The following is a 72,089-nucleotide window of genomic DNA, read 5'->3' as shown; positions in this document are numbered from 1 at the left end:
GGAGAACCACGTGAGCTCGTCCCGACTGACGAAGGAGAGCCACTGTCAGGGACACTCGCGGCAGCCGCCTTGACCTCCTCGACCCGCGATCGTTTCCCAGACACTTTGGCGGCCCCCTTATTCTTGGCCCGCATCTTCGTAACTTTGTCGTGCAAGTCGGCCATTTTTCCTGCAAAATAAAGAGTTAGAACCAAAAAGGTGTTGTTTGAACAAATAATAGTTATCTCACCTAACAAAATCATAGCGTTCCCGTAACTTCCGCACTCGAGGACAGCTTTGGTGTTGATGTGCCGAGGCTCCAGCATAGGGCCTCCATCCTCCTCGAATAGGGGATCCCCGTTGGGATATGTACATATTGCCGGTCTAAACCCGTCCACAAAAGAAGCGAGCCGCTGATACCCCCCTGTATCGCGCTCATTGAGGTCCTCGTCCCGGAAGATGTAATAGTCAGTCCCACGCTCGAAATGGTCAGGTTGCCACTCTAACGGGAACCGGGCAGCTGGGTCTACTTTCCTCACCCCATCCTCAACATACTCGCGCTCCTCGAACAAATGATTCTCGGCATCAGGAGTGAGCGGCTTAATTATAAAATACCGACTCTTAAAATGCTTGACAGAGTCCTGGTAAATAGCAAACAGCTTCTTCGGCTGCTTAAACGACACCCAACTCCACTTGCCGTCCCGATCACGCAACCTCTGCAAATGAAAAATTCTGAAGAAAAGGGGCAGAGTCGCTTCGACCTCCAAGTACCCGCACGCGATCTCAAAGGCCCTTAAGAACGCTAAAGCGTTGGGATGAAGCTGAGACGGGCAGAGGCGCAACCAACTGAAGACACTCCGTTGCAAATGAGTGAAGGGGAGACGGAGACCAGCCTCCTTAAAGACGAACTCATACATTGCGAAACGGGGGCCGGGAAATTGCGAGCAGATCCTCTGGTGAGATTTGGGCACAAAGGCGCCCCAAGAAGGCTCCTCGTCTTGGTCAAGGTCCTCGATGACGTTAAAGGCTTCCTTGGGATGGGTGGTGAAGCGCGATGCAATCGTCCTCGGAGCAACGGCCACCCATTCTTCAAGTGCCCTAGGGGAGGCCTCTACGACGGGAGCGTCATCTTGCGCGCCAACAGCTTCCTCCCCATCTGAAATGTCGAAGACGACATCATCCTTGTTCTCGTCGGCCATTTACCTGAAAAGCAGAGGAAACCGTGAATTCGACTGGTCAAATCCACCCTTCCACCGCAAGTCAAGTGAAAGGGCGAGGGAAAGGGACGAGGAAAACTCCCCCAATCGTCAAATGGCCGACGAGCTAAAGTGTCCTCAGAGCATATACGCCGCACGCAGCGGAGGTCGGCAAACTCATGCCCTCACCGAGACGTGCAACCTCCACTGCTCGTGGCCTTCATACTACTCTCTAGTAATCCTAAAGCTGGACGTCTCATTCAAACGTTCTAGCCCCGTTCACTCAAAACTCACTCGGCAAACGCACGAGAAAAATGGTTTATCTTCTAGGTTTACTCGGCTAATTAATAAACCTTTCTCGTCACGCTCATCAATCATGCTCGCCTCACTCAAAACTAATACATAAAACTTAAATAAAAACACGAAGGAGACGAAGAACTTACTTGGAGAAAGCGAAGAAGATATGAACAAGACGAGGAGGAGAGCAGTGAGCGGATCTTGATGGCTTGGGAAATGTTAAGTGCTAAATGAGTGACCTCCTCACTCCTTATATAGGGAAAGAAGGCCAAAGGGTGTCATGATGGCCTAGGCAGCCTAGGAGACGCCATCATTGCCTACACCCCAAAGACGGCTCCCTCCACGAAAAGCTGCCACGCGTCCCAAAGATCTTGAGGACTCCAAAAGACGTCGTCTACTTTCATCCCTAGAAACGGCGCAATAATGATTACAGCCTGTACAGCTGACACCTGTCAATCACGCTAACGAGTGACAACCAATAAGGTTAAAAACCAAAGACAACTGGCAACCGACCTAAGCCCTCGAGGAGCCCATGATTTGGAACCGTTGCCCGTGCTCGGCTAAACCTCCTCGTTAAAGTCATCACCCTTATTAGGCTAATGACTTGGGGGGCTCCTGTTCTGGTCTGGGCCGAGCAGGCCCAACCCTTGATTACCAGCCGAGCAGGCCCACTTCCCTTGGGCCCAACTACTGGACAACAGATAGGGGCTGCCCGTCGCGAAGGCCCTGGCCGAGCAGGCCCAAACCTTTGGGCCCACTTACTAGATAACCGTCAAGGAGTTATCCACGCACGAAGACCACGCGTCACGTCTCAGCGAAGGATTCGGTCAACCATCTCCGAACCCTACGCTATGTGCATCCAGAACGTGAGTCTCCTACTGACTCAGCCCTAGCACAGGACGTTCTGGCAGTTCCCTAGCACGTGGGCCTCCAGTTGGATTTGGCCCAATTAGGGAACCTTGGCCCAGCGCTGGGGGCTATAAATACCCTCTTTCACCAGAGGGTCAGGTATTCTATTCTTAACTCTAAACCTCATTCTCTGATAGCTACTGACTTAAGCATCGGAGAACCTTGCAGGTACCCCCCCCATCTTGCTCTTCAAGCCAGATATTGCGCCTTGACGATTCTCCTGATCAGGTACGATCATATATTATAAGTCGTTTTAGACTTTTCACACAGATTAAGAAAAATAATAATTGTTGTATGAAAATGAGAAATTATGAAGGTTTTTACAAAATTATCCTTCATTAATGATATGTGGAAGATAAATTTATATAATTGAAAGGAGAGAGAATAATAAATATTTAAGGATATAATAGGAAAAATAGCATTAATTATTCATTGGAATTGTAAAGCGACTTATATTAAAATACAATTTTTTTTCCAAAACGACTTATAATAAAAAACGGAGGGAGTAGTTAAGTCTAGAAAAATACTTCATGATGCTACAACATTTGAGGCCTTTCCCGGATAACATTGAAAAACTCAAAATTGTGAGCTCAACTTCTGAAAATTTTTTGTCTTAATATTTCTGAACACTATACTTTTTTAAAGCTTACTTTTTAGAACACTAAACAATTTATTAGTAACAATAATTCATATTTATATTATATTAATTTTCTTTTCTTATCTATTTTAAATGATTATATGTGTTTGGGATTATTTTTATGTAAGGAAAGTAGATCAATTTAAGAAACAAATAAATGTTTAAGAAGTCTCTGATGTGTTTGATGGTAATTTTTTAAAATCTCTAAAATTGGATTAAGGTTTGTAAGGTTGAAATTTGTTGAAAAAAGACTAAGGGTTTAAGTTACATGATAAATAAAGAAAAAAATGTATTAAGTGAAATTCACATTTGAATTTAAAAATTAAGAAAAGAAAACTATTGAAATGTTTTCCGATCAACTTTAAATTTGTGTATCGGTAGTTATGATGTATTGTTTCTTTTGGGTATGAGAATCATTATGACTTTGTATTTAAAAAAAAAACATGTCTTATTGAGTTAAGGTTTATATGTTGTATATGAACTCTCTCAGAATCGATTTTTAAATAATGTGAGATTATTTTTTATCAATTTAGAACAATTGCCTTCATTGAGTCTAAGGGCACAGTTTAAACTTTGAGTTTTCATAAACGGCGTCAATGTTCTGGTCGACCTCAAGTTTGCGTCACTACGACTATGAGATATTGTTTATTTTGAGTTTGAGAACATTCATAACTTTGTCCTTTATAAGAGTACTGCATTGTGTTCAAGTGAATGAGTGTTGTATATAAAAAAAATTACCCTCAATTCTCAAGTAGTATGAGACTATTTTGATCATTCCAAAATAGTTATCTCTATTACAAAGTAATGATGCAAAGAACCAGAGTCATTGTAGAAGAAGAAGAATGGCGGGAGAATGAAATTTGAAATATTGAATGTATTAGCTTAACTTGTTAAACGTGTTACAATGAGTATATATAATCCATATATCTAATGGGCTAATTAGAATAGGCCCAATACAATATAATGACCCAAAGTAAACTATACACTTAACATGTAATCTAATATCCCCCCATAAGCTAGGAGTAGATGTCTGTTAATCCTAGCTTAGAAATGTTGGTTAAAAAAGGTGTGGAGTCCAATGGTTTTGTAAAGACATCTGCTAGCTGCTGGTTAGATGTAACAGGGAGAAGGTGGAAGAGTCGTTGTTGAAGCTTTTCCCGTACGAGATGACAGTCTAGGTCGATGTGTTTGGTTCTTTCGTGGAATGAAGAGTTGTTGGCAATGTGCCTGGCGGAAGCATTATCACAATATAAATTTGCAGGTGTTTGAAATGGTATATTCAGGTCTTGAAGGAGATTGGTAATCCATTGAATTTCACAAACTGTTGTTGCCATTGATCTGTATTCAGCCTCTGTTGAGCTACGGGAGACTGTTGGCTGTTTCTTTGACTTCCATGATATAAGAGATGTCCCAAGATATATGCAGTAACCCGTTATGGAGCGGTGTGTGTCAGGGCATGTGGCCCAATCAGAGTCAGAGAAATCCTTTAGTTGTAGAGGTTGTTTGTTGGGAAAGAATAAACCTTGAGCTGGAGTAGTTTTTAAGTAACGTAGAACTCTAAGAGCAGCTTCATAGTGAAGATCCATTGGAGAATTCATGTGTTGGCTAAGCTGCTGAACAGCATATGCGATGTCTGGGCGAGTATTGAGAAGATAGATTAGTTGACCAACTAGTCTTCTGTACTTGGTAGGTTCAGTCATGTTTGTGCCATTGGTTGCTGATAATCTAGTGTCTCTAGTCATTGGTGTTTTGGCTGGTTTGCAGGCAAGGATACCAGCTGTGGATAGGAGATCAAGAGTGTACTTTCGTTGATTGATGTGAATGCCTGTTGAATTTCTAGCAACCTCGAGTCCCAAAAAATACTTCAGTGGCCCAAGGTCCTTCAAATGAAAATGATGGTGCAGTAGTTCTTTAGTTTGATTGATGAGCTGAATGTTATTTCTTGCAATTAATAAATCATCCACATAAACCAGAATAAAGGTAAAAGATGACTGAGAGTTATGGATGAATAGAGAATGATCACAAGTGCATTGTTTGTAATTGTTGTTAAGAAGCACTGAGGACAATTTTTCAAACCACTGCCTGCTGGACTGTTTGAGTCCATATAGTGATTTAAGAAGCCTACAAACCTGATTTGGTTTAGAAGTAGTCATGTCTTTGGGCAGGGTCATGTATACTTCTTCTTCCAAATCACCATGTAGGAAAGCATTGTGAACATCCAATTGAAAAAGGAATGGGTTTAAAGAAGCAGCTAGGGCTAGAATAATTCTTACTGTGGTTAGTTTTGCAACAGGGGAAAAAGTATTCAAAAAGTCTATACCTTCAATTTGTTTGAAACCTTGTACAACAAGTCTGGCCTTGTGCCTTTCAAGAGTGCCATCAGAATTATATTGTGTTTTAAACACCCATTTACATATAGTTTTCTTACCTGGAGGCAGTGAAGTAAGGATCCATGTTTTGTTCAAAGTGAGAGCTTGAATCTCATCATTCATGGCTTTAACCCAATGAGGATGGGAGCTAGCTTCTTTGTATGATAATGGATCACAAGTAGTTGTGATGGCACATATGTATGCATGATATGCAGGTGCAAGATTGCTATATGTGATGTATTTAGAGATGTCATATATAGGAGAATTATTAGAAACATTGCAAATAAAATCCTTTAAATAAGTATGAGTAGATTTAAGCCTAGTAGATTGCCTAATGTCACTGATGTTAGTTTGATCCTGTTGAGGGATGGCCTGATCATTAGCCTGAGTGTGGTCAGGGTGTGTTATATCATGGTTATTGGTGTTTTGAGGTATACTGTCAGGAGTAGAATCAGAAGCATATGCATTAGGAATAGTTGTTGTATTGGGAACATGACAGTTGATAGTGGAATCATTAGAATGAGGCATATATGAAGAAGGTAATGTAGTTGATTCCATGTCAAATATAAATGGAATGGTGGTACTGTCAGGAGTGGGACTGGGATCTGTATGATGTATTGGATATGGGTGGAAGGGAAATTGAGTTTCATGGAAAATAGTGTTCCTGGATGTGAAAACAGATCTGGTGGTGAGATCAAATAGTAAGTAACCCTTTATGCCTAATGTGAATCCTAAAAATATGCATTTGGAAGCCCTTGGGTCTAGTTTATCTATGTTCCTAAGAAGAGTGGAAGCATAGGCTAAGCATCCAAAGGTCTTTAGGTTGTCAAATGAAGGAGGTATTTGAAATAACAAATCATGAGGTGTTTTGTTTTGTATAGTGAGGCTGCAAATTCTGTTTATAAGGTAAGTGGCATGACATGATGCAAATGACCAAAAAGGTTTAGTAAGCTTAGATTGAAAAAGGAGGGATCTGGTAACTTGCAGCAAATGCCTATGTTTTCTCTCCACCAGAGAATTCTGTTGAGGTGTCTCAACACAACTTCTCTGATGTTGAATGCCAAGGGAATCATAGTAAGGTGCCATAAGGAACTCAGGACCATTGTCAGTTCTGATGTGTTTAATAGTGCATGAAAACTGATTTTGGCAATATGTAATGAAGTTTTGAACATGTTTTCTTGTTTCTGATTTAGTATGCATTAGGAAAGTCCAGGTATACCTAGAAAAATCGTCTACAATAGTGAGAAAGTATTTGAAACCATCTAAAGATGCAACACTAATGGGGCCCCAAATATCCATGTGAATTAATTCAAAGCATTTAGTGGAAGTAGTATAACTTGTTGGGAAAGGTAGTTTACATTGCTTAGCAAGATGGCATGTGTGACATGGTGCATGTTTATGAAATGCAATAGCAGGAAAAGATTTAGACATTTGTAATAATACATCATTAGAGGGGTGCCCCAATCTATGGTGCCATAGAGAAACGGAATTATCATTAGCAGAAACAGCATAATTCACATTATTACAATGTTTTTGAGTTTGATTAATAGGCATGTGTGTGCTAGATAAAATGTACAAGTTGTTAAGAGGAATGACTTGGCCAATCTTCTGCTTGGTAGACACATCCTGTATGTAACAGGAGTTGTGTAAGACGGTTACACTATAAGCAGAATTTTGGCAAAGTTTTGATATAGATATGAGATTGAATTGAAACTGAGGTATATAATACACATTTTGCAGAGTAAGGCAATATTTAATATGGACAGTTCCAGAAAAATGAGCAGTCATGTGAGTGTTATTAGGTAAGTTTATGTGCACAGGGTTTATATAATGGATTTCAGAAAAACAAGTGATATGTGGGCATACATGGTGGGATGCACCTGAATCCAAAATCCATGTAGAAGGATTTGAGAGAACATTACCTGTATGATACATACCTGTTATAGCAACTTTGTCATCTTTAGGAGCCTCTTTCTTGGATTGTTGGAGAAGCTGTAGCAGGTGTTGATACTCCTCTTTGGATAAGGTTGGTAGTGTCTTTGTATTGGCCTGTGTTTTCTGTTCAGAGTTGTTCTTAGGGTTCTTGTTGCGGTAGCCTGGGGGAAACCCGTGTTTGAAGTAACATGTTTCAATGGTATGGTTGGTTTTGCTGCAATTGGTGCATACCATTGAAGTTTTGCCAGATCCACGACCTCTGCCTTTGGAATTGTTGTTGTTTGCATAAAGAACTATTGGATTGGTTGTGGAAGTAACCTGTTGTTGTGCAATTAGGGAGTAAACACGACTGATCGGAGGAAGTGGATCGAGGAGGAGGATTTGGGTGCGAATACTTTGATAATTGTCATTCAATCCCTTCAAGAAACAGGTAACGTATTCCATTTGCTTGAAGTGGCATACAACTTTGGATAAGCCACATGTGCAAGGTATGGGACAAGAACAAGAAGGGGTAGGTCGCAAATCCTCCAATTCGTCCCATAAGATCTTCAAATCCGTGAAGTATGTTGACAAAGAACGATCACATTGTTGGATTGAATGGATTTCGCGCAGAAGATCCGAAAACCTAAAATGGTTACCTTTGGTGAATCGCTCACGAAGGTCTTCCCATTGATCAAACCCGGAGTCGAAACAAATTGTGCTCTGTGCTATATGCGGTGAGAGAGCACGATTGATCCAAGACAACACCGTGCTATTTGCTCGATCCCAGAGTTCAAAATTCTTGTCCGATTCAGAAGGTTTGGGAAGAGATCCATTGATAAACGAAACCTTGTTCTTGGATGTTAGGGCTCGTTTCATCGATCGGCTCTAATTGTGATAGTTGTTATCGTCGAGCGGTGGTGCAACGATGGTGGCGCCTGGGTTCTCACCGGGGTGAAGGTAATAGGGATTTCTTGGATTCATTGATGGATCTTGATTCAGCGAGGTATGATCAGTGTTATGGATGGATTCGGAATTGCTATCAGATGCCATGATTGAGATGAATGTGAAGGAATGAATGAGATGCAGATGGGAAAAGATGCAGGTTTTGTTGTATTTAGTCTTCTGATACCATATTACAGAGTAATGATGCAAAGAACCAGAGCCATTGTAGAAGAAGAAGAATGGCGGGAGAATGAAATTTGAAATATTGAATGTATTAGCTTAACTTGTTAAACGTATCACAATGAGTATATATAATCTAAATATCTAATGGGCTAATTAGAATAGGCCCAATACAATATAATGACCCAAAGTAAACTATACACTTAACATGTAATCTAATAGTCTCTCACAAACGGCATAATTGTTCAGCAAATCAATTAAATATATGTGTAAATCAAACGAATTTTAAGCCTGATGTGGTGGAGTGAATTTTTAATACGTCAGAGCGGGAATAGACCTGGTTAACACATTAACACTCTTCAAATCGATGAATAAAATAGAAAATAAATTAATGAAATAATATCTCACATGACATATGTTGTGTTTTATATATTTAAAAGAAAAATAATAATTTTTTTTTCATAAGACCCGACACTTTACGCAAGTGATAATTCAATGAGATCTAACTGAATTATTATACCTTCAACAATTTGGGTGAAACACTATACACTATAACAGAATTCATCTACTTCAATTACAGAAACTGAATCAAAACAAATCAATTGTATTTTATTAGTTTGTATTTGAAAAGATGAATCAAATCTTATGTTACATTTTGAGGAGACATGTATGTTAATGAATGGGAAACATGTCCGAAAGTAGTGTTCTTAACCTTTGGGCCATTGGGAGTGTAACATAACCGATAGAGCACCGCTTTGAGGCTACTCTTGAAGAAACATGAGTGCATCAATTAAATCTTAAATTTAAAGAAAGATAGCAAGAACAATTTTTTATGATAAATATATTATCATGCCCATTATAAAAATAAAAAAAATTCTTTTTTTAAACAAAAGGATAAAAGATAAATAAAAATATTTAAAAATTAATATAAATTATAATACGAAAGAAATTTCAAAATTAGTTATTAATTTTCGTCTAATACGTTTTTTTTATGAAAACATTTATTCTTAGGAATATCATTCTTTTAAAATTTAAACCTAAAAAAAATTATTAGTGCAGGTAAATATAAATTTATATTCATGCACTTACCGTAGACATAGTTAACTATGTGTCAAAATATGATTAATTCCATTAAGTAAATAACTAATTTTATTTACATTGTAAAATATAATTTATTTATATAAATAATTGAATTAAAGAGAAAAGTTAGATACAATTATTTAATTGTGATTTTTATTATTTTTTAATAAAAATATAACACGATATAATTTTCTTTTACACATATATCATTTTCTCTTATTTTTAAATATTTAAGTATATTTGTTATATTTTTATTAAAAAATAATAAAAATAATATCTAAAAATTTGCATTTAAATTTTTTCTTGAATTAATCATATTTTAACTTCAACTAGTAACAAACCCGTGCATACGCACGGGTTCTGCCCTGATACGCACATTTGTTTAGATAATACATTTATTTTAAATAGAATACTTAAAAAGAAAAAATATTTAGATCAATAATAAATTTTTCGTATATAAAATTATTTAGATTAATAATAAATTTTTTCCCTTATATCATTCTTGGATCATAAATATCATCATTCTTATATAAAAATATGTAGACAAGAATATATTTTTTCCCGTATTCAAATATTATTTATGTTTAGATATCATTTACAAAAATATTTGAATCAATACTAAATTTTTGTATATCAAAATATTTAGATCAATATTAGATTTTTTCCCGTATACGAATAAAAAAAAATGGATCATAAATATCATTTTTCGTGTATAAAAATATTTAGATCAATAATAAAAAAAATTCATACACAAATATTATTTCTGGATTTTTTTTTTTAAAATAACCATGTATTAAAAAAAAATTACGCAAATAACCAGGTTTCGAAAAAAATTACGCAAATAACCAGGTTTCGAAAAAAATTACGCAAATAACCAGGTTTCGAAAAAAATTACGCAAATAACCAGGTTTCTGAAATCCTTAACACCAAGGCGTCATCTCACATGGCTTATTCCCTTTTTTGTAGTCCTAGGCACCATCTGACATGGCACACTCAGTCCCAATAAGCCATGTCAAATGGCGCCTCCCTTCAACTTTTAGGAGGAGGAGCCATCTCATATGGCGCCTCCTTGTATATTTTTATTCAATTTTCCATTTGAAAATGCACCAAGGCGCCATCTGAGATGGCTTATTGAAGAAAAGTTGTACATAGGAGCCATCCCAAATGGCGCCTCCCTTCATCTGATACAATGGTGGCGCCATCTCACATGGCGCCTTGGTGTCAATGTTTTCTGAAACTTGGTTATTTGCGTAATTTTTTCCGAAGTATGGTTATTTGCGTAATTTTTTTCTAATACATGGTTATTTAAAAAAAAAATCTTATTTCTGTTTAGGTATCATTTATAAAAATATTTGAATGAATAGTAAATTTTCGTATAAAAAATATTTAGATCAATAATAGATTTTTCCCGTATACCATTTTTGAATAAAAAACTTTTGGATCATAAATACCATTTTTCATATATACATTTTTTTAGATCAATAATAGAATTTTCCCGTATTTAAATATTATTTATGTTTAGGTATCATTTACAAAAATATTTGGATCAATAGTAAATTTTCGTATATAAAAATATTTAAATCAATAATAGATTTTTTCTCGTAAACCATTTTTGGATCATAAATACCATTTTTCATTTAGAAAAATATTTAGATCAATAAAAGATTTTTTCCCGTATACAAATATTATTAATGCTTAAGTATCGTTTACAAAAATATTTGGATCAATAGTAAATTTTCGTATGTAAAAATATTTAATTGTGATTTTTATTATTTTTTAATAAAAATATAACACGATATAATTTTCTTTTACACATATATCATTTTCTCTTATTTTTAAATATTTAAGTATATTTGTTATATTTTTATTAAAAAATAATAAAAATAATATCTAAAAATTTGCATTTAAATTTTTTCTTGAATTAATCATATTTTAACTTCAATTAAAGTAAACATTTGCTCAATTAAATTAACTATAACTATTTTTTTCTAAATCTTGATATCCGGCCTCTCGACCGACTAATTCAAAGGGACCAATTCCACGATTCACTTGTGGGGATCCCGTTTAAAGTCGGAGCGAAGCTCTGTATAGACTGACCCCACATGTAGGGGTGTACATGGGTTGGGTCAACCCACAAAACCCGATCAAATCCACTCAAAAAAATCCACAAAAGTGGGTTGGGTCGGGTAATTGGGTGGATATGGGTTTCAAAACTAAAAAATCCATTTAAAAAATTGGGTTTCGGGAAAAACTCAACCCAAACCCAAAAGACCCACTGACCCATTAATCAAATATTTATTATTACAATTTTAATAATTTTGATGAATATTAACTTAGAAATTATAATTTTAGTCACTAAACATTTACTATTTTAATGAACCATGACATTAACTAATTTTGAATGTTTATTTTTTTGGATATTTTAATGCTAATACAATTTTATCTCATGCAACTTGAATTTGTTGCTAGTAATTTATAAAAAAATTTATTAGTTGATATTATTATTTATTATTATATAATGTTAAAAGATAGTGAAAATAAATTATCTAATTTTTTAAAGAAGATACAAATTTTGAGTAATTTTTATGAAAAAAAATATGATAACTCATCATTTAGTTCTTTAATGTTAATAAACAAAAAAAATTATTTAGACAACCCACTATCCAATCCAACCCAACCCGAAAAATAGTGGGTTTGCCCAAACCGGCCTATTGATGTAACGGGTGGTTAATTTACATCACCCAAACCGGAGTGTCTAATATGGGTTGGGCACTGGGTTTGGCCAAACCCAGTCCAAACCGGCCCATGTACACCCCTACCCACATGAACTGTTTGCACCCAGCGAAATTTAAATCTGAGACCTTGAGAAGAACACACTCTTAAGACCCAGCGGAATTATTTATAACTATTTGTTAAGAGTCTCACATCGAATAATATATGGCCTGAACATGTCCTTATAAGTGGAGGCAATTCTCATGCTATAAGCCGATTTTGTAGGGTTGAGTTAGGCCTAACCACATTTCTTAACATGGTATCAGAGCCTCGTTTAAGATCCGGTGAGCCACCTTCTATGGTTTCCTCTATCGGACCACCCGCCATTTATTTCCACGTTCCAATTGTCTAGTCCTGGGCGTGAGGAGGTGTGTTAAGAGTCCGACATCGGACAATATATGGCCTGAACATGTCCTTATAAATGGGGATAATCCTCACCCTATAAGTCAATTTTTTAGAGTTAAGTTAGGCTCAACCACATTTCTTAAATAGCTTGAATTAATTTTTTAAAAAGTATTTAGTCAAATATGTCTAATACGACAAATTATGACATACAGAAAGCCAAATGTAATAAAGAAGATAAAGAAAAAAAAAAAATAGCTAGGATAGTTTCCCTTGCCTAACATAGATGTTGATCTCAAATCAAATTTAATAGCCTACTTTCATTGAATATGACTAACAATCTCCACATTTATAAACAAGAGTTAGATTTTGCTTCCAAATGTAACCTAAGACGGTTACACGTGTTTCGTGTAAACCTATGTATTGTTGGTCCATTAAATGTGTTTCTGTCTTGGTGTGTGGTGAAGACTGAGGGAGGCATACCACCATAATGCAAAATAGACAGACCAGCTATTAGTATTAGATTACCATCAACATTATCATTAACAATTATAGTTAGTGTAATGACATGATTTTCAGTTACTTTTGTCTCTTAATTCTTTCTTACAAACATGTTTCATTAGGTTGTAAACATCATGTAGATATGGACTACAAATTTAATTATGGATTCTCCTTAAGATAGATATTTGGTGTAACTAAGACATCAAGATCCCAGTTATATAGTTAAATTTAAATTTTTCTTTTGAAATGATGTAAAAACATAACTTCTTGAGTCAGGATATTTTTGCTATCATATGAGTATTATCTATTGGAGCATCGAGTAATAAGAGCCAAAGACTAAGCTTCAAGAGTGCAATGTTTAGCAATTCATCAACGAATAAGGCTTAATATAAGGATGATAAAAATAATTATTTTGGTTGCCATTTAGTCATTTTTAGATAGAGCATTTAATAAGTTTTTCAACGGTTTAAACCAGACGCAAATCGGAGTTACGATTCTCAGGTTATGGCCGAAACAATATTTCAAGTTGCATCAGACCGGGCTTAGCGAGCTTCTTGTATCGCTAAGCGATATTTGTTGGGCAGAATTGTATATTTATAGCAAAAACACATTTTTTAAGTATAGTTTGGAAATTTTTAGGTCCCAACACCATCACCTTCATTTCTTTGATTCTTGGAGGATTCTACAACACATTTGGAGCTTACATCTTAAGGATTCGGAATCGGATTAAGTTTCAATCGCATTTGACACTCTGGGAGTTGGTTTATTCCCCTTCTCTCATATCTATGTATTTTCCTCTTGTGTGGTTTTATATGTATATTTACTTTGATTCTATGTATATCTACTGATTATGGTGTGCATAAAATCTATTTCTCAAATCTCTATCGGTGATTATCCTTGATTTTTGCTTTATGCTTGAGGTTTGGATTGCTATAGACATATACTTCTCGAATCTCTATCTAGGATGATTATCTGTTAGATTATGGACTCTAGAGAAAGATTTAGGTCTCATGTTCGCAGTGGGTATCGATTCTTAATGGTTTTGTGTTGTTCGCGACATCGCCTCCGAGACAATACGATTGTTCTCTCAACTTTGCGTTAAACATAACCTTATTGTGAGCGATATGTGATGATATTGACGAGTGATTTGGGTTGAGTGCAACTGATCAATAGGTTTAAGTAGTTGATAGGTGCATGTAACACAAACCTGTCGGATTTTCTTGGATTCAACGAGGGATTTCTTTTTATGTTCATATCTTTTAATTCTTGCATTTACTTTAAACCATTCAAAACCAAGCTTAGAAATGAGGAAACCGTTGAATGGAATTCTAACCAAACCATTCTCTGTGAACACAATAAATCTCATAATACTTTCAATCTTTTGCTTCCGCTTTACCGCTTCAACACAGGTATATGTACAATTCTGGGAAGGCACATCGACAAGCTCTGAAGTGGATTTTGAGATTCATAAAAGGATCACTGAGTAAGGGCCTAGTTTATGGTGGAGTCAGAGAAGATAATAAAGGCGAAGTCGAAGGATTTGTTAACTCGGACTATGCAGGATGTATGGATACCAGAAAATCTCTTTTTGGATATGTTTTCACTAAGTTTGGTACAACAATCAGTTGAAAAGTAACGCTTCAGGAGTTTGTAGCCTTATTCACAACTAGAGCTGAGTATATTTCCCTCACTAAAGATGTTAAAAAAGCATTGTGGCTTGAAAGATTTGCTAAATAACTAAAGCTTCAAGGTCAATATATCATTGTTAAATGTGATAGGTAAAGTGCCATACATTTGTCCAAGAATTAATCCTATCATGAAAGAACCAAACACATTGATGTTAGGCTGCATTTCGTTAAGGAGAAAATCAAAAGTGGAGAAGTCAAATTGATGAAGGTTTCAATTGATCATAATATTACAGATATGTTCACCAAGTCATTTCTAAGCAGCAAGTTCTTGCACTGTATGAAGTTGATAAAGTTGCATGATGAAAGCTAGTTTGTTTCCTTCATGTTGTAGAATTTGCTCCAAGTCATCCACTTAATAGGAATATCGAGCCATGTATACAACTTGCTCTGAGATTATTTAGCTTCGTAGTTTATTGGTCGAAATTTACATTTCTCAGGGCACTCCGACATCTCTCTATGCTAACAACACTAGTGCCATTCAACTTGTTGCTAATCTAGTTTTTAATGAGTGCAATAAGCATATTAAGGTAGACTACCACTTCATTTGCGAGGCTCTCGATTATCATGTTATATATCTTTTTCATGTCAGCTCACAACTTCAACTTGCATATATCATTTTCATCATATTTTTTTTATCAAAAAAAAAGCATCATCTTTCTCTTTTATGAGCCCTAACTTTTCCTTACATCTATCATTTTCATCATATTTATTTTAGACCAAAAGTTTAGATCTTAAAATCAATTTTTAAGAGTAGGTTTGTAAAAATTTAGAAAATAGGGTAAAGCAAAATTACATATAGAGATAAATAGAATTTCAGAAAAAGGTTGTCATCAAGTATAGACAATGATGGAAAATTGGTACTCAAGGTCACTGATAATCCCCAGGTACTATACATTGCAATTGATGAACTATAATTTACTTCAGCATTGGAATCTAGTGCACATGGATAGTATATGAGTGTTATAAATTCTCAAGTACTGAGTTTGATTTCTACTTATAAAAAAAATAAAGTAGATTGCACTCTAGAAGGATTGTGTTTGGTTTCATTTGAAAGTGGGACAGTGGAATACACTTTGATTGGTCCATTAAATGTGTTTGTGTCTTGGTGTGTGGTGAAGACTGAGGCATACCACCATAATGCAAAATAGACAGACCAGCTGTTGTTAGTACTATTAGATTACCATTATCATTATCATCATCATTAACAGTTTGTTAGTATAATGACATTGTTTTCAGTTACTTTTGTCTCTTAATTCTGTCTTACAAACATGTTTCATTAATAATATGCATGAGATTAGGTTGTAAACATCAGTTAGATATGGACCTACAAATTTAATTATGGGTCCTCTAAGATATATAGATATCTTGTCTAGCTAAGACATCAAGATCTTGGTTATAATTAAATATTTCTTTTGAAATGATTTGAAAGCATAACTTTGTTGAGTCACACTACACAATAACACGAGAATGTTTTTGTTATAAATTTAGTATCATCTGTGCAGAATTGCAAACACTAATTCATTGATTCAAATGTGATCAGTGATCTCAATAGCACAAGTTTCTTCTTATTACTTCGCAGAGACATTCAGAATCTCAGGATCTTCGATATTCATGAGTCGTACCTAACAAGTATGTAATAATATGCAATGCATAGTATGTAGTGATGGATGACATAGATCTTATAAAACTATTTATTTACACTTGAGAGTTTGTGTTGTGGGTTCCTCCTTTTAGAACATGGCTTACCTCACCACACCAGCATGTTTGATCCCTTCTAGTATAGAAAGTCAATTTCTCCAACTGCAAGTGGGTCAAAGTAGAAATGACTAATACTATATCACCACAATTACCATTACTTTGAGTACATAATTTGGTTGGTGGACCAATTCTTCATATATAGGAATTAAAAACACAAGGACAGTCACTAACTAGCTAGTAATAGCATTCAATTTTTTTTAGCACTAGTATGGTCCACTGTCACCTAAAATGTCAGACACAGATAACCACATCTAAACACAGTCCTAGGTTGACAATAACTTCACTCTCAATAGTTTCTAAAACCAATATCATCTCATAATGTCAATTTTGTTAGACTGAATATTTTTATCAGAGACTGTGAACCTGAGTCCTCGTAATGTGTGTCAATATTGTTAGACTGAATACTTTTATCAGATTCTAAACCTGAGTCCTCTTATGTCGTGTGTGTCAATATTGTTAGACTGAATACTTTTATCAGATTTTGAACCTGAGACCTCGTACGTGTGTGAGTTTCTGAAGGTGTTTAACACTACTCGTCTTGAATACTTTTATCAGATTTTGAACCTGAGACCTCGTACGTGTGTGAGTTTCTGAAGGTGTTTAACACTACTCGTCTACGGGCAAAAAAAAAACACTTACAATCAATTTTCCTTTCTAGTTAATTAAGATAGTTTGGCTGCATTTAGTTTCAAATTATCCAACTAACGAAATTCCATATTCTCCAAAGTGTACAAACTACAAAGCAAAGTTGAATTGTGTGGAGGTTTCAACTTCTAATTAACTTGCAAATTAATCAATTATAACAAAAAAAAATTGATAAACAGAAAAAAATTAAGACACAATATTCAATATAAGATATATATTAAAAGCACTTAGAGTTTGAGGGACAAATCAAGCTTCTGCAACTCATCTTGTTTAGTCTTCAAACGTGTATCAGTAGCAGTAGCACTGTTACCAAACCAGTATCCTCCAAATCCATCTTGAACCTTTCTTTGAGAAAAGGATGATCCATCAGTTTCTGATGCAAGATTTCCAGTTGCTGGTTGTGAATACACAGGTAGTTTCTGCCACTGGCTTTGAACACGAGGACGAGACAAACCGAAAAACGGTGCTTGATAAGAAGGTTTATGAATCATAGAAGAATGCACCTGAATTCCGAGTGACGGTGAGGAGGATGCTGATGATGATCTGTTATATGAGCCATGCAAAGGTAGAGAAGCCAAACTTGAGTACCTGTGTTCAAAATCCAGCGAAACCGAAGTTTTGTAACCTCTTTTCGCCATAGTTCTTTCTCTTTTGTGTGCATTTTGGTGTCCACCAAGTGCCTGTGAGCTATAAAACTTTCTTTGACAGTAGTTGCATGAGAAAATCCTTGGCTCTATTTCATTACCATGATTAGATTCTGTGGACGAGTTCATCGAATTCGACGCGTCTGTATCAAAACAGTTTATGAGATTGAGTTCTTGCTTCGACGACTCGTTATCGCCCGAATGTTCTTTGCTAGGAAGACTTAAATCAAGAACTAGATGATGTTTTTTCTCTTCATTTCTCTTGTCAGAAAATGAGAGATTCAAATTATGAGATGAACATGGTTCTAATCTTAGAAGGTCCATGTAGGAGAAAAATATTCTAAGATTTTGTTCCTATATAGGAAGATGAAGTTTATGAATGATGTAATGTAGCAATAAACTCTGAGTGTTATATATATGTTAAGAAATTGATGTCACTATTTTACAGTTACAAGGTCCTAATATAGCAAGACCTAAAAATCAAAAGACATTGGTTTTTGTGTTGGGAGAGAGAGATAGAGAGAGTTCACTTTAATATAAACTTTCATGAATGAAACAAACCTAAGTTATAGATTCATGTTTAATCATGATAAAGTTCCTATTCAAATTTGGAATATATCTTAGTTGAGATGATATTAGAAACTAAAGTAGGTCATACTCGTTTTAGACGATAAACAAAACAATATAAATCATTGATAAATAAATAAATATCTGATATTATGATACTATATGCACATGCATAACAAATTACTTATCGCTCTAAACGGAGCCAGTAACTCGTCTTTGACGATAAATTGAGTAATAACAATCTTTGATAAATAAAAGAGTAACTAATATTATATGCGCATGCATAACAAATTATTATTATCAGATAATTTTGGGATCGTGTAAATTAAGTGTGGGAACTTTTTTTTTTCATTCTTTTCCTTTACTAAAAAAAATATTTATATTGAATGATAGTGTATTACTTTAATAATTGAAGCCTATTCTAGGAATTTCAGAAGACAGTTTCATGTCTTTTCTTTCAAGTAGAAAAAGCATGAAATGAAATTTTCCAATCTAGAGACAACCAATCCTAACTTTCACCTTAAAAGATCACAATCCATAATTTCATGTCTTCAATATTATATCACCATCATGCTTCTTTTGCCCCACACCACATGCTGCATCATTCATCAAGCAAATTAATTTCCAAAACACTCAAGCTATTTTTCATTTCTCTCTCAAGTGGAATTATATTGTTTCTCTTTCAAAGTGGAATTACTATTTAATCATAAAGAATATGTTAGCTAGATTAGGTAACAAAAGTTGAATATCAAATTTAAAATATTAGTTAAGTTTCCACTAAGCTAAACTATTCTTAGCTTTGTCTCCTAAACACATCTTCATTAGTGTAGGCATAAATTAGGCAATAGTCATCTTGACTAATAAAAGTATCATGCACTAATTAATTGGTTATTATACTTTTTATAAACTAAATTTCTACTACGTACAATTGCAAAGACTAATTTTTTGAGTCGATGAAGACCACAGTTGATAAAAAATTCTCCTTCAAAAGATTTAATATTATTGCAATCTTATGACTGAATTCGAATCTAGAACATCTAGTTAAAACTGAAAGAAATTTGTATCATCTCTTTCAAATGCTATTAGATTTTCAATAATAGATTTAACACTGAACACTCGGACCATACCATCAATAAAATAATTTTAAACGATCTTGACTTTCTAATATAGACGGTCGAGATCAATAACTGTGTGGCGCATTTACAGCCAAAAATCTATATCAAGTATTATGGTTTCCTAATAAGTTCCAAAGATTTTAACTTATCATCTAGTGATACAAGTTAGATAAAATAAGGTCCCCCTTCCTTGCTTTAACCTTTCACTTTCCCTCAACCAATACAAAATGTTGGACACAAGCGACTAAGGCCTAAGGACTTGCATTGAAAACCACATACTGTGGTACCTAGCAAGAAATTCTCTGACATTGATGGACAAGTAATAACTTTTTGAAATTGATTATTCCTCCAAGCTCGTGTTCAAGTTGGTTTGGGTTCAAAATCTTTGGCAAAAAATAAGGATAAGGACAAGAAAAGGATATGTCTGTGTCTGCCTCAGATAGGAAAAGCATTCGAAAAATACAATACATTAATATGGACAACCCACCATAACTTTTCTTGCATACAGAATCTTATAGTATGGTTCATAGTATATAATAAATTGCATTTGTTCAATGAATTAAAAAAAAGTCAAAATTTTCATACTTTCAATCCAATTTATCATATGTCATCTATAGTGTCATTATTCAAGACAGATATAATGATAGGTTCTGCAGTGAACTTGTCTAAGGACACCATTAAAATGACACTTGAAAGCTAACATGATCCTATTAACTAGACAAATTGGTGGGTGATGATTTTAAGTTATTCAAATTTTATTAACTATAGACACCTAATTTAAATCTTTATGTGCATAATCTATGCTAAGCCAACTGAATACAGTGTATCAGATAAATAAAGTTTTCCACTCAATTTCCTGCGCTTATTTAGCCACAATTGCACCAAGATTCTTTAATTTCATATCACCTTTACTTTAAAGAAAAAGTGATTACTGTCATTTCTTTTCTCAAGTACTTTGGAACTGTAATCCTTTTAGTTCTGCCTAAATAACATTTACAGTATTTTTTGGTGTGAAATTGTAGTTTGTGTGCAATTGAACTTCTTTTCTCATTTTTGTCTAGTTCTCTTTATTTTTGATTTATATTATTACAATATTTGTTTGACAAATTTGTAAGGAAGTTTTTGTGAGCTTCTGTCTGCCAAATTCGCCTGCCGCATAGAACATGCGTACATATTACAGCAAGTTACTGATTCTCAGAAAGTGGCCTTCAAATCCTACATTTTGACCTCATTTTTTGGTTAGAAGTAACCATCATGAGCGATTCAAGCATTTGTTGAACGCATAGTCTTATCCAAACCCTTAAACAAGTATGGCTTAATTCATCTTATACACGTATATGTACTTTGTGATATCCAAAGTATGAACTGGGACGCGTATAATTTTATACATTGATGTCGAAAAATGAGAGTTTACATGTTCATCTTTACTAAGGCTTTGCTTCATATGAAAGGCCACCAGCAATCAAACAATACATTACCCAACCCGTAATAGACAAGAAGTACACTATAGATTAAACTCAAGCTACCGAAGCAATAAACATCATCTTTACTTGGTTAGCCAGTAGATGAAAATAAGAAAAATGCATACAGATCCAACTAGGGAAAGTATAATGGTATCCATTGACTTTTTCCGCTTTATTGCTGACAGAATAGTATTTACCTGCAACATTGTTAAAATCTCTCATTAAACAACAACATTAATACTCAACCTTATTCAATATTTACTTAAGCTTCAATAACATTTGTACCGTTGGGAGGCGACTGCTCACGTTGCTGAGCTTTGAATTGATCCCACCAAACGTCGAACGCTGGAAGACTAGAGCACCGAGCGTTGCTTGTGCTTGTGAAATAACAGAGTCCATCTGCAGTACAAGAATGAGCGCAGCAGATTAAAACATGACAGACATAGCTGTGGATCAGACATCGTAAATATAACTTAAAATAAAAATGAAAATTAAAGGAACATTTGGAAATGTAGTCCATTAACTCGGCACACATCCCAGGTTAAAGATGGCATTGGAATTACACATATCAAATCATTTAAAACCTATACATAGTTATATGGGCAGAACAGAATTTCTCGAAATGCGGGTATGATAAGTAAAGTCCTCTGGAGGACGGATCTTGCTACAGTAACAGAACTTTATTAAAAAAAAGGTTTCATGTCAACAACCTGTCCTGTACTTCGGCTGATAGATGCACGCTCTTTAAGGAGGGTTTGCTGTTCAGAACCTCCACCCTCTTCCAAATCTAATCTTGTTCGATCAAACTCTTTAAAATCATCAAGTAGTGAAGCATGTTCTTGCTTAGCTCTAAGACTAGACCGCAGACGATAAAACTCCTGCATTTCAAATAAAATACATATAACAAGTTGGTGTCTGGCAGATATAAGCTTGCGACAAAAAATTAAAATCTGAAGAAAATAATGAATCAATAAGTTAAATGCTGTGCAAATAAATAGCTAATTATGCCATTGGACAAATAATCTTGGATTTAGTTTAAGAAACATATCATTAGAAAAAATCATAGAATCAATCTTTAGGTGATTTGAGGACAGGTCACCTAAAGGTAGAGAAAGACCATGAAAATCTATATGTTGGACCATTAAAAATTCAGAGTTAAATGGTTTATCTTTAGATATGGTTCATAACGGTTACGCGATACTATGGCGTCATTGGATCCGTGTGGCCAACTTAATTAAAGGCTGAAATATGTACAAACAGATATATAATCGTATCAAAGGTTTGAGCTTCTCACAAGAAATAAAGCTGATGACAGTTAGTCCTGTTTGTCATACTCTTGTCTGTAAAAAAAGAGCTATCTTTTGAAACCAAAGCTCAAGTATAAATTTATTAGCAGAACTTGTAATGATATTTAATGAGTTAAAGGGATGAGTACTCACAGTGTAAAGTTACTTTACACTGTCGCCCAATCAAATTTAATGATTTTGTCACGTCAGTAAGTATATAATTTCCAGATAACATCATTTGCATTAATTAAAAAAATTCCAAAACCCCTAAGTTTCAATTCCATTACCCTTTCTCCTTCTCTGCATACTCCGCTCATATTTCACATCTCTTCTCTGCAGCCTGCCTAATACATCACTAAGACAGGGAGGCGGAAAGTAAAACTTGTATGGCCATTTACGTTACCATCACAATGAAGAGAGACACCATGGCCGAGTGATGTTGCCAGAGAAGCATATTTCCGGTGTGGGGATGGAAAAGAATGTACAACGACACAATCTGTTGTCACACACTTGCCAGCGATCATGGTTGCTGTGCCGAAGTGATGCAGATGAGATCTGATATTTTCAGAAAACACCAGAACATCCACTCATTCACTAAACAATTCTTAAAAAATTGTTTGAACAATTGATTAAAATCCATACAAAAATGGTTGATTAAAATGGGGCCATTAGATTAATTAAAAAGAAAAGTAGTACTCTGCGGTGACTGGTGTTGGATGTCAGTACAGATGTCGGGTGAAGACGTGGGAGAGAAGCACCGTCATCATTACAGTAAAAAAAACAAAATGATTTATAATTTGCTTACTAAATTAAAAAAATTAATATTATATATAGAATGCTGATGTGGCCAAAAGAAGCAACTTGATTGGATGACAGTGTAAATTTGAGTTTACACTACACTATCAGTGTGTATCCTTTAATCTCATATTTAATACCCAATTATATAAATGAAAAGGCAAAAAGCTTAATATATTAAATTCAAATCCTTCTCAGCAGTAAAAAAAGAACCCCTTGCATCAGGGAGTAGAGTTTATACAGATTTCACAAAATGCAATAAAACCACAACTACATGATAGTAATATGCTCACACAAAATGATAGGGGTAGTAGGTGAGGTTCGTGCGATACAATACCTGACTAAGATCTTGATAAATTTCTTGGTGTCTAGTAAGAGTATGAGATACCATTTCTGACCCACCAGAGGACACCCAAGCTTGCATCTGTGAGTTTACTTGTTTGAGTTGGTTAAGTAATCGCTCAATCCAAGACTCCACATCACCCTCGGTTGCTTCAGCTTTTGTAGATACCAACTTACGATATAAAACCATTTGCTCATCCAACTGAGCTTCGATTTTTCTTGCCTGTAAAAAGTTAGAAAGAGAAGAAAAACAAAATCTGCTTTTAATAATTTGCCTAGAAAACAAAATAATGTATAACCAGTAATTCTAAAAATGATTATAAAAAAACTTGAAACTAAGATGATTAATCATGATTAGCACAGAGAAACCATGTTATCCTGGTTTGATTAACGAAAAGTGATTGAACATGAGCTTAAGTCTTAATTACAAACAGAACAAACCAGCGTGCCTGAAATTCCGTAAACCTTAAGTGAGCTTTTTATCTGTATTATGACAAATTACAGTTATTGGATTTCAAATGAGTTAGCTATAATATCAAGAAGTGTGATCAATATGCTTTGTGCATAAAATGACAACACTAACCAATAATACCAGTTTGATTATTTAATCTCTTAAGCAGTTAAGCTTATAGCAAATTATTTTAAATATCTATTTAATAAATATTCACTGGAAAAACATATATAAAAAATAAGCAGTTAAATATGCATTAATCTCACTTAGCTAGAAGAACTCATACTGTGATCAAATATATACCAAGCATAGATGCGAGAAATAGAACATCAACTTCATCATTGCATCTCATATTTATCTTTTCATTGCTTACTCACTCCTAAAATCACAATATGAACATTGGTCCTACGCCCTAGGGAAAGATTTGACAAGAAACACATATACTATATACACCATCGACGTATATACTAACAAAAAACAAAAGAAAAAGATACCAAATTCTCATAAGTGAATTCAAAGAAATCAACCAACTGTAGCTGTTTCTATCATTTTTGTGTCCCGGATAAAAGTAAAATATCACGTGCACTGTATGATTTTCACTGAATGCACATATGCAGAAATCAGGCTCATGATTTGCTCATTACATCTTACAACCCCAAGTCACGCATCAAAAATGAAGAGACTATCCGTTTGCACAGCACTTAAAACAGCAGAATATTGATTCTATGCTATGTAATATCACCCAAATCAAAGACTGAAAAATCATCAAAAGCAGCCACTGCAGAAGCATTGGCTACCGATGATCTAAACACAGCATTTCAAATCTAGAAGAAACTTATTCTCTAATCTCTAAGCAAATCAAAACTAAAAATTAAACCAAAGATCAGAACTTATTTCCCCTATGAATCAGAAACTAGTCAAACTACAAGATCATGTGATTCCAATTGATTACTCAAAATTCAAAACTAACATCTCACTATATAAAACCAGTAATTCTCAAACCCTAAATCATAGCAAAAGGATAGAGAGTCAAATCAACTCGAGAAAACGAATCACCGACAACAAAATTAAACAACAATAAAGGAAAAGTTCTGAATTACACATACAGAGATGATATAATTGAATTTGGCATGAGAAAAACGCTATCTAGCAACAACAAAAAAGTAAAGAATTCGAATTGGAACCTGTTTGCGAAGGGAATCCCAAGAACTATGAACCTCCATGGATGAAAAAGAAGAGAAAGATCAAATTTGGAAAGTTTGGAAATCGAAGAACGGTGTTCGGCGGGCGTGGGAATGAGATGATGAATTTGTTGAGAGGATCAAGCAAGATACGACGCCGTCTGCTCCCACGCCACAGACGACGATGACACCGCTTCAAAAAAATTCTTTCTTTCTTTCTTGTCTATTTGTTTTTCATATAAAATAAACAAAAATTGGATTGCTTTGTTCGTAATCCAGTTTTAGATCTTACTTATGTCTAATCAATGAATTTAATACATATGGATTTATTCGTCAAGATTTGTTACCGGGATCGATTAATTATAAGGAATCACTGTTTAATATACTCATTTTCGATAGGATATTTTAAATTATTTTATACGAATAGTTTATCAAAATTATTTTCACCATAAGTAATAATTGTTTAATATACTCATTTTCGAAAGACTATTTTAAATTATTTTATATGAATAGTTTATCAAAATTATTTTCACCATAAGTAATAATTGTTTAATATATTCATTTTCGAAAGAATATTTTAAATTATTTTATATGAATAGTTTATCAAAATTATTTTCACCATAAGCAATAATTGTTTAATATACTCATTTTCGAAAGAATATTTTAAATTATTTTATATGAATAGTTTATCAAAATTATTTTCACCAGTATAAAATATTTGTATACTGTCAATCAATTACCATCATGTATAAACAATTTTTTTATTTAAAAAATAATTAATTGACTAGTTTTATGCTAATTATTTTGAAATAATCTTTTACAAATAAATTACTTATTATGTGATTATAGATGAAAGATTTAATGAATAATTAATAATATTTTTTATTAAATTTTTAAATTTTTTTTAATTATGTAAATTCATTTTTTTACATGATATTAATGAAAAAAATTATAAAAATATTTATAATCTATAATTTTCTTACAATTAACGTTAATTTTTTTAATATGTTTGAAAAGTTCAAATTTACATGTAATAAAAAAATTGAGGTATAACTTATGTGGCTAAATTACATCAACTTTAGAGTTGTTAACATCTTAATTTAAATTGAATTATAATTTATAATTTTTTATAGGGTCATGCTAACGAGTGCCTCAGGGGCACTCTTTAAGCATTCCATATAAAGAAAAAATTCCTTAAATAAATGATTTATTTTAATATTCAATACATTGAATACACGTTATTTCAATAAAACAAACTTTGTTATTCTTTAAAAAAGTCTATTATTTTCATTTTTAAAACATTAAATGTAAGTAGTGCTTACCTTTTTAAACTCTTAACAAGTGCCCCTGGGGCACTCGTTAGCATTTCCCTTTTTGATATTATAAGCAAATACTTGTGTGGCCGTTATATCATTTAAAAATATTCAAGTCACATTAAATGTTCAAGTAACATTAATTAATAAGATAGTAATTAGATTTTATCTTATATTCAAGGGAAATGCTAATGAGTGTCCCCTAGCATTGGTTAAAAGACTTAAAATGTAAGTTCATCATTGTTTAATAGATTAAATACATATGTTTTTATTCAAAATAAGTGTATTTAATGTATTGAAAACATGAATAATTATTTTTTCTAATAAATATTGTATATATTCAATGTATTGAATTTAAATATTTTCTTTGTTAGAAATGTTTAACCAGTGCCCCGGGGGCACTCGTTAGCATGATCCTATATTTAAATATAACCAAGCACTTGGGCTCCAGTGATAAAGGAGCTCCTGCCGAGGACGACACTTGTTCATACCTTTTAGGAACAACAACTTGTGTATTATTTTAAAAGATACAACAAAAAACACGATAATGGAGAATATACTGATGAATATAATGTTTTAAAAAATAAATATTGTAAACTGATCATCCAACTTTTTTTTTTACCAAAAACCGTCCAAGCTGATTCGATTACACCCCTAATAAAAAGGAACAAATCTTTGTTGATTTACAAATACTTATTAGAGATAATAATAATAATAATATTATAATAATAATAATAATAATAATAATAATAATAATAATAATAATAGTGGATTACATAAGTTGTTACTTAGGGTCTGTTTGGTAAAAATAGCGGTTGACTGATAAGCTAGCTGATAGCTTATAGCTTATGGCTGATAAGCTAGCTGATAGCTTATAGCTTAAGACATAAGACATAAGCTATAAGCTCGAAAACATAGCTTACCAAACAGAGCCTTAAGCGATTAGTCTCTCAGTGTATATTGATACTTTTAAGAGTAAGGTTAGGGCATATAAAAAAGAGTTTTTCACAAAACTTGTGTGGTTTTTAATGAACAAAATACTTCCTTTTATTCTAAAGAATTTAGACAAATTTAAATTTTTTTTAAAAATTCAATCTAATCGATAATCGATTATGATACGACCATAATAGATTATGCACTTACAAATAAGAAAATGTTTGCATGATCAAAACCATAATTGATTACTAAGTATTCATAACTAATTAATAAACGAATTCGCCTCATAATGGATTAGACACCTAATATAATTGATTATTCACCTCATAATAACCTTGCATCGGCTGACGCTGGATCCAATTGTCCATCTGGGAAGGAATCCCACCGGCAGAGGGGTGATGTTAATCAAGGATCTCATAGTCAGTATGACAAGTACACTCCATTGAACACCTCCAGGGAGAGGATTTACTAGGAGTGTGCTAATACTGAGTTCGAAAGGAAGAGATCTAACCTCTCTTCCTTATTAGGGAATTATCCTGAACCAATAAATAAAAATATTGTCGTTTCCATAAGGGGCACGACCAGAGTACTAACGACCACATCCATCTAAAAGATGTTATTGAAGCAATTATTAAGAAGGTTCGGCTGAAAAATCGTCAAAGGTGGAAAATGAGATATGGAAGAGTCCCCTAGGGGCAAGTCTCCTTCAAAGACTGCCGAAGCCGACACAAACAGCAAAATCAAGAAGGCCAATAACGAAAAAATTCAATGTAATCGCTGCCATTATGGGAGGAACGCCTCAGAATAACCTCCCCTCAAAGGGGACTATCAAGAGAAATATTATTGAAATGATGGTCGCCCACAAAAAAAGTGGGATCCCTTCAACAAAAGTATGCAACCAAACTATGTTGGGATTTCAAGACTCTAATAAGGCAGGGGGTACAAAGTTTTATCACATGCAAACTATTTCTAGACGGAGAAGGAATAAGATCGTTATGTTGAAGAATGATAGATGGGATTGGATTTCAGACCAAGAAACGCTAAAGAAGCACTGCACTGTTTTTTACAAGAAGTTGTTTGCGAGCCCGAATCATAGGTGCAGCTGGTATCAGTCTAAGATTAGTTATCCGAAGTTAAGTGAGGAGGATGTTGCTCAGTTAGATAAAAAGATAACTACGGAGGAAGTTAAACATGCGTTATTTTCGATGAAACCTTGGAAGTCCCCTAATCCGGATGGTTCCCTTGTTGGTTTTTATCAGAAGGCATGGGATGTTGTTGATGTTGATCTATGTGACTTTGTCATTAAGACGTGGAGTAACCCTAGCAGTTTGGTTGATATTAATAAAACGGATATTTGCTTAATTCCGAAAGTGGACAACCCCCAGAAGATTGAGCAATTCCGCCCTATTTCTCTTTGTAACACTCTTTACAAGGTTGTTACCAAAGTAGTAGTGGGAAGATTGAAGCCTTACATGCCAAGATTGGTGCCCCCTTATCAAACTAGATTTGTGCCAGGTCGTTCTATTTACGAGAATATAATCATAGCCAATGAAGTTATTCATAGTTTGAGTAAGAAGAAGGGCAAGAAAGGTTTCTTCGCGCTGAAGATTGATTTAGCAAAAGCCTATGACAAGCTTAGTTGGGAATTTATTTGGAGAATCCTTCAAGAGATAAAGCTTCCTGATAGTATGATCAAGGTGATTATGCATGGCGTTACGAGCGTGGAAACTAATGTGAATTGGAATGGCAATAGGAACGCATTTTTTTAGCCAAGTAGGGGAATTCGTCAAGGAGATCCCATACCTCCCTACTTGTTTGTGCTTTGCATGGATAAATTGTCGCATTTGATTGAAAATGAGGTGGTTAACAAGAAGTGGAAGCCGTTTCGTGTTGGAGTTAATGGTGTTGGTATTACGCATCTTATGTTTGCGGATGATTTATTGTTGTTCGGGGAAGCTACGAAGGTCCACATGGAGCGTGTGCAATAAACCTTGAAGGAGTTCTGTGTTATGTATGGTCAGGATATTAGCTTGGAGAAGTCAAGTATTATGTTCTCTTCTAATGTATCTAGAGGGATGCGTAACTTGCTCTGTCATAGTTCCGGTTTTAAGTTGACTAATTGTTTTGGCAAATATTTAGGGATGCCTCTAAAAGCTAAATCATTGAGAAATGATGACTTTAATTATGTTATTGAACAGATCTCTAAGAATCTTGCTAATTGGAAATATAGAACTCTTTCTTTTGCAGGTAGAGTAACTCTTTCAAAGAGTGTTATGGAAGCCATCCTGATTTATCCTATGATGACGAATATTCTCCCGAAGGCTTGTGTTAAGGAGATTCAAAAAATGCAGCGAGGTTACATTTGGGGTAACACTGATATCAAGAAGAAATACCATGTCGTTGGGTGGGAGAAAATCACCTCGAGCAAATGTGAGGGTGGACTTGGCTTGCGTGATCTTGAAGCTATGAATTATGTTTGTATTATGAATCTTGGAGGTCGTATTATAAATGGTGATGAGGATTTATGGTGTAGAGTTAGAAGGAAGTATAAAGTGGAGGATGTCACAAAGGATTTTAAAGCGGGGAGTTTAGACTCCAATCTTTGGAAAGCTATTGTGAAGAATTATCCAACTTTGATGAGTGTGGGGTAGTGGAATATTGGCAATGGGGAGAGGATTCATGCATGGAGAGATAGCTGGGTGGATAGAGGTTGTTGTATTATGGAGAGTAGTATTATATCTCTGTTATTTTAACAGATGCGAAGGTTTGTGATTTGGTGGGAGTTGATGGTGAGTGGGACTGGCAATTAATTCATTGGCTGCCTCAAGATACTAAGTTGCAAATAGCAGCCCTTCATCCGCCGCTGGTTGATAATTGCAAGGATAATTTTGAGATTGCTTTGAAAGAGGATGGATCCTTTTCTATAAGCAGCATGTATAAGTTCTTGATGGAGGAGGAAGATCCAGTGCTTAGCAAGAAATGGAAGAGGATTTGGGCCTTAAAAGTTCCTGAGAGAATTAGATTTTTCACTTGGCTTTTACACCACGATAGGCTTCTTACTGGCGACAGGATGAGACGTTTTGGAAGTGGGAGTATAGACTGTGGCTTGTGTGGTATGTTTTTGGAGAATACGTTGCATGTGTTTAGGGATTGTAGCCATATTAGAAGTATTTGGGATAGTTTAATCCCCAGCGATGCAAAGCAGTTTTTTTATGCCTTAAATCTCCTGGATTGGTTGAATGCGAACATGGAGGGTAGTGTTGGTTCCGGTGCTAAGGTTGAGGGTGATTGGCCGGAGTTTTGGGCTACAGCTTGTCACACGATTTGGGATTGGCGTAATAGAGCTAAACATGATGAAAATTTTATCAGGCCTTATGACGTGCTTGGTGTGATTGTTGCTAAAATTCTTCAATATAATGTCGCTGCTTGCAATAATTATATTATGGAGCGGGACAAGGTTGAGAAGAGGATTAAATGGTGCATTGCGGACAAAGGCTTTGTCAAAGTTAATATCGATGGTGCTCACACTAAGAACGGTGGCTCGGATGTGGGGGAATTATTATAGATGAAGCAGGGAAGTGGTGTGGTGGTTTTGCTAAAGGTGTGAGTAATAGTAATCCTCTATGTGCGGAGCTTTGGGGTATTCACGAGGGATTGAAGTTGGTGGTGGAGAAAGGCTTTAAGAATGTTATTATTGAGTCAGATTCTAAAGAAGCTGTGGAAACCAATAATAAGTTGAGCGGTAATCATTTGGCAAATAGCAATTTGGTCCGCCGAATCCAATACTGGATGAATTTGTTGGATAAGGTAGAAATCCATTATATTTACCGTGAGATTAATGGTTGCGCTAATCGTCTAGCCTTGCATGGAAAAGATATGCGAGTTGGTTATGTCTACTTTTTGAACATGTCTAATTGACTTGTTGACAACTTTATTAAAGATTCTAAGGGTGTCATGTACCTTAGAATTGTTTGTGTTTAGTTTGTTTTTTCTTGGCTTAGGCTCTCCATATTATTAAAAAAAAAAAAATTGCCTAGGTTTTAAAAATCTGATAGTTACCCCTGTAAAAAAATCGGTGAGTTACGGACTGCGATAAAACAATATGAAACGACAGCTACCGTTATTTTAAACCTTTTGCCTTTTTTAACTTAATTTTTTTTTCTAGTTCTACACTTCTATGCTTCTTACTCACATTTACTACAACAAACCGAAATTCAAAATGAAATTGTAGAAGAAGAGAACAGTGCGAGAGAATGGTGGAGAAAGATGAAGACTCAGACCCATGGTTAGGCGCAGACAAATTCTATCACATCCTCATGTGTTTCTCCATCACTCTCATCTTCTACTTTCTCGCTTCCCTAACTTCACACCCTTTCCTCCGCCGCCACGCCATTTCCATCGCATCCGTCGTTTCTCTCCTCGCCGGTGCCGCCAAAGAAGCCGCCGATCACCTCGGCTATTTCCGCTCTTCCGGCGCTTCCTTCAAAGATGCCGTCGCCGATATCATTGGTGTCGTCGTTGCTTCATTAGCTCTGTCTCTCTTCCGATCCAAAACCTCTCGTTCTCGTACTCTTCCCCAGGGGATTTCGCTTGTTTGATTCCAGTTCCGTTTTCACAATTCAATTGAGGTAAGTATATACATTTCTACGATACTCTCTAGTTTCGTTTTCTTCTACTTTTAGTAATGATTGAAATAGGTTTTGCTAGGTTTAATTACTTTTCTGTATTAGGTTTTTGCAAGAGGTTTTTGATTCTGCATTCAAGTTTTAACTATATATATTTGAATCCGTATAGCATAGCGTCAGTTCAATTTGTATTTTGCTTCAATCAACTTTGCTTTGGAATTATTAAAATTTGAAAAAGGGAAGGCTGTTTTGCCATGTTTGACATTGGTATGATTTAAATATCGGTCGCAGTCACGTAAAGATTTTTCGCGATTTCAGTCGTCCTGCGACACTGATTGCAGTTGTTACGGTGTGAATTAATCATAGTTTATTAGAAACGGTAATGACATCTTCTGATACCGTTTTGACGCGGCCGTTTTCAGGGTAACGAATATTTTTTAAAACCTAATTGATACCATTTTGACGCGGCCGTTTTCACGGTAACGAATATTTTTTTAAACCTAATTGATTATTTCCAAACTGAGATTGCACTCATTTTGTTTGCTACGATTTAATTTAATAGATAGATGTTGATACATTATACAGACATCATACACCTTCACACATTTATATTTTGTATATCTAATTTGTGCACACGCCACATGCCAGATGATTCTCGTCTTCGCGTGTTCGCTTTTCACACAAGTTCTATATTATATATATCAAAGCAAAATCATCATGTCGTCTGTCATGAGTTGTTTTATGATGATGGATGAGCATGGAGACCGAAGAAGTTGATCATCGTCTTGTGAAGCTGGGGTGGTTTGAAGAAGCATTAGACTTTGTCTTATCGTCTTCTTCGGGTAGCTTGACTGCGGTATAAGTACCTGCCCCACCTAGAGCTCCAAGTATGGGAGCTAATAGATAGACCCATATGGCTTTGTAGTTGTTTGCAGCAATAGCTGGACCTAGAGTTCTTACTGGGTTCATGGACGCTCCTGTTATTGGCCTGCAGTGCAGTGCACCATCATATATAGGTTCATGGAAAGTGGAGATAGGGGAAAGAAGGGGAGAGTATATTGAGAATTTGAGAGTGAAAAGTGAGAGTCTGAACTTAGACATACCCTGCTATGAGTATATTGAGCATCACAGTTGCTCCCACCGCAATTCCTGCTAGTTCTCCTACCTGTATAATCATCAAAATCAGGGACTCTGTTAATCCATTCCTCATCACACGTAGGGCGTTTATCATTTAAGTATATATTCAAATTTTAACTTAGATGATAATATTCCCTACGTGTAAATTGTGATGGTATAGGGGATTCACCATCCATCATCTTCTTTCTCCTTTATTTTTCTTTTCAAACTTGAATGAATTTGTTTATTTATTAGCTAAAAGTTACTATTAGGAATAAATACTCACGGCTCTTGTGTCAGTGGCCACTGCGGTGACAACAAACATGAGGTTAAAGCTGATAATGAACTCTAAAGCAAAAGCTTGGCCATATCCCCCGGAAGGAACGGTGACTCCACCACTCATGAAAGGGTGAAAAACCCCTTTGAGAGTAAATGCGGCACATATTGATGCCAAAACTTGTGCTCCAATATACAAAGGCACCTGCAAATACAATATATACTTATATACATATGTACATGCATGCTTATAAATATTAAAGGTGCAAACTAAGTACTAGTATGACTTTAGTTAGTTCATAAATATTAAAGATGCAAACTAAGTACTAGTATGACTTTAATTAGTTCGTGTTACTTTCAACCACATTAGTTAGTAAATTAGGCCAAAGGATTAGGGAAAAGCTTTAGTTACATGCTTCCACGGGAAGTGCTTCAACGCAGCAAAGGAAATAGTGACTGCAGGGTTGAGATGAGCACCAGAGATGTGGCCGGTGGAAAGGATGATGATCATAACGGCAAGACCAGTAGAGGTAGCACATCCAATCAGAGTCTCCGACCCATTTGTCTTTTGGTTCACAATAGCAGTGGCTGTGCCAGCAAACATCAGAATCAATGTCCCTATAAACTCAGCTCCTATCTGCAACACAGCATGTTTAGGATTAATCATTTACTATATACTACTTAACACTAATGAAAAGGGTCTGCATTGGTTACATACTCATACTCCTACACAAATATAAATATAAAGAGTTTTTATTATATTATATGTACTATTTAGTTACTGAAATCTACATGATTTATACACATAAATTAAACTACATTTACCTTTTTTGCAAGAGGGACAGGAGGGGGTGCCATTAATGAGCAAGTGACTGTGGGTAGAGCTCCGTCTTCTAAGGTCCATTCTTTGACACCAAAGCATTGACAATTCTTCAGGAGGGACTTTTTTTTCTTATTACTACTATGCTCATTTCTCTCTGACTTAAAACCACCAAAAAGAGGTACACCTGGAGTGCCTGGTGTTGCTGGTGCTGATGGAATTTCCTCATTATTAATATGCTCCATTTTCCCAGTCAACAGTAACTTTAATTTAGACAGAAAAGGTCAGAAGTTAGAGTATGTAGTGGGCTCAAGATTATTGTTGCTATTGCTCTGTCATGTATATATAGCAGTAGCAAGCAAGGGTGTAGAGTTGACTTACTATATGAGCATGATTAGCCTCACTATAATATGGAAATGAAAGGAAGCAAATTAGTGGTTGTAACTGAGATATGAAAAAAAGGTAGCAGCATGTGGAAGTGGACGGTGGGGCACTACTGAAGGGACTCTTACTTGACTCTTGAACATACTAAAAAGGCTTGGTTCACGGTACCCTACAATATGCAACAATTATAGCATATAGTTTTCGGTTTATCTTGTATTTCTTTGGCCACTACTTTTGTGCTTTCCATTTCTGTCACTTTGTAGCCAAGCCCATTCCTTCACAATTGAAGTGCAAAGGTATGCAATCAATCTTGATTATAAATTTCCTCCTTATATCATTAGAGTGTAGTATTGAACAATTAAAAGATCATATAGTTATTAATTGCTGTTTACAAGATTCTATTAATTGTTTTGTTCTTGTGCCACTGCTCAAGAATTAGGATAATGATTAATGAACAATTAAGTTTTATATTTGAAGTCTGAACTTTATTTGATTGAGTAAAGCATCAAATATCAAATAAAATCATATAGGGGTAGAAGATAAGACCCTATAAGTGTCCCCAAGTATGCATGCCAGGAAAGGTGGCATAAATTCTTCTCAATGATTTGAACATTTGTGGTTCTCTTCCTCCTTCATGTCATTTTTCACTTTCACAATGAGTTATTATCTAATGATGCCTCTAATTTTACTGTACTGTGTCATCATTAGAGTTGAAATGCCATTTTGGATTTAACCATCAAATTGACGGTTGAGACACTCTCCCAAGTCTCAACAGTTCAATTGGCAAAAATTAGAAACAAGACAATAAAAAATAAGAAACATTGGATGATTATCATTTGTTAACTATTTTATTTTTAGAAATAAATAACTGAGTGGTAAAAATATAGATGGAATAAATAGTGCACATACTTTGTTGTGATTGATTTGAAGAACATCCCTTACAGTCATGTGCTTAGGTTTTCTCTGGCACATCTAACACATTAGGGTTCCATTTACTAGAATGTGAAAAACATTTTATCCACAAGCTTGCTTTATTAAAAGCATGTGTGAATGAATAGAAGAGAACCTCTCAAAAAAAAGTAAAAATGAAGAGGGCTTCAAACATCAAAGAGAATGCATGCATTAGGTTGAAATGTGGGACTCTATCAAATAATGAGACTAGGGTCAAATAAGTTGGCATTTTGTATCATTTTGTCCTCCACTTAGTCCACTTTACATCAATTGGTCAACTTCAAATATAGAATTCTTCTATCCCAAGTTATATACTAGGATGTGCAATGTTCACCCTTCCTTTTCTTTCATTTGTCATGGCTTCAATAATGTACTCCCTTTAATTTTATCTATTTATGTTTTGGATCTAATAAACGTATATTTTGTTAAAAGAACTGCTTATAGTAGAATTGATAGACACTGCCAGTGCAAATGTGCAATATGAAAATAAAATTGAGTTTGATGATGGAACATGTTCATTATCATTATAAACACAAATCCTTTCAAAAGAGATTTCATTTAACTTGTCTCTACTACTCTATAGTGCTATATAATAAAGTTAACCTTGACAGAAAATCTTTCAGATTTCATTATATCTGTCAAAATGACCCATCACAAGCACTTATTATTATCCTTGTTTTGCTCTTGAAGGAAACCTCAATGTCGCACTGCCTTCTAATTATGAGTTTTACAGTGTGTATAAGACTACTTTTAATTCACTTGGACAAGAGAGGAAAAAGTGATGGTTCTGATTGCTCCACGTTTTGCATTGTAGACTAGGACAAATATAAATTATTCGGCCTATTAAAAAGTAATAATGCATATAAAGTGGGAGAATTGAAGAATAGAAAATAAGGGAGTGTTTGGTGGGGGGATTGAAGAATAGAAGATAATGGTGCGTTTGATTATGAGTAGAAAATGAGAAGAGAGTGAGTAGGAAATTAGGAGATAGAGATGAGAAAGAGTGTGAAAATAGAGAAATGAATGAAAAATAGAATAGATTTGATATACGAAAAGAAATATGAAAGAAGCTCCTCAAAATGTTTAAAATATCTCTTGAATTATCGAATTCAAAGTGTTTTTTTTTAAGAGTTTTGATTTTAATCTGAGTTGGTCCAAAAAGAAGTAAGTTTTTTATTCTAGAATTTGGACTGAGTCCATAAATAACAATATCAAAATCTGTTTTGGGATAATCAAAATAGTCTTACATTACGTGAGAATCGAGAATAAAGATAGTTTATATACAATATTCATACGCCTCAATCCCACGAGACACTTCTTTAAAGGACAAAGCCATGGGGTTGTCACACTCAAATTGGAAAATACCTTATAGTTGTAGTGGCACCTTGTAGTTGTAGTGGCGCAGACTAGAGATCGACTAGAACAATGATGCTAGAAAGAGGGGTCGGGCCTACATGTTTGCACCATGCCCCCTAGCCTCGACTGATGGAAAATTGTTTTGGGGGCTGTCCAAAATAGTCTCACATTGTTTGGAAATAGAGACTAAGACTAGTTTGTATACAACACCCGACGAAACGCCTTTTTTAAAGGAAAAGTCACGAGAGTTCTTACTTCAAAAATAGACAATACCTCGTAACTGTAGTGACACGGACTTAAGGTCGACATAAACACATAACATAGCCCAAACCTTTACTATTTTCTCATTCATCGGTCTTAATATAACACCTTCCACATTTCTAAAAATTTGGAAAGGTTCACACATACAATTTTGAAAAAACAAAGGGACTGAAAACATGTTTCCTATTAATCAAACTGCACTATAGTTTTTCATGTCTCCATGCCAATTTTCCATACTTCATTTGGTTTGATCTCTCTACCATAATTAGATTTGATATCTTTTTACTTTGACATTCATCTTGCTTTAACGTATTTTGAGATATGATACCGATACAAAAGGTAAGTATATTTGGGAAAAACTTTGGCAATAACTACTTTGGTTATGATTGTTTCGATCGGTCACAATTACTTTGAAATAATTTATAAGATATTTCAAAAAATAAGTACACCTCTTTAGAACTTAAATGACGATGTTTCATCTAAAATATCATATAAGCAAATGCAATTGAGCATATAATCTCAATAAAAGTAACACTGATAAACTCAAGCAATAATAAATGGTATTTGATGGTTTTATAAGTAGAGTCCTTCACCAAAACAATTAGAAAAATGCTATGCAATTTATGAAACTCATATGAACCCGAAAATATCTTTGACAGTCTTAGAATCAACATTCAATCTATTGTTATACACATGTTTATCTTCAACCAAACATTTCACTTGGTGTTGCATTTCTAATCTTGTATCCATGAGAGATTGTTTAAATTCGTGATGTGCATTGTAAATTTGCATGATAGTACTTGCGCTACGACCATTTCTTTTCTTCAACGTCATCAGAATAATTTTGAAGGGACCATATTACCTATCATCTCACGAACAAGATTTTTTTTCTTCCAATTTTAGAGGTTTTACATATTTATGACCTTCAATGATTCAATCAACTTATCAACTTATGATTGTGTTCTCTATGCACTATTCTATGATTCCATATATCATTGTTAAAAAGCATAGTCATTTAATCTAAATGCTCATTCTCATTTCAAGAATGTTAAAAAGCATGATCTGATTTTGGAATAACAATAGTAAATCCTAATTTCTCAGCTTCACTTCGAATCCTTGTAAAAATTTATCTTGTAAAGTAAATTTTTTATCAGTCGTGGGCCACAGATGACATTATGACAATCAATACAGTACATAACTTTTTTTTTTTTATAGAAAACAATCTCATTCATTAGATGAAAAAGAGAGAGTACAAACATAGAAAAATAAAATGTGTTAGGGCATTTCCCATCCACACATTAACAACATCACTAATAATTAAGACTAACAAGCTATGGACATTAAAAAGCTTTGAGAGAATAGAAACCAAAAGGAAGGTACCAAACCAAAACTTTAATCCAATCAACCAAGCAAAGTTCTTCCACAAGAGACATGTGAGTTTTGGAACTCCAATCTTTAAATCTATCCAATTACGGATCATATCTTTAGCTTTGACACTAGCTTTATCACGCTCAAATCGATTATTCGGGTTCACAATATTGATTAATCTCACAACTTGTGAATGAAACAATTGTTGACTGAAAAGAGGAGTTTGATTTACCACATCCCTAGTAAGATTCTTACTCCAAAACACATTTTTTCCATCCAAGCTTCTTTGAGGCAATTCATCAAATACCTTGAGCACAAACTTAAAACAACCTAAGCCTAATAATAACACACCCAACAAAACAAACCAAACAAGAAAAAATAGAACCCACAACCAAACAAGTACAATAAAATAAACTATTACATGAAAACACACACATAAAATCCGGGCTTCCTTATCTTCCGGTGGTGGCGGCTCCGGTGGGGGTCGTTTTCCATGTTGATTCCACTCTAGGCTATTGGTTGGTGGAGGTGATTTTAGAGTTGCAAACGGTTGATGGTTGATGGTGAAGAGGAGGAGGAGTTTGATGGAGGTTGGAGGAAGAAGCATGTATGAATCTAACATGAGTGAGAGTTTCAAAGGAATGAAAAGAGAGGAGGGAAAATTTACAATGGGGGAGGAACCTCCATTGAAGAGGAGATGACCACCATAATGGTGGTGAATAACTTCCATGAAGGAGGAGGAGCCCCTACAAGAGGGGAGGTGACACCCTTAATACAGTACATAACTAAATGTACAACATGAGGTGTAATTCTAGTTTCTGAATCTACATATCATCCTCAACTTTTGATTTCGCATCAATGAAAGAATCACAACATAAGACAATGGAAACAACTTAAAAAACAATATGCATGAGCAAACATAATGTTAGAATTTTAGAATTTTAATGTGTAATTTTATTTGTTCAAATTTTAGAATCCAGACCAAAATTTCGAACGTGTGTTTAGATTCTATAATCTAAACAATACTAATTCAAGAGTATTTCGTGAGATTTGAATGAAAATGCTATAAAATATAATGAGAGAAATTTTAGAGCCACGTTAACAAAAATGATATATGTGGGACTCCTTTGTAATTTAATTGCTATTTGCAAATAAAATTTCTTGTAAATGAATATTTTGGTGAGGTTTGTAGCAATGATGGGAAATATGGTGAGTACAAGTGTTTAATAATTAATTCTAAATATATTACTATATAGACGGTTGGGTTATGAAATCCAAATAATTAGATTCTAAATACTAGAGGCTATATTAAAAAATAAGAAACCATTTCACGAAAATAGATCCTCCAATTTTGTGTTCACTAACTTTCTCTAATTTTAGGCATTTTTCTTAAGAGATATGAAAAAAGATTAATAAAGAGAGGAAAAACCAAATGAGATAGATTGTAATGTTATATCATTTACAATGGACATGTTGAATAATTTATTAAGTTGTTGAATGAGTGTAATAGGGTGTTGAATTGGGTATTGAAAATGAGATGAATTAAATTGTGTTGAATAAATTCAACATTTTGAATAAGAGAAAGTGGAGGCCACAAAAAACACTTGACAAAATATTATTGGTTGTTGTAAGTTATTATATTTTTATATTATCATAATCATTTGGAGTCAATTATTTTATAGTAAATTATTTTTTTTAATTTTACCAAAATTTATCATATTTTTTTCTCTATAAATAGAGACTAGTTTCATTAAATTTGGACACTGAAAAAAATCAACTTTCTTCTCTCTAATTTTTCTATATTTCGTATTTATTACTTGCAAGGAAAAAAACTTAAAAGAATATAAAATTAGAAAAATAAAATTAAAATAAATTATTAAATTAGAAAAAATTAAAATAAATTTTTTAACTCTTAATTATTTTAATTTAATTTCAATTGATAATTATTATTAATATATAATCACAAAAATAAAAACATAAAAAAAATGAAATAAAAGTGATGGGGTAGGGTGTTGAATTTAGAAACCATTGTTGATAATTTTAGAGAGAGATAGTGGAAAAATCGGGGTGTAGTTCCTGCAAAAAATTTAGAGAATATGGCTTCGTATTTCGAGTTTGTGATGGTGTGTAAGACAACCTTTTTATCCATGTTTTGCATTATAGCCTAGGAAAAATATAAATTATTCGACCTATTAGAAGTAAGGCTTAAATGCACTTTTGGTCCCCCTATATTGGTATTTTTAACATTTTAGTCCCCAAACTAAAAAAGCCAACTATTAGGTCCCCCAATTTTAAATAACGTGAATTTTTTATGGTCCCTGATCACTTGGCAGGTTTTTTAATGACATGGCACCTTAAAATTTGTCCAGTCACTTGCCACCTCATTAAAATCAATTAACTATTCATTTTTAATATGAAATCTAATGTTTATTTTTCAGAAACATTTTAATTAACATTTTAATGAACATTTTAATTAACATTTTAATAATTAAAAAATTCAAATTTTTCAAAAAAATTTACATTTTAGTATCATTAATCTCATTTTAAATAAAAGTTATAACTTTATTATTATTTATTATTGTAAAATTCTTTTTCCTATTCATCACGTTAATTTTAAATAGAAATAATATTTTATATTATTATTATTATTATTATTATTATTATTATTATGAGAAAAGGGGTGATGCACTGACAGTGTAAAATATTTTTACACTGTCAACCAATCACCATCCATGTATCCAATTAAATCATTTTTTTATTTAAAAAAACTTAATGACATGGCACATTTATGATTTTCTATTGGATGACAGTGTAAAACTATTTTACACTGTCAGTGCACTACCTTTTAACTCTATTATTATTATTATCAAACCATCTTAAATCTTAAAAAAATTATATTTTTTCTAATACAGATTAAAAACCCAGAATTATTTTTGTTGTATATATGGATGAAGCAGACTGATTTTCCAATTCTTCTGTAGAAACACCAATACAGATTAAACCCAGACTTGAAAATCAACACAGATTAAAAACCCACTTGGTGGTAACAATCACCTTCTCACTTCTCAGTAACACAGTTTCATCCTCCAAAACACTAAAACCTCTTCAACCCATTCACCATCATCAGAAAAACACAGTGCTCACAGATCTGGAAAAAAACACCACCAATCATCACCCCCACAAACTAAAATTAAAATCCTTCCCAGATTTGAAGAAACCCAAATTAAAACTCTTGAACCCTAAACCCAAATCCCTTTCTCTCGTTTTTCATTGAATCGCAATAAGCAATAAACACGAAATTAGCAAATTAAGAAGAAATTGATTTAAGATTACTTACGAACGGAGGCCTAGGGCGACGGTGGAAGCACGGCGGCGCGGGGAGAAAGGGGGGTACGATTAGGTTTTTTGCGTTTACTTGTTTTTCAGTTTTCAGAGTACATAGACTATTTCTGCATTTACTTGGTTTTTTATTCAATACACACACGTTTTCTTTTACTGGTTTTCAAGTCTGGGTTTAATTTGTATTGCTGTTTATACAGAAGAATTGGAAAATCAGTCTGCTTCATCCATATATCCAACAAAAATAATTCTGGGTTTTTAATCTATATTAGAAAAAATATAATTTTTTTAAGATTTAAGATGATTTGATAATAATAATAATAATAATAATAATAATAATATAAAATATTATTTCTATTTAAAATTAACGTGATGAATAGGAAAAAGAATTTTACAATAATAAATAATAATAAAGTTATAACTTTTATTTAAAATGAGATTAATGATACTAAAATGTAAATTTTTTTGAAAAATTTGAATTTTTTAATTATTAAAATGTTAATTAAAATGTTCATTAAAATGTTTCTGAAAAATAAACATTAGATTTCATATTAAAAATGAATAGTTAATTGATTTTAATGAGGTGGCAAGTGACTGGACAAATTTTAAGGTGCCATGTCATTAAAAAATCTGCCAAGTGATCAGGGACCATAAAAAATTCACGTTATTTAAAATTGGGGGACCTAATAGTTGGCTTTTTTAGTTTGGGGACTAAAATGTTAAAAATATCAATATAGGGGGACCAAAAGTGCATTTAAGCCTAGAAGTAATAATTCATGTAAAGTTAGAGAACTGAAGAGTAGAACCGAAGACACGCCAAGTAGAAAAAACAAAAAAGTAAAGGAGGATGAGCTTTCCTTGAGTTCAATAAAATTGCAATAGACAAAAGTAAGGATATAAGTAATAGAATAAGAGTTATAATATGAAAATTTCTTTGGCCACCTCCCTATGGGGGTCACCCTCAGCGAAAATACCAAAATACCCCTGCTTCGGAAATGAACTTCCGAAGCGCTTTTTTTTTTGAAAAAATTGACTTATTTCGGAAGTTCATTTCCGAAAACATTATTTCGGAAGTTCACTTCCGAAATACTGCGATTTCTGCAGATTTATCAAAACACTCCCCCTCCCCCAATCATTTACCCTAAATCAAAACAAAAAGTGGCAAAGGCGAAAATTTGTGCAAACAGAATTCCAAAGCTGCATCAAGGCTCCAATCACACTGCTAAACAACATTCAAAAGCCCTCAATCCTAACACTTTGTAAGTTTTGAAATTTTTAGATCTATTATTCAAATGCATGTTATTTAGGGTTTTAATTGCATAAATGATATATGGTTAGGTTGTTAGTAGTATTTAGGTTGTTTAGAAGCATTTTGATTTGGTTTGAAGTTTGGTTTAGGGGTCTGCCATGGAAGTTGCAGAAAAGTCCATCGCAGGGGTGTTTCGGAAGTTCATTTCCGAAAACACCTCCCTCCCAGTTTTCGGAAATGAACTTCCGAATTGTATCAGAAGTTCAAATTTTTTTGTTTTTTATTTTGTCTCGCATATTAATCGATTTCAACTGTATACAGGAACATGTCAGACAACCAACAAGCACGCAGGACTGCGTCTTCTAAAGAGGGCGCTAAGGGAAGAAAGGGTTCTTCAAAGAAGGAGGTGAAAGAGGTGAAGGAGGTGAAGGAGAAGAAGAAGCTTTTGACTGGTTCTGCTTCTCGTCCCCTGGGAGTCCATGGCTCGGACGTGCAGGCTCAGCCTTCAGGCGTGATCAACGCTGATGGTTCTGATACTGAGTGGGATGAAGATTGGTATAATTATCTTCATTCGGAGGAGTTCGCTTGTCGAGAAGAATAACGTGTTTTTATTTTGTTTGATGTGTATTTTGTAACGCTCGTCGGGCAGAATAACATGTTTTTGTTTTGTTTGACGTGTTTTGTTTTGTTCGGATTTCGGATTGTATCGCACAATGTTTTTGTATTGGATTTATCATGTTAATAAAAATACGTACTACTGTAAGTAACAAATGACGGAGGAGGTGTAACCGGGGTCGGAACATATGACGGAGGAGGTGGATGTTCGGAGGAAGAAGAACCGGAGGTACGTCCACCGCGAGACAAAGGAGTCAATCATTGTAAGCTATAGTTTATCATTATCATCTGGGGACGTCATTTCTAAAAAATCAAGATTAAAAATAATAAGATTTTTTTCCCAATTTTTTGTAATGACGTCCCCTGATGATAATGATAAATTATAGCTTACATTGATTGGCTCCTTTGTCTCGCGGTGGACGTACCTCCGGTTCTTCTTCCTCCGGACATCCACCTCCTCCGTCATATGTTCCGGCCCCGTTTACACCTCCTCTGTCATTTGTTACTTACAGTAGTACACCTTTTGAAATTTGGAAGCCTTTTTTTCTCCCCACCACTCTCTCATCCCCACCTACCCGTGTTCAACAATATGTAACTTTAATTTTATGTAATATTATCGTTGTAATCTTCACCCGATTAAATAAAGCGAATTGTTGTTGTTTTTCATTTTATTCTGTCCAGACATATTTTCGGAGGTTCATTTCCGAATTCTCCAAGGGGGGTGCGTTCGGAGATGAACTTCCAAAACACCACATTTTCTGAAAATGTAACTTTATTTCGGAGATGCATCTCCGAAACCAATATTTTATATTAAAAAAAACACGTTTTCGGAAGTTTATTTCTGAAAACACCTTTTTTTCAAAAAAAAGTACCGTTTCGGAAATGAACTTCCGAAACAAGGGGTAATGTTGTAAATTCACCAGGGGTGGGCAAGAAGGTTAGAAGGTGGGTGAAGAAAAAACCTATAATATTTGGACAAAGAATTCAACACTCTAATATAGCATCTCAAATGCAAAAATTTATTTGAATTTTTGGAGTTATTTTTTGTGAGCTTAGATCATCACATTACATTTAAATCATTTATAAATAATTTTAGTCAATTTTATTTACAATGAGAAATACATTAATATGAAATAATCTCTGTCCAAAATCATTAATTATTTTGTAAAACAAATTATTTCAAATTATAATTAACATTACAATTTTATTAAATATCACTTTTTTTATTTTTCTTTTTCATTCTATATTTTTCCTTTATTAAAAAATGTTTATTTTCTCATCACATTTTTTTTATTTTTATCACCATTTTTAAAAAATTTCAATTGAAATATAAATTAAAATTTCATAACAACTAGTAACAAACCCGTGCATACGCACGGGTTCTGTTTGGTTATGCCAATTTGGATACATCATTTATTTTAAATAAAAATGTTAAAAAAAATAATTTGATAAATAATTGATTATTTCATATATAAAAATATTTAGATCAATAATATATTTTTTCCCGTATACGATTTTTGGATTAAAAGTTTTTAATCATAAATGTCATTTCTCGTATATAAAAATATTTAAATCAATAATAGATTTTTTCCCGTATACATACTTCATTTTTGTTTAGGTATCATTTACAAAAATATTTGGATCAATAGTAAATTTCATATATAAAAAATATTTAGATCAATAATAAATTTTTTCCCGTATACCATTTTTAAATAAAAAATATTTGGGTCATAAAAACCATATTTCGTAAATAATAGATTTTTTCCGTACACAAATATTAATTTTGTTTAGGTATCATTTACAAAAATATTTGGATCAATATTAAATTTTCTTATATTAAAATATTTAGATCAATAATATATTTTTTCCTGTATACCATTTTTGGATAAAAAATATTTGATCATAAATACAATTTCTCTTATATAAAAATATTTAGGTCAATAGTAGATTTTTTCCCGTATAAAGACTTCAATTTTGTTTAGGTATCATTTACAAAAATAAGGGTATTTTGGATTTTTTCACAACCATTATTTTAATATAAGAGTTGTATTATTTTAATAATAAAATTAAGAACTTGATGGTACAAAGACCAAAAAACCACAATTTTAATGTGGTGACAAAAAATCAAATAAGGGCATTTTAGACTTTTCCACAACCATTAATTTTCTTATATTATAAATTTCTTTTGATTGCAACAGACTGGGGACACTAAAGAGCCATGGACATGTCCTTTGAGATTGCCCTTATACAAAAATGTGTTATGCATTTAGTGAAGGAGGTCGAGAATAACAATCATGTGTAAAATAATGTTAGAAACCTAAACTCGTAGATCAAACATGTTATGTGGTATCACGTGTATAACAATGGGATTACACTGAGTTGTGATGATACTTACAAGAAAATTATGTCTACGGTAGGGTGTGGAGGCTTATTAAGGGATTTACCCGAAAAAATGGGCGAGGGGCTATGTGTTGTGAATTGGTTTCTATGATGCTTTTATTGTAGAAATGTGAGGGGCTATGTGTTGTGAATTGGTTTCTATGATGCTTTTATTGTAGAAATGTGGACGATGTTGCATAGGAAGAAGCTAACTTGTCAAGAGAAAATTCCAAATCTAGTGGTTGAGAGTGACTAAAATTTTGAATAAATATGGTCATCCAAGATGTTGGGAAAGACCACAATTTATCAACTTTAGTTTGTAGAATTAAAAAGATGGCACAACAAGATTGACATATCAAGTTCATCTATTTTTGACATGAAGAAAATCAATGTGCGAATTGGCTACGTAACTATAACCTTATTTTGATTAACGACGAACTCTTCGTTCTTTCAAATCTAACGAAAGAATTGAAAATTATATTAACTAACGATGTATATGGGTGTCATTTCCTAAACTTGTTAGACTTTTTCCTTGTTTGTTTTCTTCAGACCTTTAGGCCTTTTTTTATATTGAAATTTTTTGTAAGTTTTCTCATACAAAGTTAATTCTGTTTTTATTTTATTTCATGTAAAATGGTCAAAATATTGTGTAATTTTATAGAAAGTGAAATGAATAAATGGCTTTTAAACAATGAGAAATACATTAATATGAATTAATCTATGTCCAAAATAAATTATTTTATAAAACAAACTATTTTAAATTATAACTAACATCATATTTTTTTTATTAAATATTAATGTTTATTTTTTCATCATGTTCAACTATCATTTTTTTAATTGTTTAATAGGTTAGATTTTATGTGTCTCATTCTTTTTATTCTATAATTTGCCTTTACTAAAAAATATTTATGTTCTCATCACTTTTTTTTATTATTTATTATCATATTTTTCAAAATAAATAAATCTTTTATTCAATGGTATTTTATAAAAAAAAAAATTGCTTATTGGAACGGGTGTGGAGACACTGAAGAGCCCTTGTTTCACGTGCTTTGATATTGCCCTTATACAAACATGGATTATGCATTTGATGAAGGAGGTCGAGAATTCCATTCATTTGTAAAACAACGTTAGGAACTTGAACTCTAGATCAAATATGTTTGTTGCACTACTACGGAAAATACAAATAATGACGGTTACGAAACACATATAATGACGGTAGCACATCCATTGTTAGGTAGTGTGTGATTGTATGTATACTGATTACCACAATGGGCGTGTGACTGTTAGAAAAGATAGGATAAGTATTTCTAGTATCGTCTCCTCAGGAATTAATGCGATATTATCGCCGTTCTACAGCTTAGTGTATTTTGAGTTAAGTTTTGGGTGACAGTTTGATGACATGAAATGTAAATAGCATGCAAAGTAAGCAAAGACAATAAAATAGGGTTTGAAAATGATTTGAGAAAACTGTGTCAAGATTAGTGTTCGTTAGTTTGCTTCATATGTACTCTAACAACCATATATATGAACCTATTAATGATTAATACAACCATGTATCCTCTCGATACCGTTTATCTATAAAGCAATATCGTGATTATCATCATATTAACCGTCAGATGATCTCTCATGCCGACAATCAACGTGATAATCTTAAAAGCTTGATACATGTGGTTATCAACTCACAAATCTATCTCTAGAGTTTGTTTATTGATAGATGAATATCTTTTAGATCTAGCTTTGAAACATATCTCTCAATAGTGATCCAAAACAACAAATGAAACATAAACAACAAGATATTCACCACAACATTATCTAAGTGACGATCTCTCAGACACCTAAACAACACATGAGAAATCCGAGCTTCCCGTAAATGTCGATCTCTCAGACAAACACGACCACTAAGACGCATTAAACACTGACACTAAGTGATTATCAACCTAATCCATCTCTGCAATTAAGTTAATAGAAAATCATCCTAGATAAGCATTAGAGTCCTACATCTCTATAGCAACTCAAACACATAGCCACAAAGCAATAATCTAAGACAATAATCCATAAAAATATGAAAGCAAGCTTTATATAAGATAATAGTCAACAAATATACATGAGATCAAAGTATATACATAACAAAACTCACCAAAGAAACTACAAAGAGAAGAAATGGAGAAAAACCCAAAAATCTCCCAGTTTGTCGGCTCCGATTGATGAAGGATTCAACCCCGGATCATCCATTTGACAGCTCCATTGTGTTTTCTAGCATCATTCCACTCAAAAAATGCTATTGGATGGATTGGAGCTCTAAAATATCCAACCATCCCTAAAAAAATGATTTCCAACAGCTTTATTACGTTTTCTGCCGACACTGCTTCGCCCGGCGACTAAAATGGTTCGCCCAGCGACTCCAGGCAGTAGCAAATCACATTTTTGGGCCAGTCTGGCTCGCCCGGCGACTCCAGGCAGTAGCAAATCACATTTTTGGGCCAGTCGGGCTCGCCCGGCGAGCCTAATCCTTCGCCCGGCGAGAGACACCAGTACAGCAAAAAGTTCTGCATTATTTCAGCCATAACTCGATAACTGTAACTTCGATTTGCGCCCGGTTCGAAGCGTTGGAAAGCTTATTCAATGCTTTATCTAACTATTAATAAATATCAATGCTTGAATACCTACAAAAATGAGATGAAAACAATTAAACTCAATGATATTTACACGATAACGCAATATATACACTATAATGTAAACTATACCAAATATTGACTAAAGTTGAGGTTTATTGATGTAAAACAAATGAATTAAGCCGATGAGTGCTAATTATTCACACTCAAATTTACAACAATTTAGCACTCATCAAACTCTCCCCAACTTTATACTTGTTTGTCCTCAAACGAGAAACAAACAACTCAAAGAAACAAAAGCGATCAACCAAAGAATCACGAATCGACAAGTTTTGAAAAACGGAAACAAATGTATGGCTCAAATGAAAAATGGTACACACAAAGTAAACACTTACCACTAAACTACGACGATAACATAAACACGAAACAAACGCAAAGTACAAATAATATACCAAACATTCTAAAAAATACAAGTTCACAAATGAATCACACCTAGCAAAATGAAATCATCGGTAGATGACAAACACACAAAATGAGGTAATTTCACTCACCCACAATCTTGCAAACAAAAGATTAAATTATGCAGTCATCCCAAAAAATCATACTGAAACTACAAAGGCAAGAATCACAAGGACTTTCAAGGATGTAATGTGGCTTGGTTAACAAACAAGTGATAATTCCTAAAGCTAATCGAAACAAAAACTTGCCTAAACCTAAGGGAGTAATTACTTCCACAAAGTTTCAAACAATGGAATTTCAATCAAACTTTCTTCTTCATCACAAGTTTCTCAAACCAATCACATGACTTATTAGCACAATTATTCCATACTCTCTTTTCTTTTTGTTTTTCATGGTTTTCTCACTTTTTTTCTTTCTTTTTCTTTTCACTTTTTTTTCACATTTTTTCTTTCTTTTTCTTTTCTTTTTCACAACCTCGTAATCAATCAACCACAAGTGCACAATCATTCTCTCCCCAACTTGAATTCAACCATAATATCAAAGTGTGAATACTCCCTACTTTCTAAGGCAAGGTAAAAATTCAAACCAAAAATCATTGGTGAGGGTTCAAGAAAACAAAGAAATCAACATTCATACAAAACTAAGAACCAAACACTCATAGACAAGCATTTAGCAAAAACAACATGGACATTGACAAAAAGCTCAAAGGGGTTACTAATGATCACACACTCACAAGGTGAATTGATAATTTGGCCAAGGTAGTTGTGCTCAAAATGAAACAAAAATGCCTTGATCACTTTCTTACATTTAAATAGTCAACACAAACAAAAGATTAAGCATAATAAAATCCAGTTAGAACAAGAGTTGTGGTCTCCAGCATATGTGAACAAAGGAAAGCTACCTCACAAAAAAGGTGGGAACTAAAGTGATTCACAAATGAACAAGTATACAAAAGAATGAATGGCATAAAAGTTGTAAAAAGCCTAAGTATCCTGAATATGCTAAAGTATAGAAAGCGATAAACACATACCTCGAACGTGTACAAAACTTTAACAAAATCATTATCATACACTCGCAAGTCGAAACGATCAAACTTGGAAAGTCACCTTAAATTTCTCAAGCTACTCAAAACAAGCTCAAAGACAAACACATAACTATTAATATACACAAACTAAAAGACCGGATGAAATTGTCTAAACAAATTTAAAATTGAAGGTATGAAATTTAAGAACTGGTCTGATCTAAATTTGTTTAGACAATTGCATCACACTACCTAAACTAAACACAAACTAAAAAGAATAAACATGCTTGTTTTACGTCATAAGCTCGACGCCTGTTATTTAAGAACGTTCCTTCAAGTTACTTCCGCCCAGGTATTCCTAACCACACACAAGCAAACGTGAAAGGAAACAAACAATACTATAACAAATTTACAAGTATAGAAAACATGTGCAAGTATAGTAAACATATACAAGTATCAATATAAACAAGTGAGAATATATAATATGTACGATATATACAAAACTCAAAACAAAAGAAACTATTGCGATGCAAGTTCAATAAAACACCAATCCCCGGCAACGGCGCCATTTTGTTGAAGCCGTAAAGCGGCAAACAACAAAAATTAGGAAGTATTACTCCGGGAAAAATTATCGTCTCCACAGGGATCAGTGCATTGAACTGCCATTCAACAGTTTCCATAGTTATGAGTTTGGATTGAATTTTTTTAAATATAAAAAATGGAAAAGTAAATATTAACACAAAAAGAATTCATTCTTTAGAGAGAAGAAACTATCAAGTATTGCATATAATCTACTCTTCACAAACTTAAACTTATAGACCGAATATACTCAACTTGTAACCTATCAATATTACCACATGTCAACAACACAACCCACAACATTATCTAAGTGACGATCTCTCAGAAACCTAAACAACACATGAGAAATCCGAGCTTCCCGTAAATGTCGATCTCTCAGACAAACACGACCACTAAGACGCATTAAGCACTGACACTAAGTGATTATCAACCTAATCCATCTCTGCAATTAAGTTAATAGAAAATCATCCTAGATAAGCATTAGAGTCCTACATCTCTATAGCAACTCAAACACATAGCCACAAAGCAATAATCTAAGACAATAATCCATAAAAATATGAAAGCAAGCTTTATATAAGATAATAGTCAACAAATATACATGAGATCAAAGTATATACATAACAAAACTCACAAAAGAAACTACAAAGAGAAGAAATGGAGAAAAACCCAAAAATCTCCCGGTTTGTCGGCTCCGATTGATGAAGGATTCAACCCTGGATCATCCATTTGACAGCTCCATTGTGTTTTCTAGCATCATTCCACTCAAAAAATGCTATTGGATGGATTGGAGCTCTAAAATATCCAACCATCCCTAAAAAATGATTTCCAACAGCTTTATTGCGTTTTCTGCCGACACTGCTTCGCCCGGCGACTAAAATGGTTCGCCCGACGACTAAAATGGTTCGCCCGACGACTTTAGACAGTAGCAAATCACATTTTTGGGCCAGTCGGGCTCGCCCGGCGAGCCTAATCCTTCGCCCGGCGAGAGACACCAGTACAGCAAAAAGTTCTGCACTATTTCAGCCATAACTCGACCACTAAGACGCATTAAGCACTGACACTAAGTGATTATCAACCTAATCCATCTCTGCAATTAAGTTAATAGAAAATCATCCTAGATAAGCATTAGAGTCCTACATCTCTATAGCAACTCAAACACATAGCCACAAAGCAATAATCTAAGACAATAATCCATAAAAATATGAAAGCAAGCTTTATATAACATAATAGTCAACAAATATACATGAGATCAAAGTATATACATAACAAAACTCACAAAAGAAACTACAAAGAGAAGAAATGGAGAAAAACCCAAAAATCTCCCGGTTTGTCGGCTCCGATTGATGAAGGATTCAATCCCGGATCATCCATTTGACAGCTCCATTGTGTTTTCTAGCATCATTCCACTCAAAAAATGCTATTGGATGGATTGGAGCTCTAAAATATCCAACCATCCCTAAAAAAATGATTTCCAACAGCTTTATTGCGTTTTCTGCCGACACTACTTCGCCCGGCGACTAAAATGGTTCGCCCGGCGACTCCAGGCAGTAGCAAATCACATTTTTGGGCCAGTCGGGCTCGCCCGGCGAGCCTAATCCTTCGCCCGGCGAGAGACACCAGTACAGCAAAAAGTTCTGCACTATTTCAGCCATAACTCGATAACCGTAACTCCGATTTGCGCCCGGTTCGAAGCGTTGGAAAGCTTATTCCATGCTCTATCTAACTATGAATAAATATCAATGCTTGAATACCTACAAAAATGAGATGAAAACAATTAAACTCAATGATATTTACACGATAACGCAATATATACACTATAATGTAAACTATACCAAATATTGACTAAAGTTGGGGTTTATTGATGTAAAACAAATGAATTAAGCCGATGAGTGCTAATTATTCACACTCAAATTTACAACAATTTAGCACTCATCAAACTCTCCCCAACTTTATACTTGTTTGTCCTCAAATGAGAAACAAATAACTCAAAGAAACAAAAGCGATCAACCAAAGAATCACGAATCGACAAGTTTTGAAAAACGGAAACAAATGTATGGCTCAAATGAAAAATGGTACACACAAAGTAAACACTTACCACTAAACTACGACGATAACATAAACACGAAACAAACGCAAAGTACAAATAATATACCAAACATTCTAAAACAATACAAGTTCACAAATGAATCACACCTAGCAAAATGAAATCATCGGTAGATGACAAACACACAAAATGAGGTAATTTCACTCACCCACAATCTTGCAAACAAAAGATTAAATTATGCAGTCATCCCAAAAAATCATACTGAAACTACAAAGGCAAGAATCACAAGGACTTTCAAGGATGTAATGTGGCTTGGTTAACAAACAAGTGATAATTCCTAAAGCTACTCGAAACAAAAACTTGCCTAAACCTAAGGGAGTAATTACTTCCACAAAGTTTCAAACAATGGAATTTCAATCAAACTTTCTTCTTCATCACAAGTTTCTCAAACCAATCACATAACTTATTAGCACAATTATTCCATACTCTCTTTTCTTTTTGTTTTTCATGGTTTTCTCACTTTTTTTCTTTCTTTTTCTTTTCACTTTTTTTCCCACATTTTTTCTTTCTTTTTCTTTTCTTTTTCACAACCTCATAATCAATCAACCACAAATGCACAATCATTCTCTCCCCAACTTGAATTCAACCATAATATCAAAGTGTGAATACTCCCTACTTTCTAAGGCAAGGTAAAAATTCAAACCAAAAATCATGGGTGAGGGTTCAAGAAAATAAAGAAATCAACATTCATACAAAACTAAGAACCAAACACTCATAGACAAGCATTTAGCAAAAACAACATGGACATTGACAAAAAGCTCAAAGGGGTTACTAATGATCACACACTCACAAGGTGAATTGATAATTTGGCCAAGGTAGTTGTGCTCAAAATGAAACAAAAATGCCTTGATCACTTTCTTACATTTAAATAGTCAACACAAACAAAAGATTAAGCATAATAAAATCCAGTTAGAACAAGAGTTGTGGTCTCCAGCATATGTGAACAAAGGAAAGCTACCTCACAAAAAAGGTAGGAACTAAAGTGATTCACAAATGAACAAGTATACAAAAGAATGAATGGCATAAAAGTTGTAAAAAGCCTAAGTATCCTGAATATGCTAAAGTATAGAAAGCGATAAACACATACCTCGAACGTGTACAAAACTTTAACAAAATCATTATCATACACTCGCAAGTCGAAACGATCAAACTTGGAAAATCACCTTAAATTTCTCAAGCTACTCAAAACAAGATCAAAGACAAACACATAACTATTAATATACACAAACTAAAAGACCGGATGAAATTGTCTAAACAAATTTAAAATTGAAGATATGAAATTTAAGAACTGGTCTGATCTAAATTTGTTTAGACAATTGCATCACACTACCTAAACAAAACACAAACTAAAAAGAATAAACATGCTTGTTTTACGTCGTAAGCTCGACGCCTGTTATTTAAGAACGTTCCTTCAAGTTGCTTCCGCCCAGCTATTCCTAACCACACACAAGCAAACGTGAAAGGAAACAAACAATACTATAACAAATTTACAAGTATAGAAAACATGTGCAAGTATAGTAAACATATACAAGTATCAATATAAACAAGTGAGAATATATAATATGTACGATATATACAAAACTCAAAACAAAAGAAACTATTGCGATGCAAGTTCAATAAAACACCAATCCCCGGCAACGGCGCCATTTTGTTGAAGCGGTAAAGTGGCAAGCAACAAAAATTAGGAAGTATTACTCCGGGAAAAATTATCGTCTCCACAGAGATCAGTGCATTGAACTGCCATTCAACAGTTTCCATAGTTATGAGTTTGGATTGAATTTTGTTAAATATAAAAAATGGAAAAGTAAATATTAACACAAAAAGAATTCATTCTTTAGAGAGAAGAAACTATCAAGTATTGCATATAATCTACTCCTCACAAACTTAAACTTATTGACCGAATATACTCAACTTGTAACCTATCAATATTACCACATGTCAACAACACAACCCACAACATTATCTAAGTGACGATCTCTCAGACACCTAAACAACACATGAGAAATCCGAGCTTCCCGTAAATGTCGATCTCTCAGACAAACACGACCACTAAGACGCATTAAGCACTGACACTAAGTGATTATCAACCTAATCCATCTCTGCAATTAAGTTAATAGAAAATCATCCTAGATAAGCATTAGAGTCCTACATCTCTATAGCAACTCAAACACATAGCCACAAAGCAATAATCTAAGACAATAATCCATAAAAATATGAAAGCAAGCTTTATATAACATAATAGTCAACAAATATACATGAGATCAAAGTATATACATAACAAAACTCACAAAAGAAACTACAAAGAGAAGAAATGGAGAAAAACCCAAAAATCTCCCGGTTTGTCGGCTCCGATTGATGAAGGATTCAATCCCGGATCATCCATTTGACAGCTCCATTGTGTTTTCTAGCATCATTCCACTCAAAAAATGCTATTGGATGGATTGGAGCTCTAAAATATCCAACCATCCCTAAAAAAATGATTTCCAACAGCTTTATTGCGTTTTCTGCCGACACTACTTCGCCCGGCGACTAAAATGGTTCGCCCGGCGACTCCAGGCAGTAGCAAATCACATTTTTGGGCCAGTCGGGCTCGCCCGGCGACTCCAGGTAGTAGCAAATCACAATTTTGGGCCAGTCGGGCTCGCCCGGCGAGCCTAATCCTTCGCCCGGCGAGAGACACCAGTACAGCAAAAAGTTTTGCACTATTTCAGCCATAACTCGATAACCGTAACTCCGATTTGCGCCCGGTTCGAAGCGTTGGAAAGCTTATTCAATGCTCTATCTAACTATTAATAAATATCAATGCTAGAATACCTACAAAAATGAGATGAAAACAATTAAACTCAATGATATTTACACGATAACGCAATATATACACTATAATGTAAACTATACCAAATATTGACTAAAGTTGAGGTTTATTGATGTAAAACAAATGAATTAAGCCGATGAGTGCTAATTATTCACACTCAAATTTACAACAATTTAGCACTCATCAAACTCTCCCCAACTTTATACTTGTTTGTCCTCAAACGAGAAACAAACAACTCAAAGAAACAAAAGCGATCAACCAAAGAATCACGAATCGACAAGTTTTGAAAAACGGAAACAAATGTATGGCTCAAATGAAAAATGGTACACACAAAGTAAACACTTACCACTAAACTACGACGATAACATAAACACGAAACAAACGCAAAGTACAAATAATATACCAAATATTTTAAAACAATACAAGTTCACAAATGAATCACACCTAACAAAATGAAATCATCGGTAGATGACAAACACACAAAATGAGGTAATTTCACTCACCCACAATCTTGCAAACAAAAGATTAAATTATGCAGTCATCCCAAAAAATCATACTGAAACTACAAAGGAAAGAATCACAAGGACTTTCAAGGATGTAATGTGGCTTGGTTAACAAACAAGTGATAATTCCTAAAGCTAATCGAAACAAAAACTTGCCTAAACCTAAGGGAGTAATTACTTCCACAAAGTTTCAAACAATGGAATTTCAATCAAACTTTCTTCTTCATCACAAGTTTCTCAAACCAATCACATAACTTATTAGCACAATTATTCCATACTCTCTATTCTTTTTGTTTTTCATGGTTTTCTCACTTTTTTCTTTCTTTTTCTTTTCACTTTTTTTCTTTCTTTTTCTTTTCTTTTTCACAACCTCATAATCAATCAACCACAAATGCACAATAATTCTCTCCCCAACTTGAATTCAACCATAATATCAAAGTGTGAATACTCCCTACTTTCTAAGGCAAGGTAAAAATTCAAACCAAAAATCATGGGTGAGGGTTCAAGAAAACAAAGAAATCAACATTCATACAAAACTAAGAACCAAACACTCACAGACAAGCATTTAGCAAAAACAACATGGACATTGACAAAAAGCTCAAAGGGGTTACTAATGATCACACACTCACAAGGTGAATTGATAATTTGGCCAAGGTAGTTGTGCTCAAAATGAATCAAAAATGCCTTGATCACTTTCTTACATTTAAATAGTCAACACAAACAAAAGATTAAGCATAATAAAATCCAGTTAGAACAAGAGTTGTGGTCTCCAGCATATGTGAACAAAGGAAAGCTACCTCACAAAAAAGGTGGGAACTAAAGTGATTCACAAATGAACAAGTATACAAAAGAATGAATGGCATAAAAGTTGTAAAAAGCCTAAGTATCCTGAATATGCTAAAGTATAGAAAGCGATAAACACATACCTCGAACGTGTACAAAACTTTAACAAAATCATTATCATACACTCGCAAGTCGAAACGATCAAACTTGGAAAATCACCTTAAATTTCTCAAGCTACTCAAAACAAGCTCAAAGACAAACACATAACTATTAATATACACAAACTAAAAGACCAGATGAAATTGTCTAAACAAATTTAAAATTGAAGATATGAAATTTAAGAACTGGTCTGATCTAAATTTGTTTAGACAATTGCATCACACTACCTAAACAAAACACAAACTAAAAAGAATAAACATGCTTGTTTTACGTCGTAAGCTCGACGCCTGTTATTTAAGAACGTTCCTTCAAGTTACTTCCTCCCAGCAATTCCTAACCACACACAAGCAAACGTGAAAGGAAACAAACAATACTATAACAAATTTACAAGTATAGAAAACATGTGCAAGTATAGTAAACATATACAAGTATCAATATAAACAAGTGAGAATATATAATATGTACGATATATACAAAACTCAAAACAAAAGAAACTATTGCGATGCAAGTTCAATAAAACACCAATCCCCGGCAACGGCGCCATTTTGTTGAAGCGGTAAAGCGGCAAGCAACAAAAATTAGGAAGTATTACTCCGGGAAAAATTATCGTCTCCACAGGGATCAGTGCATTGAACTGCCATTCAACAGTTTCCATAGTTATGAGTTTGGATTGAATTTTGTTAAATATAAAAAATGGAAAAGTAAATATTAACACAAAAAGAATTCATTCTTTAGAGAGAAGAAACTATCAAGTATTGCATATAATCTACTCTTCACAAACTTAAACTTATTGACCGAATATACTCAACTTGTAACCTATCAATATTACCACATGTCAACAACACAACCCACAACATTATCTAAGTGACGATCTCTCAAACACCTAAACAACACATGAGAAATCCGAGCTTCCCGTAAATGTCGATCTCTCAGACAAACACGACCACTAAGACGCATTAAGCACTGACACTAAGTGATTATCAACCTAATCCATCTCTGCAATTAAGTTAATAGAAAATCATCCTAGATAAGCATTAGAGTCCTACATCTCTATAGCAACTCAAACACATAGCCACAAAGCAATAATCTAAGACAATAATCCATAAAAATATGAAAGCAAGCTTTATATAACATAATAGTCAACAAATATACATGAGATCAAAGTATATACATAACAAAACTCACAAAAGAAACTACAAAGAGAAGAAATGGAGAAAAACCCAAAAATCTCTCGGTTTGTCGGCTCCGATTGATGAAGGATTCAACCCCGGATCATCCATCTGACAACTCCATTGTGTTTTCTAGCATCATTCCACTCAAAAAATGCTATTGGATGGATTGGAGCTCTAAAATATCCAACCATCCCTAAAAAAATGATTTCCAACAGCTTTATTGCGTTTTCTGCCGACACTGCTTCGCCCGGCGACTAAAATGGTTCGCCCCGCGACTCCAGGCAGTAGCAAATCACATTTTTGGGCCAGTCGGGCTCGCCCGGCGAGCCTAATCCTTCGCTCGGCGAGAGACACCAGTACAACAAAAAGTTCTGCACTATTTCAGCCATAACTCGATAACCGTAACTCCGATTTGCGCCCGGTTCGAAGCGTTGGAAAGCTTATTCCATGCTCTATCTAACTATGAATAAATATCAATGCTTGAATACCTACAAAAATGAGATGAAAACAATTAAACTCAATGATATTTACACGATAACACAATATATACACTATAATGTAAACTATACCAAATATTGACTAAAGTTGAGGTTTATTGATGTAAAACAAATGAATTAAGCCGATGAGTGCTAATTATTCACACTCAAATTTACAACAATTTAGCACTCATCACTACCTCAAATCTTGACACAAGATGAAACTTAGCTCTCCATATCCGTGGAAGCTTTAACAACAAGCAACAAACCAAGATTTAGTGACATCAAACTCAAGAAGATGGAAGAAAGTTGTTTGAAAATCTTGATTTACACTTAAGATATGGTTTTTCTCTCTTCTTCTCTGTTAGGTGCCAAATTGTGTTTATATTTAGTTTAATTAATGGCACCTTTCGACCGTTTTTATCGGATATTCGTACAATTCCCTGAAGTTTTAGATAATTATTTATAGTTTATAATATTAAGCTTTCATTTTATGTTAATATGTGTTTTAGTTATGATTTTGTAGGTTTTAGCCAATTTTGGGGAAGTTTGGAGCTTGTTTTGAGCTTTGCAAGAGAGTGCCTGGCAGAAGTAAGCGCGCGTCGCGCGGAGATGTGGGCGCGTCGCGCCCTGGGCAAGATATTTTGGAGCTTCAAAGCAGAGAGTTGCGCGCGTCACACGCATGGGCGGTTTAAATTTCTTAAGTGTATTGGCGCGAAGCGCGCTGGAGGGCGCGACGCGCCCTGGACAGAAAATGGTTTTACTATATAAAGAGTAATTCTGATTTTTGAAAAGGGGGACATTTATTCTTAAGAGCTCATAAACCCTAATCACTGTAGCAAACTAAGAATTGAAGATTGGAAGCCTTGATCGTCGATTAATCGCCTTTGATGCTTGTTGATCTTCATCCTTTACTTCTTGAGCAAGCTACCATTCTCATGGATAGCTAAACCCCTTTTGTATCAAGATAAGATGTAATCTTCCTAGCTTTTTATATGTTTTTCTTGTGAATATATGTGTATGAACAAGTGATGATCAATATAGATGGTTTAGTTTGTTTATTAAAGCTTTTTCTTTGGTATAAGTGTTTGAGACATCAATATTTGTATCTAGATCTAACTTTATCATCTATCAAACTATAAATTGCAGACATGGATTTAGCGTTTGATGTTTACTTAGTATCGGTTTTAAAACGTTATTTGTATTGTTTAAAGGATGGAGAAATCGTCGGTTAAACAATACGGTAAATCTAACTATATCATTGCGGACACGGATGATATAGGCGTCGATACGTAATTATGTTGATCGTTACCATGTTCATATACGTATATTTATAAGGAGACATACAAATTTAGGTCGATGAAATCGAATCTTGATACATTTTCTTTAACTTAGAACTTTCATTAATTTACTCTTTGCTACTAAAAGAATTGAATGATCTTTTGCAAACCTAAAACTAAAGTAACATTAACTCAAGACAAAATAGGCTATAGAACGGCGGTGATATCGCAATAATCCCTGTGGATACGATAATAACGAAAAGTACACCACAATACTCTTTCAACAAAATGGCGCCGTTGCCGGGGATTGTTGTTTAGATATTGCAAGCATTGCAATAGTTTGTTTTGTATTGAGTCTTATAATTAATATCTTGTTTCTAAATTTATTTTCCTTGTGTTTGTTAATTTGCTTGGTTAGTTTTTCAGATTACAGTTTATGCGAGGACGTATACCTGCAGATCAACTCCTTTTTGATCCTGAGATTGAGAGGACTGCTCGTAGAGAGAATAGCAAAACTCGTAGGAGGAGACAACTAGCTAGGGAAAGAAGACAACAACAAGAAGCATCTTCTTCTTCAACTCCGGTTGAAAACTTGGTTGAGGAAGAAATGGCTGCGGATCCTAATGTTCCAGTTCGAGGGCCTTGTGTTAATAGCCCTCGACTCAATGCACAATTTGCTCGTGATCAAGCCAATGGAAGAAACTCCGAGATGAAAACGGGGTTACTTCAATTACTTTATCAGAATCCTTTCACAGGAGCAGATCACGAGGATCCATTTACTCATCTAACAAAGTTCTACGAGATCGCCGGAACAATTGGTGCTCCGGAAGACCAAGAAGAACAGGTGTTCAGGAGACTTTTTCCTCATTCCTTAATTGGAAAAGCTAAGGAATGGTACCTTGATCAACCAAATAATGTCATGACAAATTGGAACGAGTTAGAAGAGAAGTTCTTGGATCGGTTCTTTCCTCACAATAGGTTCATGGAAGCGAAAACTTCTATTGCGGTGTTCTCTCAAGGTTCGAATGAATCTCTCAATGAAGCATGGGAGAGGTTCAAGTCCATGGTTAGAAAGTGCAAAGGTCATGGGTTTGATGAATTGTCTCAAATCCATATCTTTAGGAATGGACTCCAACCTCAACCAAAAACTCTTTTAGATGCTACCGCGGGTGGTTCGTTGATGTCAAAAACAGCTGCTGAAGCAATTGCTATCATTTATAGGATGGCTTTGAATGATCATCAAGGGCAACACAACCGTAGTGCATCGCAAAGAAAACCGGGAGTTCTTGAATTGAATACTAGTGATGCAATACTTGCTCAAAACAAGTTGTTGACACAACAAGTAGAATTGCTCACTCAACAAATGTCAAAACTCCCTCAACAAATCAAAGAGATAAATGGGAGCCCTTCTAAAAATCAACATGTGATGTGTTGTGAATTGTGTAGGGGTGACCATCAAACAGGTTTTTGTCCTCCACCGGGTGAAGAGGTGAATTATGTGTCTAATCCTAATCAAGGATATGGTGGGAGACAACAACAACAACCTTACAACAATAACCAAGGTTACCAACAAAGAGGTAATCAAGGTTATCAACAAGGATGGAGGCCGGAAGCGGGCCCATCGAATCGTCAAAATCCTTATCAAGGCGGTTACAATCAACAACCTCAACAAACAAAGCTTTCAATCGAGGACACTCTTAGCCAATTCATGCAATTGCAAATTGCAAGCCAAAAGAGTACGGATGCCGCAATAAAGAACCTTGAAACTCAAGTCGGGCAATTGTCAAAGCAACTTGCCGATCAAAACAAAGGTCCTTTTCCGGCTACTACACAAGAAAATCCTCGTGAGCATTGTAAGTCAATTCTAACTCGTAGCGGTAGAAATATTGATATGGGTGTAGGAGAGATAGTTGAGGAGGAAATTGTTGAGAGTGAAAAAGATAGGGTGATTGAAGTAGAAAAAAATGTTGAGGGTGATTTAGTTGAAAATGAGAAAGAGAAAGAATTAGTGGAAAAAGAAACTCTTGAGAAGGTTGTAGAAAAAGAGAGAAAAAAATTGAGTGTGAGTGAGAAGGGAAAGAAGAAGGTGGATGATTCTATACAAGTGAAGAAACTACCTTACCCTCCCGGTCCGTCAAAGAAAGAAGATGCAAAGCACTATGCTCGGTTCTTGGATATTTTTAGCAAGTTGCAAATTAATGTTCCTTTTTCCGAGGCATTAGAGCAAATGTCGATGTATGCAAAATTCATCAAAGACATCATCACTAAGAAGAGAAGATTCTTGGATCCGGAGGTAGTAACGGTGAGCTCTTGTTGTAATGCGTTAATTCAACGCACTACTCCGATAAAATCAAATGATCCTGGGCGGGTAACCTTACCGGTGTCTATTGGAAATGTTCACATAGGCAAAGGTTTGGTAGATACCGGTTCTAGCATTAATTTGATCCCATTGTCTATGGTGAGAAGATTAGGAATCAACGATTTGAAGCCGACAAGAATGACGTTATCATTAGCGGATAAATCCACAGCTCATCCTCATGGAGTTGCGGAAGACTTGCTTGTCAAGGTTGACAAATTTTGGTATCCTGTTGATTTTATTGTCATAGACATGGAAGAAGATCCTGAGATTCCATTGATCTTAGGAAGGCCTTTTATGAAGACGGCCCGAATGATGATAGATATTGATGATGGCTTAATGAAATTAAGGTACCAAGATGAAGAATTATGTCTTGATCTCTTTGAAGCCATCAAGCATCCTAGTGATGAGGATGATTGTTTTAGAATCGATGCTACCGAAAGGGCTATTATGAAAGTGGAGAATCAAATGCACTTGTCGAATCCTCTTGAGAAGACTTTAATGGAAGCTCTCGAAGTTCTCACCAAAGATCAAGAGAAGGAAATTGAAGATTGCTTGAGAAATTTAGAGGCTTGTGAGGAGATGAATCCATTTGAAACTCAAATTGAAGAGTTGAAGGATGAACCTAAAGTTGAAGAGCAAAAGGTGGAGTTGAATATGTTACCGTCTCACTTGAAATATGTGTTTCTCGGTGACAATTCTACTAAGCCGGTTATCATTAATAGTGGTTTGTCTAACAAGGAAGAGCATCGATTGAAGGAAGTGTTGACAAAGAATCAAGAAGCAATAGGATGGGTTTTATCCGACTTGAAGGGTATTAGTCCGGCCTATTGTATGCATAAGATTATGTTAGAAGATGATTTTCGGCCCGTGGCACAACCTCAAAGGCGATTGAATCCAACCATGAAAGAAGTTGTTAGAAAAGAGGTTGTGAAGTTATTAGAGGCGGGGATGATTTATCCCATCTCCGATAGCGAATGGGTGAGCCCGGTGCATGTGGTTCCTAAGAAGGGTGGATTGACAGTTGTGAGAAATGAGAAGAACGAGTTGATTCCTTCGAGAGCGGTGACCGGGTGGCGTATGTGTATTGATTATAGGAGGTTGAACCAAGCAACAAGAAAAGATCACTTTCCATTACCTTTTATGGATCAAATGTTAGAGAGGTTAGCCGGAAGAAATTTCTATTGTTTCTTGGATGGTTATTCGGGATACAATCAAATATCAGTGAATCCGGCGGACCACGAGAAAACTGCTTTTACATGTCCTTTTGGCGTTTTCGCATACCGAAGAATGCCATTTGGACTATGTAATGCTCCTGCAACATTTCAAAGGTGCATGCAAGCTATCTTCTCAGATTTGATCGAGAAAAGCATTGAGGTATTCATGGATGATTTTTCTGTGTACGGGTCGTCATTTGACTTGTGCTTGAAGAACCTTGATATGGTGATGGAGAGATGCATTGAAACAAATTTGGTTCTCAACTGGGAGAAATGCACTTTCATGGTGACGGATGGGATTGTTCTTGGCCACAAGGTTTCTTCAAAGGGGCTTGAGGTCGATCCGGCAAAAATTGAAGTTATTGAAAAGCTTCCCCCTCCGGTGAATGTGAAAGGCATAAGGAGCTTCTTGGGACATGCTGGGTTCTATAGAAGATTCATCAAGGATTTCTCCAAGGTCGCAAAGCCTTTGAGTAATTTGCTCAACAAAGGTATGGAATTTAATTTTGATGAATCATGTCTAAAAGCTTTCCTAGAACTTAAAGCAAATTTGACCACCACACCCATAATTGTCGCTCCTAATTGGTCGCTTGAGTTTGAACTCATGTGCGATGCGAGTGACTATGCGGTTGGTGCGGTCTTAGGCCAAAGGAAGAACAAACAATTCCATGCTATACATTATGCGAGCAAAGTTTTAAATGAGGCACAGATTAACTATGCCACTACCGAAAAAGAATTGCTCGCAATTGTATTTGCATTGGAAAAGTTTCGCTCTTACCTAATTGGTTCTAAAGTGGTGTGTTACACTGATCATGCCGCAATCAAATATCTTCTCACCAAGCCTGATTCAAAACAGAGGCTTATTCGGTGGATTCTTTTGCTTCAAGAATTTGATCTTGAAGTGAAAGATAAGAAAGGTACAGAAAATTTGATTGCGGATCATTTGTCTCGGTTAGTGAATACCGAGGTGACAAACAATGAAAAAGAAGTGAGGGAAGAATTCCCCGATGAAAAACTGTACATGGTACAAGAAGTTAGACCCTGGTTCGCAGATATGGCTAATCACAAAGCATCTGGCTGGATACCGGAGGATCTAACTTGGAATCAAAGAAAAAAGTTTTTAAACGATGCTAATTTTTATGTTTGGGATGATCCTCACTTGTTTAAGTTGAGTAGTGACAATCTTTTGAGAAGATGTGTCGCGGATGAGGAGGCAAAAAGCATTTTGTGGCATTGCCACAATTCGCCTTATGGTGGTCATTTTAATGGTTTGCGTACGGCCACAAAAGTCCTTCAATCGGGATTTTGGTGGCCTACTTTGTTCAAAGATGCTTACCACCATGTTGCCTCATGCGACAGTTGTCAACGAACTGGTGGAATAGGGAAAAGAGAGGAAATGCCCCTCCAAAGTATTGTAGAAGTAGAAGTATTTGATTGTTGGGGCATTGATTTTGTTGGACCATTCCCTTCCTCAATGTCAAATGAATACATCTTGGTAGCTGTGGATTACGTGTCTAAGTGGGTGGAAGCGATTGCTTCACCCAAAGCGGATGGTAAGACCGTGATAAAGTTTTTGAAGAAAAATATATTTTCGCGGTTTGGCTCGCCAAGAGTGATAATTAGTGGTGGTGGATCTCATTTCTGTAATGCTCCGCTTGAAAAAGTGTTGGAGCAATATGGAGTAAAGCACAAGGTAGCTACTCCATATCATCCACAAACTAATGGGCAAGTTGAGAGGACCAATAGAGAGATTAGGAGAATTCTTGAGAAAACTGTGTCTAGCTCTAGGAAGGATTGGTCAGTGAAGTTAGATGAAACCTTGTGGGCGTATCGGACCGCTTTCAAAGCACCGATCGGTCTTACACCATTCCAAATGGTGTATGGTAAAAGTTGCCACCTTCCCGTAGAACTAGAACATAAGGCATATTGGGCCTTGAAGCTTTTGAATTTTGACCACAAGTTGTGTGGAGAGAGAAGAAAAATCCAATTAAATGAGTTGGAAGAGATGAGATTGCATGCCTATAAGTCTAATTCAATTTACAAAGAAAAAACCAAATTCTATCATGATAGTAAGGTTAGAATAAAGGACTTTAAGGTAGGGCAATTAGTTTTACTCTTCAATTCCCGGTTAAGACTTTTTCCGGGAAAGTTGAAATCTAAATGGTCCGGACCGTTTTTGGTCAAAGAAGTGAGAAGCCAAGGGGCTATTGTGATAGAGGACCAAAAATCAAACCAAGAGTGGGTAGTAAATGGTCAGAGGTTGAAGGTTTATCGAGGAAGCGATTTTAATCGTGAAACTTGCGTTTTATCGTTTGGCGATCCTTGATTGCCTTTGACCGTCGAGCTGACCGACGTTAAACAAAGCGCTCTTGGGAGGCACCCCAAGTTGTATATATTCACTTGTATTTGTGTTCTTTGTGCAGGTGGGATTTTTGAGTTGTCGTCGAGCCAGAAACGATCTACCGGTATTTTTGGGCGTGCTGAAACAATGCAGTTTTTCTGCTGTTTCTGGTGTAGCGCGCGTCGCACCCATAAGCGCGCGTCGCGCGCTAGGTGAATTCAAGAACCCCTTCCTGGCAGAGATGAGGGCGCGTCGCGCCAATTCTGCGCGCGTCGCGCGCTGTGTATATTTTTGAAAAAAAAATAATTTTGATTTGGGCCCACCCATGCTGGGCCCGACCCGGTTTCGTTGGCAGAAGAGTTAGTAGGGTTTTTGGAGGTCTTTGCCTCCATTCAAACCCTTTTTCCTCTTTGTGTCAAGAAAGTTCAAACAAAACACCACCTTGTTCTTGCATTATACTGCATTCCCTCACTATTTTCGTTGCTTTATTGTCATCATCATCAAAGGTATGTTCTCTCTTCCCTTCTATTTCCATTAATTTAAGTTTTAGAAGTTTAGGTTTTTAGATTTAGGAATTTTTGATAGATTTTGAAAAACTAGGGTAGAAGACATCCTTTTGCTGTATCTTTAGCCTGCTGGAACCCTTAGAGGGGAGGAGAAGCAAGTTCTTCTCTTCTGTTTTGCAGAAAAATGAAGTTTTATTCTGGGTTTCGCAGAGCGCGCGTCGCGCCCTGTTCAGCGCGCGTCGCGCCCTGGGTTCATTTTTGAAATTTTTTTATGTTGTTTGGGGTGTAGATAGGGTCTGTTTGATGATTGATGATGACTGTGGCTTGAATTGTGCTGTTAATTTTGAGCATATGCTAACTTTGTTTCAATTTTGTGTGTTTTGGTTTGATTTGAATTTGTGCAGGAATGGCACCCTTTTTGAAGAGAAAGAAGACTGGTTCTGGTGAGGGATCTTCCTCACAAGCTGGCAGGTTTGATCGGACGAAGTTTCTAGGTCCGGAGCAAGAGGCGAGGTACCATGAGCTTGAAAGCCGAGTTGTGTGGAGTGAACGCACTGTGGTTCCTATTGACCACTGCCTTTTCCAAAGGGCGTGGACTGCTTTGTCTGAAACATTCTGGGACAAGTTGTTCGCTCCACCAAAATTCTATCAGGTGGAGATTGTCAGAGAATTCTACGCAAACGCCATGCCTCCGAGCGGTTGGTCAGGTACTGAAGCTTACCCGTTTAAAACATGGGTGAGAGGCAAGGCCATTGATTTTAGCAAAGAGGCTATTTTTAATTTTCTGGATAACCCTCTTGCTTTGGTAGAAGAATGCCAGTACCATCCCAGGTTGAATAGAGGAAACTGGGACGTGGAGAGTATTAGGGAGAGGATTTGCAGGACTGGTTTCACCTATACTCTGACTAAAGCTGGGCTGCCAAAGACTTTTACTCGTAGTCAGTTGACGGAGGAGGCTCAGTTGGTGACTTCGGTGGTCCTTTACAACATTAGGCCACGGAGTCACACTTCCTCCCTCACCATTGACACGGCAGGTTTGGTTCAGGGTATTTTGAATGGTGATAACATTGATGTGTCCAGGATTGTGGCGAACGAGCTGAAAAGAGTCGCCCTGAATGGGACTCTTCATGGAGATGGGGTGAAATGTAGGTTGATTTTTCCTGGTTTAATAATGGGTTTGTGCAGGAAGGCTGATGTCCGGTTTCCACCTGGTGGTAGGATTCCCATGGATGGTGTTATAGATGATATTTTTGCTAACAGGTACTGTTTGCCTGGAGGTCGTCCTTTTGGTGTTGCTGCTGGTGCATCTGACCTTCCCGATGCTTCTCAAGCTGTTCCGGTTGCTGCTGCACCGCCTGCTGGTCCACAGTATGGTGATGCAAGTGATTGGAACTATCAGATGCATATGGCGCATCAGAGAGCGTTTATGTTTTTGCAGGATTCTATCCGGCAACTTTCTCTGCAGCAGCCTGTTGGTACCCGGGATGATCTATCTGCTTATGCTTCATGGCCTGAGGGCAGGCCAGATCCTGAGGAGGGGATGGCTGATGATGAAGAGGTTACTTCCGATGAGGAGTAGTTTTTCTGCTTTATTTTTACTGTTTTATTTTTATTGTTTTTAGTTTTATGTAAAAGAACAATGTTTTAGTTACTTTGTTTTTAATGTTTATAATTTTGTTCCATCCTTTTGGATGAGGTACTTTGAAAGGCTAAGTTTACGCCTTTGGATAATTAACACCGTTTGGTGTGGTTTTTATTTTATATAAGTTCAGTTTATTTTATTTTTGCATTTATTTATTTTTAAGTAGTTTATTTTAGTTTAGTGTTTATATTTTAGAAATAATGGTTTGATAAGTTGTCCTGATGATTAATTAGCTGGAACACGAATTTTTGTTGCCACGATGAATTCGGGTGATGCAACACAATGTGAGTGGTGATGATATAAGTTGAAAACTGTACGCGCAAGGTACATCCTTTATCGTTTTATTTATCAAGTACCTTTGATTGTGATGTTTTTAATTGTACAAATTAGTTGTCATTAATTTCTGTGGATAAAATTAGTTCAATTGTGAATCACTTTAGCCTAGCTGTAGTTGTGAGGAGACTTTCCACTGTGTATATATATAAATTGTGCTGGATACCAGCAATGTGCGTTTTAACTCGTTTTTATTATGATTAATCTTGCATTGTTATTAAACTGTGTTAAGCATGAAAGTGATCAAGGCGTTTTGTTCTGCACTATGAGAAAAACTTCCAATCCAAATGTAACCTACCCGGTGAGTGTGTGAGTATTTGCTAACCACTTTGAGCCGTTTTCCAAGATTCTTATCGGTTAAGCTTATGTTGTATATAGATCTCTATACCGATTTTTGATAGAATCTTGATGACTTTCTTTTCTTTCTACCTTGAACTGTTGCCATTTGATATGGTAAGGATTGATTCCTTTTTGCCTTAGAATAGGGAGCATTCTTAGTGATGTCTTGGTAATATACAAGTTGGGGAGAATAAAATAAAGGTGTACATTGGTGAGGATAAATCAAAAGATAGTGCTCAAGGGGTATATATATTTATGTTTATAATAAAGAAAAGAAAAAGAGTAGAAAAAAAATATATATGAAATAAAGAAAAAAAAATTAAGAAAAAGAAAGAAAAAAAAATTTTGTGACCCTTGAGCAAGTAATGAATATTGTGGTGAACTTGGTTGTTTAGGTTGTGATAATTGAATTTGAATGCTCTCTTAGGTTTTGACACTTTCGATTCAATGGCCGTGAGATATGACACTTCCTTGTTAACCAAGCCAAGCTACAACCCGAAAGTCCTTAGTGATTCATGCTTATACACTTTTTATATGTCTTATGCTTAGATGAGTTTATAATTAATTCGGTATGTTTGCGTCATTGTCTGGTGAGTGTTAGGATCCTCCATTTTTGTTCTCTCAGTAGAGAAATACGTAGGTGTGATTCATTCTTGAACTTCTTTTGCTTTGTGGAATTTCTGACATAGAATTTGTATATAGGATTAGCATTGTTATCATGGTACTTTGATGAAAACTGGTAAGGATTGATCTTTGTGTACTTTTGGAATTTGAACCATTCAATTGTTCTTGTTTCTAGCTTGTTGTTTCATTTGTGATATTTTGTGTTCCCGGTAATTTATCATTGTTTTGTTTGAGGACAAACAAGAGTTTAAGTTGGGGAGAGTTGTTAGGTGCCAAATTGTGTTTATATTTAGTTTAATTAATGGCACCTTTCGACCGTTTTTATCGGATATTCGTACAATTCCCTGAAGTTTTAGATAATTATTTATAGTTTATAATATTAAGCTTTCATTTTATGTTAATATGTGTTTTAGTTATGATTTTGTAGGTTTTAGCCAATTTTGGGGAAGTTTGGAGCTTGTTTTGAGCTTTGCAAGAGAGTGCCTGGCAGAAGTAAGCGCGCGTCGCGCGGAGATGTGGGCGCGTCGCGCCCTGGGCAAGATATTTTGGAGCTTCAAAGCAGAGAGTTGCGCGCGTCACGCGCATGGGCGGTTTAAATTTCTTAAGTGTATTGGCGCGAAGCGCGCTGGAGGGCGCGACGCGCCCTGGACAGAAAATGGTTTTACTATATAAAGAGTAATTCTGATTTTTGAAAAGGGGGACATTTATTCTTAAGAGCTCATAAACCCTAATCACTGTAGCAAACTAAGAATTGAAGATTGGAAGCCTTGATCGTCGATTAATCGCCTTTGATGCTTGTTGATCTTCATCCTTTACTTCTTGAGCAAGCTACCATTCTCATGGATAGCTAAACCCCTTTTGTATCAAGATAAGATGTAATCTTCCTAGCTTTTTGTATGTTTTTCTTGTGAATATATGTGTATGAACAAGTGATGATCAATATAGATGGTTTAGTTTGTTTATTAAAGCTTTTTCTTTGGTATAAGTGTTTGAGACATCAATATTTGTATCTAGATCTAACTTTATCATCTATCAAACTATAAATTGCAGACATGGATTTAGCGTTTGATGTTTACTTAGTATCGGTTTTAAAACGTTATTTGTATTGTTTAAAGGATGGAGAAATCGTCGGTTAAACAATACGGTAAATCTAACTATATCATTGCGGACACGGATGATATAGGCGTCGATACGTAATTATGTTGATCGTTACCATGTTCATATACGTATATTTATAAGGAGACATACAAATTTAGGTCGATGAAATCGAATCTTGATACATTTTCTTTAACTTAGAACTTTCATTAATTTACTCTTTGCTACTAAAAGAATTGAATGATCTTTTGCAAACCTAAAACTAAAGTAACATTAACTCAAGACAAAATAGGCTATAGAACGGCGGTGATATCGCAATAATCCCTGTGGATACGATAATAACGAAAAGTACACCACAATACTCTTTCAACATTCTCTTGCCCTAGCTTTTTCTTCTAAGTGTATCTTCTAATAAATTTATGCTAATTACCCTTAATTATCAAATTTATGTGGCTAAGAACAAAAGTTGAAAAAGTAGGTCCGCTGAGCGGGACAGATCAGCTAAGCGGACTAGCTAAAATATCCGCTTTGTCTTCAAGGTCCGCTCAGTCGAGGGGGTCCGCTGAGCGGAACCATCTTTGCTGTTCGCCTCTGCCCATGTCCGCTTGGACTCCGTTGAGCGGACTTGTTGATGAAAACTTTCTGCCCTGGTCCGCTAGAGCTCCGCTGAGCGGACCTTCTTGAGCAAAACTTCTTCTTCTAGCTCTCCAACCTCATTGCAAGCTTGTTTTCACCATTTCTTTTCATTCCATCTTGCCAAAAGTTGCTAAAACCTATAGAACATTACAAAAGTTAATAAACTAACTTAATTACAAAATAAACACAAAGTTACTTATTTACATACTAATATATCAAAAGGCAATCAAACTTGGTATAAGAGTTTAAGAAATACCACAAAATTCATATACAAAATATACACAATTGGGATTCTAATAGTGACCATTGTTATAAATTAGATAGCACGCTACTTATAACTACGATTGATAAAAGCAACCGTTGTGTTATAATAGATAACATCAACCCCATATCATACCAGAAATATCAATACACCCACTAGTAAGATACCCGTGCTTCCGCACGGGTAAATTTATTTGATATTGTATAAAATTTAATTAGATACGTATAAATTTAAAATGAATTGTTTAATTATAAATGAAAAATATCATATAAATTGAATTATATTAAATAATTATATAAAAAAATTGTAAGTTGGAGAAAAAAAATGAAATTTTAACATTTAAAATAAAAATTATCTCTCAATTAATAGTAGTTGTTGATTAAAATAAAATAGATATTGTATTGATAATGACCCGTGAAATAAAGAAAATCTTTGATGCGATATAAAATATATTTAAATACAAATATAAAATGAACAATAATCATATAAATTTAATTGCATTAAATAATCATAAAAAAATTTGAGATGGAGAAAAAAAAAAAAAAAAAAGGATATTATTACTCAAATAAAGACAATGATTGATTAAAATAAAATAAATATTGTGTTGATAGTGATCCGGGAGAAAACAAAATTTTTAATTTTATTAAAATTAAAAAATAGGTTTTTTTAGGAATAATAAATAAATAGAGAAAAAATTAGAGAAGAAAGTAAGAAAGTGTGAAAAAAATGTGAGA

General features: G+C 34.8%; 4 protein-coding genes across 4 annotated transcripts; 1 reads left to right on the top strand and 3 right to left on the bottom strand.

The window, feature by feature from the left end:
- Positions 1-17,380: 17,380 nt before the first annotated feature.
- Positions 17,381-18,501, bottom strand: LOC131633066 (zinc finger protein 1-like). Its single transcript, XM_058903775.1, has one exon. The coding sequence runs from the start codon at positions 18,178-18,180 to the stop codon at positions 17,440-17,442; it is 741 nt and encodes a 246-aa protein (XP_058759758.1). The 5' UTR covers positions 18,181-18,501; the 3' UTR covers positions 17,381-17,439.
- Positions 18,502-20,899: 2,398 nt separating this feature from the next.
- Positions 20,900-25,326, bottom strand: LOC131633052 (Golgi SNAP receptor complex member 1-1-like). Its single transcript, XM_058903762.1, has 5 exons — positions 25,060-25,326; positions 23,420-23,647; positions 21,712-21,879; positions 21,287-21,400; positions 20,900-21,198 (listed from the first exon to the last, which is right to left on the bottom strand). The coding sequence occupies exons 1-5, from the start codon at positions 25,096-25,098 to the stop codon at positions 21,085-21,087; spliced, it is 663 nt and encodes a 220-aa protein (XP_058759745.1). The 5' UTR covers positions 25,099-25,326; the 3' UTR covers positions 20,900-21,084.
- Positions 25,327-31,474: 6,148 nt separating this feature from the next.
- On the top strand, positions 31,475-34,296 carry LOC131633075 (uncharacterized). The gene is made up of 2 exons (XM_058903784.1): positions 31,475-31,933; positions 34,160-34,296. The coding sequence occupies exon 1, from the start codon at positions 31,559-31,561 to the stop codon at positions 31,901-31,903; it is 345 nt and encodes a 114-aa protein (XP_058759767.1). The 5' UTR covers positions 31,475-31,558; the 3' UTR covers positions 31,904-31,933; positions 34,160-34,296.
- Positions 32,385-34,387, bottom strand: LOC131633074 (aquaporin NIP6-1-like). The gene is made up of 5 exons (XM_058903783.1): positions 34,148-34,387; positions 33,735-33,959; positions 33,333-33,527; positions 33,034-33,095; positions 32,385-32,918 (listed from the first exon to the last, which is right to left on the bottom strand). The coding sequence occupies exons 1-5, from the start codon at positions 34,385-34,387 to the stop codon at positions 32,708-32,710; spliced, it is 933 nt and encodes a 310-aa protein (XP_058759766.1). The 3' UTR covers positions 32,385-32,707.
- Between the last annotated feature and the right edge of the window lie 37,702 nt (positions 34,388-72,089).

This window comes from Vicia villosa, unplaced genomic scaffold (assembly GCF_029867415.1).
Source record: "Vicia villosa cultivar HV-30 ecotype Madison, WI unplaced genomic scaffold, Vvil1.0 ctg.001067F_1_1, whole genome shotgun sequence".
NCBI lineage: Eukaryota > Viridiplantae > Streptophyta > Magnoliopsida > Fabales > Fabaceae > Vicia > Vicia villosa.
Note: the sequence above shows the minus strand (reverse complement) of the source record. Positions and strands in the feature narration are given on the sequence as shown.

Coding starts and splice junctions, on each gene's coding strand:
- LOC131633074 (XM_058903783.1), bottom strand. CDS start 34,387: ATGGAGCATATTAATAATGAGGAAATTCCATCAGCACCAGCAACACCA. Junction 33,528..33,734: donor AGCACTTCCCGTGGAAGCAT/GTAACTAAAGCT, acceptor TTGTATTTGCAG/GTGCCTTTGTATATTGGAGC. Junction 33,096..33,332: donor TGGCCACTGACACAAGAGCC/GTGAGTATTTAT, acceptor ATGATTATACAG/GTAGGAGAACTAGCAGGAAT.
- LOC131633075 (XM_058903784.1), top strand. CDS start 31,559: ATGGTGGAGAAAGATGAAGACTCAGACCCATGGTTAGGCGCAGACAAA.
- LOC131633066 (XM_058903775.1), bottom strand. CDS start 18,180: ATGGACCTTCTAAGATTAGAACCATGTTCATCTCATAATTTGAATCTC.
- LOC131633052 (XM_058903762.1), bottom strand. CDS start 25,098: ATGGAGGTTCATAGTTCTTGGGATTCCCTTCGCAAACAG. Junction 21,880..23,419: donor TTTATCAAGATCTTAGTCAG/GTATTGTATCGC, acceptor TTTGAAATGCAG/GAGTTTTATCGTCTGCGGTC. Junction 21,401..21,711: donor TCAGCCGAAGTACAGGACAG/GTTGTTGACATG, acceptor CTTGTACTGCAG/ATGGACTCTGTTATTTCACA.